This window comes from Ammodytes marinus (genome assembly GCF_949987685.1).
Source record: "Ammodytes marinus genome assembly, chromosome: 2".
NCBI lineage: Eukaryota > Metazoa > Chordata > Actinopteri > Uranoscopiformes > Ammodytidae > Ammodytes > Ammodytes marinus.
In genome coordinates this window covers 16,363,589-16,435,677 of record NC_137231.1, presented here as the reverse complement: position 1 = coordinate 16,435,677, position 72,089 = coordinate 16,363,589, and the positions used below count along the sequence as shown (strand labels likewise).

The 72,089-nt window shown below is 40.3% G+C and overlaps 4 protein-coding genes across 4 annotated transcripts; 3 read left to right on the top strand and 1 right to left on the bottom strand.

The window, feature by feature from the left end:
* Positions 1 to 28,675: 28,675 nt before the first annotated feature.
* Positions 28,676 to 31,508, top strand: LOC307256104 (uncharacterized protein; the record flags this gene model as incomplete). Its single annotated transcript, XM_080034974.1, has 2 exons — positions 28,676 to 30,926; positions 31,462 to 31,508. 2 exons carry the CDS (start codon positions 28,676 to 28,678, stop codon positions 31,506 to 31,508), a joined length of 2,298 nt encoding a protein of 765 aa, XP_079891100.1.
* Positions 31,509 to 32,140: 632 nt separating this feature from the next.
* LOC307256095 (uncharacterized protein) lies at positions 32,141 to 34,703 on the top strand (the record flags this gene model as incomplete). The annotated part of the gene is made up of 2 exons (XM_080034962.1): positions 32,141 to 34,241; positions 34,660 to 34,703. Exons 1-2 carry the CDS (start codon positions 32,339 to 32,341, stop codon positions 34,701 to 34,703), a joined length of 1,947 nt encoding a protein of 648 aa, XP_079891088.1. The 5' UTR covers positions 32,141 to 32,338.
* A 15-nt stretch (positions 34,704 to 34,718) lies between these two features.
* On the top strand, positions 34,719 to 42,535 carry LOC307259711 (versican core protein-like). The gene is made up of 8 exons (XM_080039656.1): positions 34,719 to 35,372; positions 35,483 to 35,596; positions 35,971 to 36,084; positions 37,585 to 37,743; positions 38,018 to 38,100; positions 40,151 to 40,295; positions 40,426 to 40,608; positions 40,716 to 42,535. The coding sequence occupies exons 1-8, from the start codon at positions 34,814 to 34,816 to the stop codon at positions 40,871 to 40,873; spliced, it is 1,515 nt and encodes a 504-aa protein (XP_079895782.1). The 5' UTR covers positions 34,719 to 34,813; the 3' UTR covers positions 40,874 to 42,535.
* A 2,508-nt stretch (positions 42,536 to 45,043) lies between these two features.
* Positions 45,044 to 53,518, bottom strand: LOC307265176 (hyaluronan and proteoglycan link protein 1-like). The gene is made up of 4 exons (XM_080046793.1): positions 53,222 to 53,518; positions 48,222 to 48,557; positions 47,020 to 47,322; positions 45,044 to 46,780 (listed from the first exon to the last, which is right to left on the bottom strand). Exons 1-4 carry the CDS (start codon positions 53,307 to 53,309, stop codon positions 46,497 to 46,499), a joined length of 1,011 nt encoding a protein of 336 aa, XP_079902919.1. The 5' UTR covers positions 53,310 to 53,518; the 3' UTR covers positions 45,044 to 46,496.
* Between the last annotated feature and the right edge of the window lie 18,571 nt (positions 53,519 to 72,089).

Genomic DNA, 72,089 nt, shown 5'->3' with positions numbered 1-72,089 from the left:
GGTTTACAGAGGCTTAAACTGTGATTTTAAATATAGTTGGGGAAAATATATTTGGATCTGAATCTGGACTAAAACAACCAGATTTTATGCAAGTACACTTGGCAAATTGCACATAGCACACATCCTACTGCAGGGGAACTGAGGCCACGCCCCCTACATGCACTGTGCATTCCTCCATCACATGGGGGGCAATTTACTTAATTTATTGAATGGGTTGGGTCAGACAGATGAGTTATATTTCACTCAACATTCATCTTTTTGTTGTTCAGTGAAATTATTGATTGTTTATAAAATAATCAAAACTTGATAAAGTTCTTTTTACAAATAAATCTGTTAAACTGTAATGTTTTTTAATTGTATTATTGTGCATGGATGTCTGCATATGACCAAACATAGTGTTTAAATGTTTAGATTTATGTTTGGATATGAAAAAAAATATAATAATTACAGCCATTTAGTTAATTCCTATAATTTCCAATTTTGAATATTCCCAAAATTCCCGAGCGAAAGTTCCCGTGGAAACTTTCCGGAAATTTACCGGAAACTTTCCACCCCTTTGCAACCCTAATTTCTGTAAACATCTGCTAAAGTGACTGACGATATTGACAGTCCAAAGGAAAAACAATTATCTAAAGTTAAGTATGCTGGTGATAGCAACATTTCACACTGCTTGATTTACACAGTGATCAAATACTAAATACACAATATTCAGGCATGCACTATTCCCCTTTTGAATACTTTTCTTTAGGTAGAAAAAGGTACCGTTGCATGAAAAAGGAATTAACAAGCCACTGTCTCAGGATGCCACTAAATGGCATTGAAACAGGTTCCCAGTGCTTCAGAGTGCATATTGTCACAAAAAAAGGAGAAATTAATATAATCAATTTGTTTGTTTGCATTTAGCACCATTCTGGTTTTACCAAAGACAAAAAAAAATATTATTGTGTTTTGTTTTATTTTTTTGTCTTTGAAATGTCAGACTTTTCATTCAATGTTAATTTTAGTTATTTGTCAGACACGCTCAAAACACGTAGTAGGCCCTATTCTTATGAAACAAACGGTGGAGACGTGTCTTTTCCCACATTGTTGGACGTTATAATCACTGCCAGATAGATGGTTACCTAACGCACACACATACATAAGCTCAGCTCACTCAGCCAAGCCCTCCCTCTGTGCTTATCTAACAGTAGCCAATCAGGGTGATTATCAGTCAAGAGTAGATAAACTGTGGTCCAGCCTCTCCCCCATGTGGAAAAGCCAAGCACACAGGTTGCAGCTAACCACTTTTTGCTGAGCCACAGTCAGTCATGTCATATTAATCAGAGAATGACCAATGTCCATTTAAGATGATCCATTTCTGTAGGCTGGAGATGAACACAAACATCATGATGTAAACACACAACCACATTCCAGTTTAAAGTTGCTACTAACACAAAACAACTCATTCTCAAGGAGAACTCCCTCACAATATTGACTGAGATGTGTTGTTGGAACACACAGTATGTTGTGACTCAATGTCAACCAGAGACATGTCTGTACCACCCCATTTCCATTGCACATCCTTGGATACGACTTATGCGCTCTACACATTGGCATTAACGTGGGACTTAATTATCAAATAGCTGCAATGCATCAAGTGATGTTGAAATTATACAATAGTACTAAAGGTTAAATATGGGTATACATTTTTTTTCCTATTTTATTGCTGTAATTCTTAATATGAAAACATCAAATATGGCTGTCTGATGTGAAGATGCACTCACTCTCAAATGAGGAATGTGTTACCTGCACAAATGAGTTGGTAACAGTGTGATTGGATACGAATGAACTTCTCAGGCACGGGGCCAAATTAAGTTTTTTTCCCCTCCTTCCTAAGGTGCCTCATTCACTTTTCGGATGGGCACTCTGCCCCTCCTCCCTAACACTGACTAAATAACAGTGTGCGTTTGGCAAAATTGAACGTGTTGTCTGCCGGCACTTCGTTGTTTCTGTCGCTCTGTTCAGAACCAGGATCATCCCGGAGTGGGACCTTGCAACCCTGTAGCATCAAGGAGAAGATAAAGGCGCTCCGGGGAGATAACTGCTGTTGCGCCGATTTCAAGGGGACATATTGGGCACTTTTTACGCACGAATGATACGCACTGGAACTAACTGGAATTAAGGACATATCGATATTGGTACATTTTTTGGTATGAGATGTATTTAAACGTGAGTATTCTTCTTACTTTATGCTTAAATTGAACTATGAATTTAGACTATTTATTTAAACCAAACACGTGTCCATTAATGCGATTTTGGGTTTTTTATTTTGTATACGTAACATTGCAATATTATAGCATGCAACTCTTTGAAACATTAAGCAAATCAATAATAATTGAATGTTTCTGTTTAAACATGGACGCAGTGATGCTGGGTTGTCCTCAAGTAACCTACACTTTGCTCTCCCGCTAATGTGTGAGCAGAGTGAATTTCCAAACTCCGAACTGGGATATTGAGATTATGCCGCAGTTTTTAAATGAAAGCTTCGCATTTTGAAATTAGAATAATCAAAACCATGTTATCTTGTCATGATATATTTTTGATGAGCGTCCACAAACGTGTTTATGCGAGGAAAACGGGAAGTCATACAAACGTCACCGAAAACCAAAAGTCTAGTGTAGAGTGTAATATATATATATTGCGTGTTATTTCTAGCATATATTTTGTTTCATAACGGGGGAATTTCGGAACTGCAAAGTCTCCAAAAAGATGTTGTCTACTACAGGCGTGTGTGATGCGTAATTACAGATCTCTTTCAGTCAAAGTTTGTTTTTTTCTCGTTTCCCTAGAAGCCTCTCTGCGACTAGTTTAGAGGCATTATTCTACAAGTATACGTCAACAGGTGTATTTCAATCGGGAAAAATATGCAATGGTTGATGTAAAATTATTCAACCTGGGCTTCTTTCTTTAATTGTTTCTCATAAGTTCTCATTTCATTAAGTTTCCATTGGGGTGGGAACGTTCACTTGGGATAAACGTGTGGGAGTGCATTACGTCACAAACATACCCACCTTGTAATATTTTAGATAATGATCTTTTGTTATTTCCCGATTGCCATTATATATTGAGTTTCCCCTTTTTATAGAGAGCATTTTCAGCTCCCACGGTGACCCACCGCTTGTGTTTATACAGCAGGGAGGAAATGAGGACACAGGCTTACTGCTTCTGTCTCCAAAAACTCAAACTCAAACTTTAGTTTGAGGAACTCATGAATCTGTTCCTCTCAGCACCACCTATGCATTCACTAAAAACATGAGCATAGTTCAAAGAAAGTTAATTTATTTTGCCCCCAAATCTTATTTTAAATGGGGACAAATTAAAATACTGTGTCTGGTAATGTGTCTGTGCAACCATGTAAAGGTGAGGTCCCTTGCGTCCAAGGGCTTCAAAAAAAGCATATTTTAAAAATTATGATCAATCCATTATTATCTACAAAAAATGTCTCATGAAAGTTTGTCTATATTGGTAAAATGTAAGATGATACAATTACAATATGAATTTGTTAAAAAAATAAGATTTTAGGCTTTAGATTTGTTTAATTTGAGCTGAACATAAAAACACCTTGTATGAGTTTAATTCTAATGCACCTTTTCTATTTATTCAACAGATGAAACTAAATGTAAAGCATATCCTGTGGTTATATTGTCTCTGTGAGGCTGCAACTGCAACAACACGTAAGTTTTGAATAAAGTAAATACGCTTCTATCTCTCTCTCTCTCTCTCTATCTCTCATCCCATACCCTCATCCTGTTTCCTTCATCTTCCTCCCTCTCTTCCAAACACTCACTCCTTCTCTCCCTCTGTCCATATCTGTGGTGCACTAAACGCAAACTAATTTCACATGGTCATATTCAGCTGGTGTGCAGCAAACTGTCTGTTGTTAAGGTTAAGTTACTTTATTAGTCCATGGCTACATTGAAATGTGTCTTATTACATCTCCCCTCTCCCTCCCCTCTTGTGTCAGTAGTATTTCACAGAATTAAGGTTCAATATTTCCCTAAGATAGCAGACTGTGATAACCCCTTGCGGTGTTCTTGTGAAACTAGCAAGCCTCAGTGGTGATGGTTATAGTGTTGGCCTCTGAGATTTGCATCTCAGGCCCCTCAGGCCCCCTGGCTCTCTTTGCCCCTTGTCCCTGGCCTTGTCTCTGGGTATGGATGGACACCTTTCAATTAGACTGGGCTCTCAGTCTGGAATAACAGCTGGTTTCTCCCCTCATCCTAATAAGGCCCTCTGTTAAAGCACACACTCATGCCTCTGGGGCTGTCCCACCACTGTCAGCATTCCCCACATTGTTCCCTGTGAATCCCCCCACACCCTGCCCCCCAACAGAAAAAAAAGAAAGAAAAAAAAGGTAGATCTGCCTACTCCCTGAACGAACTGTGATTCAGCCTGTTGCCATTCATTTGTGTCTGGCATCCTGTCTAGCATCCAGTTTGCTTTGCCTCTTCACATAGAAGTGGAGTGAGAGTGAGATACAGTCAACAGCTATAACTGTGGACAGACTTCAGGGTGGAGGCGATTAAGCATACAACAGTAACCAACTAAACTGTTAACCCAGACTGGTTTAACAATAATGTAATTCTTTATTTTTTCAACAAAAAAAATCAAGTTTATTTGAAACAGCCCTGAGAAGGAAGATACATAATATTGTCCAGTAGGCTCTTTGCGTTTCTGTGATCATCTGTTAGTTTTCATAGAGGTAATGGAGGGAATTTTTGAGAGGAAAAAGTAACATGCACCTAACTCAGAAGTGGCATAACGTGATGCAACCATGACTCTACTGTTTAAGCAATGATATTTAACTTCATACAAACATGCTGTACATACACTACAGTCGGTGTTAAATGTGTTCCCACACCCATCATGGGTGAGGTTCGATTTTCCAAGAGCCATTTTAGGCCATGATGCATGTTTTTTTTAATTAGGCTGGGTGTAATGTTGTGTCACACCCTGTCAATGTAAATGAGTCAGGCATTTAATATTGTCTACTTGGATCTGTTAGAATGAAAGTAAACATAAGAGACCTATATTGGTATGAAAGACAAGAATAAAGAAAAATAAGAGGATCAACACCTTTATAATACACTTGCACATGAATTAACGTGAACTGAAAATGCAATTAATCCCTTTTCTTTTTTGCCTTCCAGCCTCCAACACGTTATCGATTATTGGGCCAGTCACGGGGTCCCTCTCAGGGAAGGCAAATCTTCCCTGCTTCTTCTCCATAATCCCAACCTCAGCACCACTCATCAGTCCCAATGGAACAGTTGTTTATAACCAAGATTACTTGCGGATCAAGTGGACCAAAATAGAGGGAGGAGTAGAATCCACAGTTCTGGTGGCACAAAATGGGGTGATCAAAATAGGCTCCAGCTACAGGAACCGTGTATCAGTCCCTAGTCACCCTGAAGATGTAGGTGACGCCTCACTGACAATGGTCAAGCTGCTTGCCAGTGATGCGGGCACTTATCGCTGTGAGGTCATGTATGGCATTGAGGACACACAGGATACAGTTAACCTCAATGTCGACGGTAAGAGTTTGATGATTTCCTCTCCATGCCATACTTGAATCAGGGAAGAGACTTGAAGAAGTCACAGAAATTGCTTGCTTGAAATAATCTTGAAATGTAGATGCTGCACAGGCTTAATAATAGTGAAATGCAATACAGGTGGTGATAGACATGTAAACGGTATGAGAGAGCTACTGAATGGGCAGACTTTTGCTTACTTTGAAAACAAGCTACCCAGTTGTTGTGCTGAGCAACCACCATTTTCAGTTGTTCTTATTTTAGATTTTTAAATATTTAAAAATGAGTCAGATGAGAATATATGTCCCTGTTCATGCCAAGTACTGCAATGTTTTGATTCCAGTATTAATCCCTGGAACCCAATAGCCATGAGACCCATATGGATGGTATTTCACATTTTGGTATGGACATAACCAAAACTATATTTTTTTACCTCATCCATCCCTGTCATTTTGGCAGTGGAGATTTCTCTCTTGGTAGGGCATTAGGTGGGTTCTTTTTACGTTGCCTTCACTGAACAAAATCAGTATTCCCCATGATCACTCATTAAATTCAGTAGTATCTAATGATGTGTAAGATAATGCAACATTGTAATTATATTCTCCTTGGAGGTTACAGGTCCATACACAATGGCATAAGGTGCATTGTTCATGTTCTTACTTGTGATAAGCATTCCGGGAGATATACGTAGCTCATGTGTTGGGGATGTAACAAAAACATGGGTGGGGTGGGGGGATAGTTTTGGTTTTCACTGGTTTACAATCTGCTCAACCTCTTTTCCAACTATCTGCAATGTTAATTAGGACAATCAATCATATCTTCTGTGTCTGTTTACTGCCCACAAATATGGGGATTTCAGGGCCATGGCATCATCTGCAGTTATCTTGTTCGTTTGTGGTAAACTGTAGAGTATTTTGCTTATGCTCTTGGTTTATTGCAAAGTTCCTACTTTCCAGATAACTTGATAGACTCGGTTATTTCGCTCATGCTGTATAATTTATTCTGCATTTGATGAATTCCAGATTACCGTGTGGATTTTTTATACAAAACTTCATTATGTTTCTTTCTTTTTCTCCAATTGGTTGCCAGGTGTTGTGTTTCACTACCGGGCAAGCAAAGACAGGTACAATTTGGACTACCAGAAGGCCATCCAAACTTGCCAAAATATTGGAGCAACCATTGCTACATCTGACCAACTGAAAGCCGCCTATGAGGATGGCTTTGATCAATGTGATGCTGGCTGGATTGCTGACCAGACAGTGAGGTAAATTGAATGTTAATGATCTGCTGTAAAGTTATTTATTTTAAACAAAATTGCTATTCAATCATGTGCATTTGAGATTCCGTGACCTACATTATACACTCACCGGCCACTTTATTAGGCACAGCGGTACATTTTCTTGTTAACACATATAACTAATCAGCCAATCACATGTCAGCAACTCAATGCATTTATGCATGTAGACCTGGACAGGACAACTTATTGAGGTTGAAACCGAGCAACAGAATGGGGAAGAAAGGGGTTTTAAGTGACTTTGAACATGGCAATGTTGAGGGTGCCAGAAGGGCTGGTATGAGTATTTCAGAAACTGCTGATCTACTGGAATTTTCACTCTAAACCATCCCTAGGGTTTACAGAGAATGGTCCGAAAAAAAAAATATCAAGTGAGCAGCATTTGTGTGGAGGTAAAATGCCTTGTTGAAGTCAGAGGTCAGTGGAGGATGTGCATACTGTTTCGAGATGATAGAAAAGAAACAGTAACTCAAATAACTACTCGTTACAACCAGGGTATGCAGAATACCATCTCTGAACGCAAAACATGAACCACCTTGAAGCAGATGGGCTACAGCAACAGAAGACCCCACCGCTAAAAACAGGAAAATGAGGATACAATTCTCACAGGATCACCAATATTTGACAATAGAAGATTGAAAAATCATGCCTGGTCTCGATTTCAGTTGCGACATTCAGATGGCAAGTTCAGAATTTGGCGTAAACAACATGAAAGTATGGATCCATCCTGCCGTGTACCATCAACCATGCCATGTTCAAAGTCACCTAAACCCCCTTTCTTCCCCATTCTGATGCTCGGTTTGACTTCAGTACATTGTCTTGACCATGTCTAAATGTATAAATGCATTACATTGCTGCCATGTGATTGGCTGATAAGCTTTTTGTTTTTATAAGCCACTGAACAGGTGTACCTAATAAAGTGGCCGGTGAGTGTATATTACAATGCCTTTTCTCTCTCTATCTGGACAGATACCCAATAATAAAGCCAAGGAAGGGCTGCTTTGGCCACCTACTCACTAAACCTGGTGTTAGGTCATATGGGACCAGGAAACCAACGGACACCTATGATGTATACTGTTATGTAGATAAACTTAATGGTAAGTCAGCCACAAAATTCCGTTTTATAGTTTTAAGGAATAAGGTAACATTCAGGGGCACTGACACACTGTGGCTGCAAACACCAAATTGTCACATTACCAAAGCAAAATGCTTTTACAGCATGTAAGACCATTGTGAAAATACACATAATTGTTTCGTTTCAATACTGTTTTGATGATGATGTTTGAACATTAACATTTGTCAAGTGTTATAGTAAGGGAGTTAGGGTTAGAGAGAAACTCCCAATAATTTCACTCCAAAGGAGGTTCTAAATTCATCCTTCACCATAGTGGTTTTTGAAAAAGTTGTCAACAAAAATGTGATAATGGGGCTGTTATTTCTTTGGCACTTCTCATGGGAAGACTTGGTTCCTTATTCAGCCACTTACTGCTGATGGACTCAATTCTACTGAGGGCGTTTTATGAATGTTAGCATCCCTCTTGTCACATCTAAACTAAAAAGGGCTCTCCATGCTAAAGTAAATAATATATGTCTACATTTTTTGGCACAAGTAGCAAATCAATTGGTTATAGTGAAATGTGTATTATTAGTGTTATGAGCAGATGTAGACAGTGGTGTCAGCCAGGGAACATCAGCTCGCCCACACCCTTCACTCAGAACATCTTTCAGTTAGCTCTTCAATGTCTCCAAGAAACTACCTCTTTGACTCAGTATTCTGGGCCAGTTGAACATGATGGTGTGGTGTGTTGTCATTAAGGGTGTATTCACATCTGCCGTGTTTAGTTTGGTTGAAACAAACGCAGGTGCACTTTCGCCTTCGGTGCGCATCTTTCAGGCAGGTGTGAATACAGCAATCGCACTCGGGGGCGGACCAAGCAAGCGCTCCAAGACCCAGCTGAAGAGGTGGTCTCGGTGCGCTTCCAAACGCACTCTGCTGCAGTTCGTTTGTGATGTGAATTTGGCCAGGTTTGACTTCAAGTCAAGCATGCAGATTTTAATGACGCACAGTCACTTTGTGCTTCCTGCTATTCCCCACACAAGAATGTCTGTCCAATGAATGAATGACCGGTCACGTGCGGTCTTGCTTCGAGGTGCTGGTTCACTTGCAAAAAGGGCAATATGAAAGTGGACCACACCAAACAAAAAAAATCTAAATTTGATTTGGTCTGGACCAAAGCAAGTGAACTAGCAGACTTTCCCAGTGTGAATACACCCTTAGTTGTACTTCACACACATCAAACCCTACTTGAGAGTTAGTTGTTTTGGATTACAAAGTGTATGTTTGATCAATATTATGTCATTACTACTTATGTAGTCAAGAGTTTAAATGAAAAATTAGCATCTACTAAAACAAAACATTTACCTAAAGATAACATAGTCATCAACATATTTTAAAGTTCCACAAAAAGTCCACATAAAATGTTTGGTTGTTGAAATAACATTAGTTGAACTGAACTCAATGCCTTTGAAAAGAAATGGGATGAAACATGGGATATTTGAGATGTCACACCCAAAATGAACAGAAAACATCTCTTTTAATGATGTGTGGTTTCAATGAAAATAATGCCTTTGTGTAATTTTAAATGTAATAACCCAAAAGGCAAAGACAAATGTTCATAATTGTCATAGTACAGTGACCTTTCTGAAGGTGAGATCCTTCCACGGACAACATGACGGAAGGAAACATAGGAGGTGTGATGTAGTTCACTCACTCCGAGGGGAAACCAAATGTCCTGAAGTACAGACTCATTCATTGAAAGGCCAGGCACATTGTCTGCATTGCTATCCCACCTCAGAATAATAAAATGAATGATCTACTGTTGTCCTCAATATGATTGGTGGGAGATGTTTTGGGTCTGCGCCCTGCACAGCTGTAACTTTTGTCAGCTGCTTTTGGGCTATGTCTCTTCTGAAAAGTCAAAATTATCTAAAAATCTGTAGCTTGAGATTTTCCCCAAAAAAACTTTTAGGCTTTAAAGTGCGGTTTACATTTAAAACAATTCAAGATTAAATATCAAATGACTTGGTTAGGGATACATTGCTGATTCATGGCAAAGTTTGTGCAATTGGTTAAACAGCATTTCAAACTCTCTGTCCTACTTAAGGTAATACAATTGTGTTGCCATTATCGTTGATCATTATTTTGCCATGCTGCCTTTGAGTTTTTGGTTTTTATTAAGTCTTTATGGCATTTTCCCTTCTGCATTTCAGGTGAAGTTTACTATGCTCCTGTGACCGATAAGATGACTTTTGAGGAGGCCAGTAAAGAGTGTAAGAAAAGGAACGCTGTCCTTGCCTCCCCTGGCCAGCTCCATGCAGCCTGGCGACATGGTCTGGACAGATGTGACTATGGCTGGCTCTCCGATGGCAGTGCACGACATCCTGTGGCAGTACCCAGAATGCAGTGTGGGGGAGGCCTGATCGGTGTCAGGACCATGTACCGCTACAGAAACCAGACTGGCTTCCCAGAACCAACTAAGAAGCTAGGAGCTTACTGTTTTAAAGGTAAACTCACTCACGGGGACTTCTTGTTAGTATGACATACAATAGACTACTTACTACTATGTCAAGTTTTACCTGCATATGGGGAGTAATGTGGTATATACAGTATGTTCATGTTTTGCTTTAGACAGTGTCAGACTATGATTTAAAGCACAGACCCTTCTCTGTCAAAACCAGGCCTGGACTGTTAAGAGCTATGATCTCATCTCTTATATGCCTCTGGTCGTTCACCCTTTGATTTTCTGCTTCTATGCACCCCTGTACACATTCCCACATCTGAAGCAAACCAGTATTCTAAAATGTTTACAACGTTTCTCATCTTTGGTCCATTGTTCTCAGTCAGTGTATTTTACTTTATGATTGTTTATTTGGGATTTCGGATGACAGCAACAACATGAGCAAAGTAGAGGAATGATCTCATGAGCATTGGGCGTTGTGTGCCAGACTAGTCACACAGATTGCAGTGTCCAGTTGACCTCAGTGTCGCACATTTTTGATTCGCACCCATTTCTGTGGCAACAACATTAGCCAAGAGGAGAGTAAAAAATATAGTGGTAAACTCTGTTTACTTCTTTTACTATATGACAAATAGTTTGCTTGAGAGATAGTGAACATTCAGTATCTGTGTGTTTTTTTTCTTTAATCTTTAATACTTCAAGCTGGGCTTAAGGTTTATCCTTATACAACCTAATTGTTGATGTGAAACAAAGGTGCTGTATAATTTGTCACATTTTAAATAATGTTATTACATGTATGAAAGGCCTAACTAATTGCTATTCCAATTATAGCATATTCAAAATACTGTACATTTTACCAGTGAAAGTGTTGATACGGAATAAGTGGATATGGAGATTCATAAGTTAGCTGTGCATTGAACCAACTTCTTGTTGCAATACATGCCGATTACTGGCTATGGGAAGAGTATAGTATGCATCCTTATATGGACACTTCATGGTTCACTGAAAGTTAGCAGAATTGGGCTAATCACTCAAAATGTGAGTTGTCTTAAATCATTAGTGTACCCAGGGAATATGATAGTTACCATTTAGAGAAGCAGTTTACCACACCTGTCAGCCTTTTTTGTCTCACTATCTGTCTCCCTTTTCGCCTTTCTCGTGTCATTTCCGCTGTCAGAGTTTGCCCTCTGTCACTCTCACTTGTACTTATCAGAAGAGACGTTAGGATAATGGACAAAGCTACTGCTGGACTTCTAAATTCAGTCATCCTTGGCGACCCCTGACCTGGCCTTTCCATCTTTACAAATGAGAGGTTGGACAGATAAGCTGGCCCCTGTCAGGCCATTTACTGCTAAATCTCGCGGTGATAAGTCCCCGTGGAGTTCAGAGGGCACACAAACAGGCCACCCTCTCCTCCTGCTCTGTGTATTCCATGTCAACTCTCTCACTCCTGTTGTATTTACGCCCCTGTATAAGTGCCTTTCAAGTACCCTTGTTGAGTGGGAGTCACTCCATCATTTCCTGGTTTCCCACTCCCAGTAGTATCTCAAAAATAAATATTATGTAAACCTACTTCAGTTATACTACACAGAAAGGCAAGGAGAAAGGAGGTTTGTGCAGATGTAAAAGGGGGAAATTGGTCTCCGACTGGTCTCTGGATTGGCATGAATATAACAAAGACCTCAGGAACAGCCATAGCTCAAAAGCGTTGATGAGATAATGCACCCCCTCTGAGAGCAGACCCTGTTTTTCCTGTAAGGGAAAAACGTGTCTCACACCTTACATCAGAGATAGTTTCAGGAAGAAAAATGGCTAGTTTGTAATGGTAAACAGCTGTCTTTTCGCAATCTGACTGCACCATCAAGGAAAGCTTTCTAAAGCTGTAACACTGCTTTTTATGGGCGTGAGTAAATGAGAGAGCATTGGAGGACAGAGGGGCAGTGAGGACAAAGCACATTCAAGAAAAAAACATAAAGGGGTATACGGCTTTTACTTTAGTAGACTTTAGTTTGATCTGGAAAATGCTGGCGGTACCATGATAGGGGACACAAGTTGTTTCGAAACATTTCATAAATTTGCCCTGGAAATTATCCAAAATTACCCAGGAAAAAAGCCCTGGTAGAAAAAGTGGAAAATATGCAATGAGCAGATGAGCAACTATCCAATTACATCAGGTACAAGAAAGATACTTTCAAATGGAAAATCAGCATGATGATATTGGCCTCACTGACACCTTCGGGTATTGAGGTCATTTAGCAGCGATTCTAATGCAAATATAACATTGATTTCATAACTAAACCTTATTTTCACTATTTCTGTTCATCTGCATCAATACATATTAGCACAGGTTATAAACAACATTTAGAGTTAAGAGAGAAAGTCTTTCCACTAAGGCAGGGTTTTTCAAAGTGTGAGAGAGTGAGCCCCCTCCTCAGAGAACAAATTTCAGCAGAGCCCCCCCCCCAAAAAAAAAAAAATAAAAAATCTAAATCCCTCTGTGTTTTGAAAGATCTTTTAATTATTTTACAAATTTAAACATATTTTTGAAAAAATGGAAAAAAAATTGCATTTTTAAACAAATGTTTTAATACATTTTTGCATCTTAATCCAGTGTTTTAATCCTGCTTCCTTTAAGCATGGATAGTCGTGACTGAGTGTGCAGCGGAGTGAGAAAGATAGGCAGACAGACTTGCCCAAATTATTGACTAGTTAAATGTAATTCACACACAATGTTTTTTCGCTAGTGCCTCCAATGTCCTGCTGAAGGAAAATAATAGCCAGTGGAGAACCAGACCCTCCTAGGGGGGACCGGGGGTATGCCCCCGCGGGAGATTCTTTTTCACCTTTTTAAAGTGAAATGCATGAATCTGGTGCACTTTGAGAGGAAAATTAAGAGGCTAAATATGAGGAATTTTGTGTGAACAAATAATTTGGAGACACTGGGTCTGATGAATTAGAAGCTAAGACACATGGATTTTCCATAAAAATATTAATTTAAAATTAAAACATTTATGCAGGGTCCTCTGGGTTGGGCTTGGTGCTCTTTTTCTTTAACGAGACCTATTTCTCTGTAATATAATGAATGCATTTAAATGCAGTGAGAGGAACGAAGCAGAAGAACTCTTGTCCAGCTATGCCGTGATCTTAATATAGAAAACACAAACTAAAAAAAAAAAAAAATTCACATATTCATCCGCGCCCCCCCACCATAACCCCGCGCCCCACAGTTTGAAAACCACTGCACTAAGGGTTTTAGGAAACTCTAATCTTTAAATGTTTAATGTTTATTGCCACACTGTTATATTATACATACTGTAAATCTTTTCGATCCTCTGTGGAAATCCTCTGTGGAAATGGAATGTTAATTTATGTGCCTATGTGTGTTTTCTAGGAAGTGCAGAGGTGATCACCCAGACTTCCTTTGTTGAGGTGTCTGTGGTGGAATTCAGCACCACCACTATCAGTGCTAGTACCTCCATTCCTTTACTGGAGAGAAGCACAACTACGCTGACCCCAACATCCGAAACTGAAACAGAAGCAGAAGAATCTCCTGACTCTCCAGTTCCATCCATGTTCTCTACCAGTATGGCTCCACCTCGCCCCACCCCAGCAGGACACGAAGAAGAGTTGATCACCACAGTCGCACCGACCATCATGGAGGAACCAGGGGACGCTGATGATGGAACAACAGAGCCGGACGTTGATTATATTCTAAGTGAAAATGTAACCGATGTGGAAGCCTATCCCCACCGCGGTGACACATTCCCAGAACCCCAAAGCACACCAGTGAGCACCGATACCACAGAGTCAGTTTCCAAGCCCACCGAGGAGCCAGATGAGCACTCAGTAATTGTGATCAACACGATCCAACCTGATGTTGCCATACCAGATGCCTCTCTCATCACAGAGCCCATGTTTGCTGAGGGGAAGACAGAAGAAACTATTCTGGATTCTGGGATCACCATAGCGATGGCCTCTGACCTCACTGACAGTCCCACAGAGTCAACTGAACTGACTAGTGAGGAGGTGCTCACCTCCTCAGAAACAACACCCTCAAGCACTGGGCTTGATTTAACAACACCATTCGAAGACTATGATCCTGATGAGATTGAGACTGATGTTCTTGTAGAGGCACTGCCACCTGTTCAGGCAACCCAACACAACCTCTTAACCAGCCCATCAGAAATCACTACGATTATTGATGATACAGTATTTCCCACATCCATTCCCACTGACACCACCATTAAGTGTAACACCCAGCCAGGTAGTGAGGTGGAGATCACCACCACCATAACCACAGGTCTACCAGAGACTACCAGCACTGCAACACAAACCTCACCTCCAATAACAGATGTAGAGGCAGCAGCTGTTGTTTTAAAGGAAGAGTCCACATCTGCAGCTGCAACAGTCACTCCCATCCTGATTGACAGTCAAACCTCATCCGAAGATGTGACATCATCAGCAAGTGTACTTACTGATGAGGTCACCTCTCAGTTTCTGGAGTTCAGCGGCAACAGCCTGGCCGAGGTGGACAAAGGAACAGACATTGGCCCCGAGTTCATCACATCCGCTCCCGTGTCTTCATCAGTGGCTGTCACAACCACCATTCCAGGTACAGTGGTCATTAATGATGCGTACAATACCATAAAACGTTGAAGCCTCATTTGACATATTTGTATTCAAGGCAAATTATTCAGATAGCTTAATTCTGGTTTGTTGGTCCAAATGGGAAATGACATTACTTTACATGACTTTATTGGTCACAATAATGAAAAAAAATAGTAATGTCAGGTTAATAATATTGTGCTACAGTAGCTGGGAGTAGAGAGGGAGTTTGATTCTCTGCCAATGAGAATAGTGGTGGGAAATAACTGCGGTCACATAAACACAGAATGGGCTATAGTGACTCTGCCGTTGGGTTGTTCGATTTTTTTTTTTACTTACATGTTGTCAGCTCAAATAACAGGCTCATAAATATTATAGTATATATTTTATGATTGTTCCCATAACTTTAAAAGTGTAGTTAAGGTTCAACAACTAGCTCTTCTAATTACTATGATATTTAGTGGTGATTCTATTGTAATTTACAAGCAGGTACAATGGTCCAGTACTCATGCTTCAAGGGTGAGTCAGCTTTAAGTATGTCCATGATGAACCAAGTTTAAGTATTTTGCTTTCCGGTTCCATCAGGCTCATGTTTGTATGTGCTCTCAGTGTGGACCACTGCAGAAAGACTGCTTTGCCTCAGGACCATGAATGTCAGTCCAGCTGAACAGATGTCTTGATAATGATTGTGACATACACAACAGACAAAAGGTGGGATAGAGAGAGATAGGGGGAATAAGAGGAAAAAATATTAGGAGACATTGGTAGAGCGAGAGAGTGGGATCACGGTAATATCATGAATACAATGCTGAATAAAATTTCCTTTTGTCAAATATCAGACAATCAAAAGTGTCATGCAATGGTTTTGATAAGAGGTTAATGCTGTATTTCAGAATGAAGAATAGTTTGAACTTAATCACATTTTAGTTCTCAAACCTTGAATCTGACAGTTTATAGAATACTGTTAAATGTGTGATTAATGAAACACATTTTCAAATTTGAGATAACTCTCTCTTAATTTTCTCTACTCTGATTTTTATGTAAAAGTACAATTATGTAATCTATATTTATAGCTTTCTGAGTTATGTCAAAAACTACTTTATGCAGCAGGTCAGCATTACATGATCTCACATGAAAATACCAGCTGCATCATTTTCTCCTTTAATTTGCTTTCCCTCTGAGCTGCAAACATTGCCACGGTGACTCATTCTTTGTCCCTGAAAGGCTGCTCATTTTCGAGGAAAGGGATCTGGTGATTTGGAAAAGAGACAAATAAATGATTTGGTCATTTGTAAGTTTTTGGAATTCAGTCTAGCTTCGTGGTAGGTGCTAAACCTGCCTAAAACTCCAGATTACAGTATACTTTCAAACTACTGTTGTGTCCACAAGAATAATATTCAGTGTGGTCAGTTATGAAACCAGGAGTAGACATGTCATGGCCTGTGTGTTTGTCAGATAATGTGCAGCACGGATTGTGAGTGTCACAATCTGTCCTTACTTTCTTTTCTTTTCTTTTCTTTACAGTTGACCACACTTTACAGCGCAAAGATTCTCAGTCTACAGCCATTCCAGTGTTGCATGACCATTCCACCCCCTCCATAGCTGATAGTGAGCCCATCCGGCAGAGTGAAGACCCTGAACTTTCCTCCCAAGCTGCTGTAACCATCACTCCAACTGTTCATTTTATAAATGGTAATGGTGAGATAACACTGCAGCCAAAGACCCCGGATGAAAAGGAGGCCAAAGGTACCCAGATTATGACAAATATGACAACTCTAGGAGCAAGTGATGAAATGACCACAGTATTTGATTATAGTTGGAACGATCTCCCTCTTGATAATGTCACTGAATCAACAGAGGAACCCACAGCAGTACTTACTTCTACATATATCCCTGATGTTGATTACTATGACCCTAACATAATTCAAATAGTTGAATCAGTACCTCCTCACATACTCCTTGAAGTAGAAGAGCTGACCACTGAAGTCCCCACACAGAAAACTACAACCTCTGTTCCGGCATCAATAGTGGAGGACACAACTCCAATGACAACTGCACAAGAAACGGAAGGTGGTCTAGCTGCCACTAATAGTTTGAGTGATATCACAGCTACCTCTGCTGTCTTTATTTCCACAGTAACAACAGTTGCCGATTCACAGATAACCAAAGCAACTAAAGAAACCCAAACACAGAAGGCTGAGGAAACCACAGCTGGTATCACACCATATGTACAAGAAGAGGTAGGCGAGTCAGGGAGGACTCCCACCTATGTGAAAAGTGACTCAGAAGTGACTCAGACAGAGAAGGCTGAGGATCAATTCCCTTTTACATCTTCAACTGAACTTTACACATCCAGAAATCAAGCTGGAACCACAGAGGAAACAAAGAGCACATCTTCCACTCCAGCTGCTGAAGACAGCACTCAGTCTGAGTTACAGACTGTGCATACTCCCTCCTCTGCTGATGCTGATGGGAAAACACCAACATCTACAACTAGTGACTCACAGAGCTCCACTCAAGATTTGGAGGGAGGGGAAGAGACTCAAACCCCAAAAGAATTTGCCTTCAGCACAACGGCTCCTTCAGTATCTAGCGGTTCAGCCTCTCTTGAACAGACAGACAAGACTGAGATAACACCAGCTATAGATGTAGGCACCACTGAATCATCAGCATTTGTAGCACCTGCCTTGGCTGAAACATCAGAGGGTGCAGTCACAAGTCAGGGAGTGAGTACAGACAGCCAAATTATTTCTGTCTCACCTTCTAAGAGTTCAGGGGTTGAAACAGTAAACATGTTTACCAGCCCTCCATCACCAACGTCTGCAGGGACTGTGACAGCATCTTCAAGTTTAAGTGCAACAGATCAAGTTACATGGGAGACAGAAGTGAAATTGCATACAGCACAAACATCAGACACAGATAAATCATCGGTTCTTGCCACTGGTGATGCTGAGAAAATGTCAACACCCACCATGATGCATGAGGAGTGGAAAAAAGATGAGACAACTCCTCCCTCTCATGAATCCATTGCAACTACTGCTTCCCCCTTATATAGTGCTGTTGAAATGATCAAGACAACAATGGCCTCATTCACAGAATATTTCAGTCAGTATTCCACACAAAGTGCATCACTAGTGACTGAATTACCTGGCCAAAACACAAGTGAGGAAACGGCAACTGTTGGCACAGATAAGGAGATTTCAAATCAAACTGCATCACCTGTGGCCACCACTCCTTCTTCAGTTAGTAGCACTGTCAAAGCAGACATTTCAACAGTGGAAACCTCAAGCTTAACTGAGGACACAAAACATACGCTTGTGACCCCAGTAAGTGGTATTACGGAGGCAGGTTCATTACATCCCAGCAATGCTGGACAAATTACAGATAATTATGGTAAAACTTTAACAGGAGCTACTGCAGCATCAACAATGGTCAGCACAGGGGAATTAGATACAACACAATCTAAAACAGATCATGGTTCAACCACAGGTGGCACTGTAGCTGATTCTGCTGTAAGCACTGATATAACAACATCAGCATCACATGTTATTTCAGAAATCACAACCCCTGACAGGATATCAGTTACTTCTGAAGTTAGCTCCATTTTTACACCCACAGATATGGTGAGTTCTGAAGACCAGACAATATCATCTGGAACATCACAGAGTGGCATTACAGGAACAAAAGTAACACCATCAGAGTCAGAAGTACCATTCAGGACTACTGTTTCTTCGGAAATCTTTGTGACACCAACTCCCTCCTCTACATTTAGCAACGGCATGGAAGAGACCATGACACAAACAGAAAAACCATCCACCTCACAGGAACTGGAAATTAGTAGCAGCACACGTTCCACTTCCACATCAGAGGTGAGCTCTGGAAGTCAATTAACTCCATCTTCTGTGTATAGTACTGAGAAACCAATAACATTGTATGAAGGGACACAACGTCCAGCAGCTTCGCTACAACCAAGCACAACTGCTTCTACTGGCATTGAGGATGAAGTTATTAGCATTGAACCTTCAAGGGAAGAATCAATTCCTTCATTCAGTGGATCAACCATGAAACCTGTAACTTCTTCACTCTCCACTTCCACAGAAAAAGAAAGTTATGGTGCTTTGGATTTAACAGAAGCATCAACTCTCTCTTCAGTGTTAAGTACGGAGTCACCATCAATCACAGCATCACGTGAAACTGATACAGAGTCATTGTCATCTGTTTCTGCAGCTTCAACGTTATACAGCACTGATACACCAACAACAGTGTCATCTGAGAAACAAGAGACGGTAACCAGAAGTCAAACAGAGGAAGCGTCGGTCACAGCAGACTTAAGTTTTACTCTCCTAACAACAGATGAAGAGAGCTCAGGTGAACAGATTACTCAGCTGTCTGGCAGAGACACTGCTGTTCCTACAGCTTCCCCAGTGTTTATCACTGAGAAACAAACAACACTGCCAGTTACAGAACAAGACAGTGGTGTCACAGGAATGAAGGAAAAGCCCTCGGACCCTCCCATTTCTGATCAAACAGAGCAGAGTTCCATATTGCCTCCACCATTTGAAGATGGCTCCGGTGAATCAACCCCTGACATGTTCACGCAAACTCCTGCTCTCACAGATACATATTCTCCTGATAGCACTGACGGACCAACAACAATGTCTCATGGAAAAATAGAAATTCTTGAAACAGACAAACCAAAATTTACCCCACTTACATCAGTATCTCCATTCTCAGACAAGACACTTACAACATCAATAACAATGTCTCCAAGTTCAGCTGATGTTCAATCATCCATAGAGGAAAACATTATGGATGATGATATTAGCAGTGAACCTAAAATGGTGGCGCCCATTGCATCCGTCAGTGGATCAACCATCAGCCCCGAAACAGCATCATTGTCCTTTTCAGCTACTACTGATGGTAAACGTTCTGGACAAAGCAGTGTTGATTTCACTGGAGAGACATTTATTCTAGCGTCCACTCTCTCCTCAATGTTGAGTACAGAGACTCCATCAGTGATACAAAGTGAAACTGATACAAGCAGTTTTTCAAAAACCGCAGTTACTACAGCTTCTTCTCTTTACAGTACAGAGGAACCACAATCACTCTCACCTGGAACACAAGAAGCTATAACTAAAAGTCAGACTGAAGAAGCATCAGTAACACCAGCAACAAGTTATACACTAACAATAACATATGGAGAGAGCTCAGGTGAAATTACCACTGATATGCCCAGCAAAGACACTGCGGTTCCTACAGCCTCCTCATTGTTTAGTACAGAAAAACCAACCAAACTGCCACTTAGAGAACAAGATACTGCTGTCACTAGTAGTACAGAAAGCCCTTCAGTATCTAATGCTATAGAACAAATGGAGGAAAGCTCTGTTCTGCCTCCAGCAGAAGAAGATGGCTCAGGTGAACAAACCCAATACATATTAACCCAGACCCCTTCTGCTACTGTCAAATCGTCTCTATATAGCACTGAGACACCAACGGCAATGTCTCCAAAATATATTGGTAGTGCACCCACAATTATGGAATCTAGTGCTTCATTTATAGAGTCAACCACAAAGCCTGAAACATCATCACTTTCCATCACAACAGATACAAACAGTTCTGGAGACAGCACTGCTGATTTAATTGAAGGGTTGAATATCAATGCAACTACTGCGTATCCAATGTTTACTACAGAGTCCCCATCAGTAACAGCATCACACACTACTGCAACAAGTGATGCTTTAAAAACAGCATTTACTATAGCTTCATCCCTTTATAGTACTGAGAAACCAACCTCAGCGTCACATGAAACACAAGAGACTGCAACCACAAGCCAGACTGAGAAAATAGTCGCCACAGCAGAGACAAGTTCTATTTCCCCGATGATAGATGAAGAAGGTTCAGGTGTTCAGGTGAACATTGAGATGTCCGGAAAAGACGCTCATACAGCCTCCTCATTGTTTAGCACAGAAAAGTCCACATCAATGCCAGTTAAAGAAGATCGTGCATCCACAACTCACACAGACCATCCCTCAGTAACTTATTTTACAGAAAAGATTAAGGAAAGCTCAGTCCACCAAACCCAAGACATGTTAACAGAGACCATTTCTGCTACAGTTAAATCATCTCTCTATAGCACTGAGGTACCAACGACAATGTCTTCTATAGAAATTGGTGGTGGAACTACAGAGATGGAATCAATTTCTTCATTCATGGGATCAACAACAAAGCCTGAAACATCATCACTTTCCATCACAACAGATACAAACAGTTCTGGAGACAGCACTGCTGATTTAATTGAAGGGTTGAATATCAATGCAACTACTGCGTATTCAATGTTTACTACAGAGTCCCCATCAGTAACAGCATCACACACTACTGCAACAAGTGATGCTTTAAAAACAGCATTTACTATAGCTTCATCCCTTTATAGTACTGAGAATCCAACCTCAGCGTCACATGAAACACAAGAGACTGCAACCACAAGCCAGACTGAGAAAATAGTCGCCACAGCAGAGACAAGTTCTATTTCCCCGATGATAGATGAAGAAGGTTCAGGTGTTCAGGTGAACATTGAGATGTCCGGAAAAGACGCTCATACAGCCTCCTCATTGTTTAGCACAGAAAAGTCCACATCAATGCCAGTTAAAGAAGATCGTGCATCCACAACTCACACAGACCATCCCTCAGTAACTTATTTTACAGAAAAGATGAAGGAAAGCTCAGTTCACCAAACCCAAGACATGTTAACAGAGACCATTTCTGCTACAGTTAAATCATCTCTCTATAGCACTGAGGGACCAACGACAATGTCTTCTATAGAAATTGGTGGTGGAACTACAGAGATGGAATCAATTTCTTCATTCATGGGATCAACAACAAAGCCTGAAACATCATCACTTTTCATGACCACAGATACAGAGAGTTCTGGAGACAGCATTGCTGATTTAATTGAAGAGTCAAATATTAATACAACTACTGCTTCTTCTATTTCTACAGATTCACCATATGTCACAGTATCACATGCCACTGAAACAGGTGTCTCAGAAATTAAGGAAAAGTCCTCAGTCTCACCCATTTCTGATAAGACAGAGCAAAGTTCCATCCTGCCCCCAACATCTGAAGATGGCTCAGGTGAACAAACCCCTGGCATGTTCACACAGACTCCTGCTGTCACAGATACATCCTATCTCCGTAGCACATTTGCACATACAGCAATGCCACCTGGAACAACAGATAATCTTGAAAAAGAGAAGACAGAAATGCCACCCTTGACAGGAGAACCATCAGTTTCTCCATTCTCTGAGGATGTATTAAATACCTCTGTAACAATTTCTCCAACTTTGACTTATGAGCTATCATCAACTGCTAAAGATATCGAGGAGGATGTTATTAGCAGTGAGCCTACAATGGTTGAGTCTATTCCCTCATTCGGTGGATCAACCATGACACCTGAAACATCAGCCTCACCTGAAATACAAGATGTTATTACTACAAGTCAGACTGAGAAAGCATCAGTAACATCAGCTACACCTTATTCTTTACCAATAACAGTTACTGAGGGCTTAGGTAAACCAACTACCGAAATATTAAGTGACAGCACCCAAGTTCCCACAGCTTTCTCAGTTTCTATAACTGAGAAACCAACACCATTGCTAATTACAGAAGTGGAGTTTGCTGTCACAGATCTGAAAGAGAAACCCTCGGTCTCCCCCTCTACTGAAAAGAATGAGCAAAGTACCACACTGCCTGAATTTGAAGATGGCTCAGGTGAACAAACCCCTGACATGATCACAGAGACATCTTCTATCAGAGGTACATCTTCTCTCTACAGCACTGCCACACCAACAACAATGTCAACTGGAACACAAGAAAGTCTTGTAACTGAGAAAACAAACATGCCCCCACTGACAGGAGAACCATCAGATTCTCAATTCTCTGAAGAGGTACTAACACAATCCATAACGATGTATCCAAGTTCAGTTTATGTTAAGGCAACCACTATTAAGGACATTGAGGATGGTGTTATTACCAGTGATTCCACAATGGTAGAGTCCATTCCTTCCACCCGTGGATCCACAATGAGCCCTGAAACAGAATCATTATCATTTGCCACTACCATTGATACTGAAAGTCCTGGTGTAGATTTCACTGCAGAGTCACTGATTTTGGCCACCACTCTCTCCTCAATCTTCAGCACTGAGACTCCATCAGGGACAGAGGAACGTAAAACTGAAACAAGCAATACCTCAAAAGCAGGATTTACAATAGCTTCATCCCTTTACAGTACTGAGAAACCAACATCAGTGTCACCTTTGACACAAGAGAATGCAACCACAAGCCAGAGTCATAAAATATTAGCCACATCAGAGACAAGTTCTATTTTCACTATAACAGATGAAGAGAGTTCAGGTGAAAAGACCACTGAGACATCCGGCAAAGATATTATGGCACCTTCAGCCTCCTCATTGTTTAGTACAGAAAAGACAACAATACTGCCACTTGGAGAACAAGATAGTGCTGTCACTAGTCGTACAGAAAGTCCCTCAGTAACTTCTTTTACAAGAAAGATGGTGGGAAGCTCTGTTCTGACTACACCAGAGGAAGATGGCTCAGCCGACCAAACCCAAGACATGTTAACACAGACTCCTTCTGCTACAGTTAAATCATCTCTATATAGCACTGAGACATCAACGGCAATGTCTCCTGCAGATATTGGTGATGAAACTACATTGGTGGAATCAATTTCTTCATTCATGGGATCAACTTCAAATCCTGCAACGTCATCACTTTCCATCACCACACATACAGAGAGTTCTGGAGACAGCACTGCTGATTTAAATAAAGGGTCAAATATCACAGCAACTCCTACGTCTTCCATGTTTAGTACAGAGTCAACATCAGTCACAGAATCAAGTGCCACTGAAACAAACAAAACTTTAATACCATCGTTTACTATAGCTTCATCCCTTTACAGTACTGACGAACCAACATCAATGTCAAATGAAACGCAAGAAACTGCAACCACAAGCCAGACTAATAGGTTAACTACACCAGAGACAACTTATATCGTCAAATTAACAGATGAACAGAGCTTAGTTGAACAGACTACTCAGATGTCTGGCAAAGACACTGCAGTTCCCACTGTTTCCCCACTGTTTAGCACTGAAAAAACAGTGACACTGCCAGTAACAGAACAAGACAGTGCTGTCACAGGAATGAAGGAAGAGCCAACTGGCTCTCCCATTTATGATCAAACATATCAAAGTTCCATACAGCCTCCAGCATCTGAAGATGGCTCAGGTGAACAAACCACTGACATGTTCACACAGACTCCTGCTGTCACAGGTACAACTTCTCCTGAAAATGCTGATTCATCAACAGCAATGCCACCTGGAACAACAGAACATCTTGAAACAGAAATCACAAAAGTACCTCCACTTACAAGAGAACCATCAATATCTCTAATCTCTGAAGAGATACTAACAACAGCCATAACAATGACTCCAAGTTCAGCTTACATTATAGCATCCAGTATTGACGATGTTGACGATGATGTTATTAGCAGTGATCCTACACTGGTGGAGTCCATTCCTTCCATTAATGGATCCACGATGAACCCTCAAACAGAATATACCAATGCTACTGAAAGTCCTCGAGACAGTTCTGTTGATTTCACTGGAGAGTCATTGATTTTGGCCACCAGTCCCTCCTCAATGTTCAGTACTGAATCCCCATCAGTGACAGCACCACACAACACTGAACCAAGCAAAACTTCAAAAACAGGATTTACTACAGCTTCATCTCTTTACAGTACTGAGAAACCAACATCAGTGTCACCGGTGACAGAAGTCAATCCAACAATAAGCCAGAGTGATAAAATATCAGCCACAGCAGTGACAAGTTCTATTTTCCCAATAACAGATGAAGAGAGCTCAGGTGAAAAGACCACTGAGACGTCCAGCAATGATACTCCACCACCTACAGCTTCCTCATTGTTTAGTACAGAAAAGACAACAATACTGCTAGTTGGAGAACAAGATAGTGCTGTCACAAGTCATACAAAACACCCTTCAGTAACTTATTTTACTCCAGCAGAAGAAGATGGCTCAGGCAACCAAACCCAAGACATCTTAACACCGACCTCTTTTGCTACGGTTAGATCGTCTCTCTATAACACTGAGGGGCCAACAGCAGCTCCCACAGTTTCCCCACTGTTTAGCACTGAGAAAACAGCTACACGGCCAGTTACAGAACAAGCCAGTGCTGTCACAGGGATTAAGGAAAAGCCCTCAGTCTCTCCCATTTCTAATCAAACAGAGCAAAGTTCCATACTGCCTTCAACATCTGAAGATGGCTCCCGTGAACAAAACCCTGACATGTTCACACAAACTCCTGCTGTTACCAATGCATCTTCTCTCTACAGCACTACCACATCAGCAGTAATTTCACCTGGAACAACAGAACATCTTGAAACAGAGAAAACACAAATGCCACCGAGTATGAGAGAACCATCCGTTTCACCATCCTCTGACGAGATGCTAACAACCTCATCAACAATGTCTCCAAGTTTGGTTTCTGTAATAGCATCCACTATTAAGGACATTGAGGACAATGTTATTAGTAGTGATCCTACAATGGTAGAGTCCATTCCTTCCACAAGTGGATCCACAATGAATCCAAAAACAGAATCACTATCATTTGTCTCTACCAATGTTACTGAAGGTGGTGCTGACAGCACTGTTGATTTCACTGCGGAGTCACTGATTTTGGCCACCACTCGCTCCTCAATGTTCAGCACTGAGACTCCATCATTGACAGCAACACGTGGAACTGAAAGAAGCGATACTTCAAACAAAGCATTTACCATAGCTTCATCCCTTTACAGTACTGAGAAACCGACATCAGTATCCTCTGAAACACAAGAGACTGCAACCACAAGCCAGACTGAGAAAATAGTGGCCACAGCAGAGACAAGTTATATTTCCCCAATAACAGTTGAAGAAGGTTCAGGTGAACAGAACACTGAGATGTCTGGTAAAGACGCTCCCACAGCCTCCTCATTGTTTAGCACAGAAAAGCCAACAATACATGGAGTACAAGATACTGCTGTCACCAGTAATACAGAAAGCCCATCAGTTACTTATTTTACAACAAAGATGGTGGGAAGTTCTGTTTTGACTACAGCAGAAGAAGATGGTTCAGGTGAACAAACCCAAGACATGTTAACACACACCCCTTCTTCTAAAGTTAAGTCGTCTCTCTTTAGCACTGAGGCACCAACAGCAATGTCTCATAAAGATATTGGTAGTGCACCTACAATGATGGAATCTATTTCTTCATTCATGGAGTCAACCACAATACCTGAAACATCATCGCTTTCCATCACAACAGATACAAAGATTTCTGGAGACAGCACTGCAGATTTAATTGAAGTTTCAAATATCAATGCAACTACTGCGTCTTCAATGTTTACTACAGAGTCCCCATCAGTCACAGGATCACACACTTCTGCAAGAAGTGATACTTTAAAAACAGCATTTACAATAGCTTCATCTCTTTACAGTACTGAGAAACCGACATCAGTATCCTCTGAAACACAAGAGACTGCAACCACAAGTCAGACTGAGGAAATATTGACCACAGCAGAGACAAGTTCTATTTCCCCAATAACAGATGAAGAGAGGTCAGGGGAACAGAACACTGAGATGTCTGGTAAAGACGCTCCCACAGCCTCCTCATCGTTTGGCACAGAAAAGCCAACAATACATGGAATGCAATATACTGCTGTCACCAGTAATACAGAAAGCCCCTCAGTTACTTATTTTACAACAAATATGGTGGGAAGTTCTGTTGTCACTCCAGCAGAGGAAGATGGTTCAGGTGAACAAACTCAAGACATGTTAACACACACCCCTTCTTCTAAAGTTAAGTCCTCTCTCTTTAGCACTGAGGCACCAACAGCAATGTCTCATAAAGATATTGATAGTGCACCTACAATGATGGAATCTATTTCTTCATTTATGGAGTCAACCACAAACCCTGAAACATCATCACTTTCCATCACAACAGATACAAAGATTTCTGGAGACAGCACTGCTGATTTATTTGAAGGGTCAAATATCAATGCAACTACTGCGTCTTCAATGTTTAGTACAGAGTCCCCATCAGTCAGAGCATCACACACTACTGAAACAAGTGATACTTTAAAAACAGCATTTACTATAGCTTCATCCCTTTACAGTACTGAGAAACCAACCTCAGCGTCACATGAAACACAAGAGACTGCAACCACAAGCCAGACTGAGCAAACATTATCCACAGTAATGTCAAGTTCTGTTTTCCCAATAACAGACGAAGAGAGTTCAGGTGAACAGACCACTGAGATCTCCAGCAAAGACACTGCAGCTCCTACAGCCTCCTCATTGTTTAGCACAGAAAAGCCAACAGCTTTACCACCTATAAAACAAGACAGTGCTGTTACAACTTATACGGAACACCCCCCAGTTACTTCATTTACAGAGAAGATGGAGGAAAGCTCTGTTATGACCCCAGGCGAGGAAGATGGCTCAGGCGACCAAACCCAACCCTTGTCCTCTTCTGTATCCAGCACAGATAAACCAGTGATGACAACTGTTGCCAGTATAACAGTTTCAAGTTCAATAACAGATGTAACTTCATCTATTTACAGTTCTGAAAACCCCACAGCAGATTCAGCTAGCACAGTGCATGAAGATGGCTCTGGTGACCAAACCCTTGGTGGGTTTGCTCCAATCTCTGCTTCTTCTGTTGTCGGCACAGATTCCCCAAATGTCACATCGTCAGTACTGCCAGATGAGGAAGTGGACCACAGTGTCAACACAGACTTAACTGAATCCTTAGCTACCTTTGAGAGGACAACTGACAAGCCTACTAGTACAGGTTTCACCACAGACTCAAGTTCATTATTCACTGACAAAGAGGGTTCAGCTGATGTTTCCACTGCTCCTGTATCTTCCATGTTAAACACAGAGACACCACCAAATGTTGCAGAAACAAAAGACAGCACTGCAACCGACAAAACATCAGTTACTCCTACAGACGTGTTTGCAAAAACGACAGCAAGCTCAGCTACTGCAGTATCTTCAATGATTAACACAGAAAAGCAATTCTCTACAACAGCATCACCTGAGACTGAAACCAGAGGAGTTTTGACATCTCATGTAACGGTAGCTTCTTCTCTCTTTAGTACAGAGAAACCAACACCAGTCCCACCGACTTCCACCAGTGAATCTCAAAGCAAATTCCCATTCTCTACATCAACCAATGATCATCTGATAGCTGAGACTCAGAGCACATCACAGCCTGGTGTTGAATCATCAACCCAATTCACACCAGAGTTCATGAGAGGAGAGCCTACAGATGCGTCATATCTTTCTACCACAGTAACAGAAATGACAGAATCAGTGTCTGATTCAGGGAGTGGTGATTCTATGGAAGTAGAACACTCAGGAGATGACACATTTGTATCCACAGATGAAACTCCCCTTGAAACACCAACAGTAACTGAGCAACCCTCTGTGGAACAAACAACCTTAAGAACAACCACATTTATACCATCAGTTACATCCACCTTTGTTGAAGAAAGTTCAAGTCGCAAAGAATTTACAACTGCAATCATAAGTACCTATACACTTGAAACCTCTGAACGCATGGATATTCCCAGTGCCACTGTGTTTACCTCTACTTACATTGACATGGAGAGCTCTGGTGACTTACCTGAAGAGAGTGATTTGGAGTCAAGTGCAGATGGATCTGGTGCAGAGGTGTCCATTGAGACTACAACAAAACCCCAGGATGAATTTAGTGTGGCCACAGATGAGACGGAAATAGATGAGACTGAGAACACATCTGACATATTAAGTGCTGCATCCCCGACACAATCCAGTGTACAGCTTACTAAGGAATTTATGTCATCAACCCAGATCCCATACATGACAAGCGCTGATATTTACATAACTGACCAGGGCAGTGGGGTCTTCACAGATGACACTGCAGTTGAGGATGAAAGTTTAAGAACTGACCTCTTTGTTGGGTCAACTTCTATTGTTTCAGCCACAAGTTCTCCGATGATGTCCACTGTTTTAGCAGTTACAAAACAAATCACTTCGGCATCTAGTGCTGTTACTGTCACTGAGGAGAGATCATTGAGGAGTGACGCAACAACAGATACGTCCACTGATAATGTAATTTCCCAGGAAACTACTGGCACCGCAGCTTCTTCTCTATACAGCACTGAGAGACCTACAGACATGTATCCAACTGAAAAATCACCAAGCCCAGCCTTTACTTTGACAGAGAGACACAGTTCTGCTGACCAAACCACTGGGATTTTCACATTTGGAGAAGCAACTGGGGAAACTGAAACTTTCATTTCCGTTACAGCAACCTCCGATGAACAGGTTTCCTCACAAGAGAGGAAAATTAATTCAGCTACAGAAACCCCCTTCAATTCTGAAGCGACAGTGCCTCCTCTTATGAGCACTGGGAAAGACGACATTACTGTAGCTGAACACATAACACATTCCTACTATACAACTATGTCACCCCATACAATTGGAACCTCAAGTGATCATACTACAGTTGTCTTTACAACAGTGAGTCCCAGCAGTGATCATAAGGAAGATAGATTCACATCGATGTCCACCCCCATTCCCTCCATTATATATCACAGCATTACAGACCAACAGGTTGTGATCATTACTCCCAGCACCAGTCAAGCCAAGACTGACCAAACTGAACAAACACCCACCATGGTCCTACATGTCTCTAAACCATCAACCAGCACATCCATCATTTTTACAGAGAATGCAAAAGATGAAGATGAGATGTTCTCTCCTGTCACAGAGAGTATGAGCAAAGGCAGCCCCACTCCTGAACTTCTCACCAAGGATGATACAATCATTGATGCAGATACCATCTCCATAATTCCCTCTTCTTCATTTTACCCAACCATCCAGACAGAGGAAGCTGGAGGTGTGACAGCAGTTACAATGACGCAAACATTAGAGGTAACAGAAGAATCAGAGGGTTCAGGGATTGATGATGCCACCCACTTTTCTCCAACACCAGCTACTGATTCATCGTTAGCCTCAACATCTTTATATTTATTTTCCACTTCCAAACCATCAACTGCAGAAGGTGTTTCTAGTATGGAGACACCCAGTGAAGAGACAGTCACATCCACACCAGAGGCCACCCAAGCTTTTACCATGTCCACAGAGTCCAGCTCCGAAGAATCATTTGATTCAACTACATCAAGCACAGTTTTTCCCTCTGAGACTCACACCAAACAAGCACCAGAGCTGGTGAAAGGTGATTTATCAGGCGAGGACAATGATACTATCCCGGAGTCTGTCACTGAGATCACTGCCTCCTCATCTTTTTCTTCTCAAGCCCCAATTGAAAAAACAGACACGACATCTGTCACCCCTGTGTCCAGTGAGGAGTATATGGTCAGCACAGTTGAAAAAGAAAAGCCCACGACCTCCCTTCCCACAGCCATTACATCTACAAGCCATCACACAACAGATGAAACCTTAAGTTCAACCATTTTCACACAAACCACTGTACCCACGGTTTCTGTCACACCACACACATCAGGGTCCACTGAGCCAGGCACAGTGAAACCAACAATTAAAGCACCTGATGAGCATTCAGGTGACGAAGACTCTGATGAAGGATCTGCAATGGAAACCTCAGACACAGTTCCAGAGTCCTCTGTGAATGGATGGACAACATCTGACAAATCAATGAAATCAACAGTCTCTTCACTGTTCAGTACTGAGAAAACAACGGTTGCCTCAGACATGGATACAGATAAGGAGATTTCAGGTGAACAAAACCAAACTATGTTCACTGAGGAGGTGGTTACAACACCAACCTCATCTGGAACTGCCACGGGTGTGGTTGCAAAGTCACCAACAAGTGCCTCCTCTTCTCTTTTTAGCACAGAAAAACCGTATGTCACCCCTGTTTCAGATGCATCTGATACAGACACCGCAAGAGATCAAACTGTTGATACAATGAAAGCTTTTACAGTGATGGCTCAACAAGTTACATTCTCAGTTACATCACCTGAAATAGCCCCCAAAGAAACAGTATCAAGTGGTGTGTCCAGTCTTTATAGCACTGAGAAGCCAATTGTCACATCATTACCTGGTGTTACTAGTGAGGATAGATCAGATGTTCACACTCATGTTGCAGAGCCTGTGACACAGGCAGCTGCTTCTCTGCAAAGTACAATGAAAATGGACCAAATGCTATCCACAACAACAATATCTCCTCCCTACAGCACTGAAAGGCTTTCAATGGCAAGTAACACATATTTTGGAGGTGTGGATGGTTCTGGGGATGAGATCTCAGATACCACAACTGCATTACCTAATTGGTCTAAGAGTGAAACTACTGTAGCCACTCCATTGTCCTCTCTGTTCAGCACAGAGAACCCCACTACAATCACCCAAGAGGAAGGAGCTCAAATGAGTGAGGTTACCGCAGAGATAAAGAAAGCATCATTGTCGGAAAGCACAGTTTCACTGCTAACCGATGGTGCAACGCCAACCCCAGTACATGAAGAGACAAGTTATATTTCCCCAATAACAGTTGAAGAAGGTTCAGGTGAACAGGACACTGAGATGTCTGGTAAAGACGCTCCCACAGCCTCCTCATTGTTTAGCACAGAAAAGCCAACAATACATGGAGTACAAGATACTGCTGTCACCAGTAATACAGAAAGCCCATCAGTTACTTATTTTACAACAAAGATGGTGGGAAGTTCTGTTTTGACTACAGCAGAAGAAGATGGTTCAGGTGAACAAACCCAAGACATGTTAACACACACCCCTTCTTCTAAAGTTAAGTCGTCTCTCTTTAGCACTGAGGCACCAACAGCAATGTCTCATAAAGATATTGGTAGTGCACCTACAATGATGGAATCTATTTCTTCATTCATGGAGTCAACCACAATGCCTGAAACATCATCGCTTTCCATCACAACAGATACAAAGATTTCTGGAGACAGCACTGCAGATTTAATTGAAGTTTCAAATATCAATGCAACTACTGCGTCTTCAATGTTTACTACAGAGTCCCCGTCAGTCACAGGATCACACACTTCTGCAAGAAGTGATACTTTAAAAACAGCATTTACAATAGCTTCATCTCTTTACAGTACTGAGAAACCGACATCAGTATCCTCTGAAACACAAGAGACTGCAACCACAAGTCAGACTGAGGAAATATTGACCACAGCAGAGACAAGTTCTATTTCCCCAATAACAGATGAAGAGAGGTCAGGGGAACAGAACACTGAGATGTCTGGTAAAGACGCTCCCACAGCCTCCTCATCGTTTGGCACAGAAAAGCCAACAATACATGGAATACAATATACTGCTGTCACCAGTAATACAGAAAGCCCCTCAGTTACTTATTTTACAACAAAGATGGTGGGAAGTTCTGTTTTCACTCCAGCAGAGGAAGATGGTTCAGGTGAACAAACTCAAGACATGTTAACACACACCCCTTCTTCTAAAGTTAAGTCGTCTCTCTTTAGCACTGAGGCACCAACAGCAATGTCTCATAAAGATATTGGTAGTGCACCTACAATGATGGAATCTATTTATTCATTCATGGAGTCAACCACAAAGCCTGAAACATCATCACTTTCCATCACAACACATACAAACAGTTCTGGAGACAGCACTGCTGATGTATTTGAAGGGTCAAATATCAATGCAACTACTGTGTCTTCAATGTTTAGTACAGAGTCCCCATCAGTCAGAGCATCACACACTACTGAAACAAGTGATGCTTTAAAAACAGCATTTACTATAGCTTCATCCCTTTACAGTACTGAGAAACCGACATCAGTGTCCTCTGAAACATTGTCGGAAAGCACAGTTTCACTGCTAACCGATGTTGCAACGCCAACCCCAGTACATGAAGAGAGCACAACTTCTTTATCTACAAAAGAATCCATAATAACTTCCACAGTGTCTTCTCTACAAAGCACGTCAAAGCCTGATGTGATGGTTCAGTTTGTCACCACTTTTATCCCAGAACCAGATACAACACCACCTGAGGGATACTTCCAACAGGCCAGGTCTGAGATTTCATTCACTCAGCATCCCCATGTTGAAATCTCCTCTGAGAAAACAGTGTTGACAACAACCAGCCCAATTGAGGATTCAAGCCAGCACTTTCAACCTAGTGATGTCACTTCCCAGACTGGAGGTACAACCACATCACTGGAAGACAGCCATGCATCAAGCACAAAGCCCTATGCTCAGGCAACAAGCCCAGCACCTAAAGACGTTTCAACGGATACTGATGGTAGCACTGACAAATACAGCAAAGTCCAGGAAACATCTACTGATGCTTTGATAACTTCACACCCTACAGATGAAACAATACATTATAAAGGGACACAGTCTGCTTTGGATTCATATACAACCCCAAAACTTTCAACTGACAAATCTCCAATACCAGAAGAAGAAACTGCAGATTTCCAGACAGTATCTTCTACAGACTCAAGCTCTGTGACAACATCTTCAGATAAATTAAGTGAACAAACGCTAGATGCAACAACTTCTACATTTTCAATGCAGACCAAAAAAAATATGTCCCCAACTTTGTCTGCACTGTTCAGCACTGAGACTCCATATGTGGCCTCTATTTCAGATGCTACTGATCAAGTGGCCTCCGAAAAGTCATTAACAACATCACCCAAAATGGTGACAGGGCAGATTGAACAGACTGCTACTCCCTCCTCTGCCACTGCTAAATCAACTGCAGTGCCGCTTGAGACAGACACTTCAACAGATAAAGAAGGCTCAAGTTACGAAAATACTTCATCAGAGAGTGATGAGATTTCTGTATCAAGAGAAACTAGTATTATCAATTTAACAGAAGAGGATGGTTCAGGGGATAAGACTGTAAGCTTATTTGACTCTGTCACACCAACTGTTTCATCTCTTTCCAGTGCTGTTAAATTGGATATTACCACCAGCACGTTATCAACTGACATGGCACAAACCCAAACAGATAAGCAAGAGCCATCTACATATGAACAAACTTCAGGTCAGAAGTCACCTGAGACTTTCATCACTGAAGCTAATCCCACACAATACCCGGCTGTGACCAGCACTGTCAAATCAACAAAACCATCAACCTCTCTTGATTTAGGATCAACAGATTCTGAAAGTGAGGAGGCACAAGGTTTGGACCTAAAAAGTACACCATCACTACCCAATGTTATGGTCCAATATGTCACAACAGTTTCATCTGCACAACACATGACAACCCCTCAGAAGTCATTTGAACAAGCCAGATCAGACATCTCTGTAACACACCACCCTCAAACTGACGTTTCTTTTGGGACAGTTGAACCCACTGTTGGTAACGTTTCAAGTGGTGCAAAGATTGATCCATCTACAGATACAGATGTCGAAGCAAAACTACCTTTTGACGATGATTCTGATTATCCAAGCCCAGATTATGATGCAACAAACCCCCAATTAATTGAATCAGCTCCACAATACCAAACTACAACACCAATTGAAGTTTCAGTGTTCATTACAACACCAGCTCCTCTTTCTCAAACATCTGATAGTCATCCTGTCAACTCATTGGACAGTTCTGAAAGTCGATCAGAAGAAAAGTCAACTAAGTCACCTGTAGTAGATGCAGCAGCTATCACTTTATTTCCCTCTGTCCCATCTCCTGATGTTGCAGAATCTTCCTCTAGTTCTGTGAGTGGTTCAGAAAGCTCCAGCAGCTCTGAAGAAAGCATGTCCACAGCAAGCACTGTTAAGCTGAACAGTGATGAGGTTGAGAACATTTTCTCTGAGCTTCCATCTGCCACAACTAAGTCACCCTCAAGAACTAACACTGGGGCTGTAAATGGGTCTGTCAGTTCTGAGAGTGCATCCGTCGGCTCTGAAGATGTCTTTGGAGGGATCATGTCTACAAAGAAAGCAAGTATTGACAGTATGGAGTTACAGTCTCCCTCCCCAAATGAAATTCAGACAATATTTAAGGTTGAAACTACTACAGCTTCAACGATGACTGGTGTTTATAGCACCTCTGGTGAAGAGGAAGTTGTGGCTAAAACTGAGTTCACAACAGTGCCACAAGCTCAAGCAGAGAGCCGTCCAGTGTTTGTTTCATCTGTAGCCACCACCCCATCATCTTTTACTGAGGAGGATGAGAAACTAAACAGGAACATAACTGCACCTCCATCCCTCCCCGGAGGCACACCACTCCAGACAGGCGAGGAAACAACTGTTCTGCCTGATACAGGACTTGATTTTGGGCACACCATTGTCGGCGAGGCTGTTGAAATTCCAGGTAAGGTTTTCAAGTAGCTTTCATTGGAATAAAACAAACCCAGAATAGCTCAAAATACATTTCTCCTTAAACAACTATTAATTTTGCGTTTTTTTTTAATCTCTTAACAGAAGTTCACACGTGTCCAGAAAACATTTGTTTGAATGGAGGATCTTGCTTCAAAAGTGGCAGCATTTACACATGTTACTGTGCTCCTGGTTACAGTGGTGATCATTGTGAAACAGGTAGGCTACTGCAAGAATTCCTCTAACAAAATCTCACTTCCTTAAAGGTTCACTAAGCGGAATGGTCAGTTTAGCTAACTTCCTGTCAGTTACTGAAGTAAGCAGTCCCCTCCCTCGTCACCACATTAATGCACTGAGGTATTCAAGCAGCGAGTTATCTAGCATCATCTTAGATCCATAAGTGTGATAAACCATGATAAAAACCATCAAAACAGACATTTGGAAGGATTTATACCTGCTCCGCCATTGTAGGCGCATACACATTCACCCATAACTTTCATCCAAGAATCATCAAATTACTCCTGAAACTTTCATAGAGATTATTACTTGTTTGGGCTGTCTTTTGTAATTGCGTGTGTCTCTTTTTTACATAGACATTGATGATTGCCATTCAAATCCTTGCCGAAATGGAGGTACATGTGTTGATGGGCTGGCTTCCTTCACATGTACATGCCTCTCAAGCTACTCTGGGTTGTATTGTGAGGAAGGTAAGTTCTTTGTTTATTTGATGGACTATTCTTTCTGAGGATTCTTGTTCAGATTAATAGAAATGTTCATTACAATAGTGTTGTAACTGGTTTTAACTACTCATCTACACTTTGTAGACTTCGCTTAAACAATTTTCACAGGATATGAAAAGAATAAAGCAACTAAAGTAACTAACCCTTAATAACCACCTGAATCCCTGGGAATTAAAACGTAAAAAAATACATTGTTGTCTAAGGTTTCAGTCGGTTTGTTAGTATTGCCTGAAGGTTTGTCTGATGATAATTGGGTTAATTCAAATACCACCAAATTTAAGTCTACGCAAGTTTCAGACCCACAGACAGATGACAGATTTTTAGTTTGCTCTATTTCAGACATTTAGTTCCTAGGGCCATGTCAGATGTAATGTACACTTTATGGTAAATGTTTGACTACAAGTCCAGCGTGATATTTCCATCCAGTATAACACAATTAGACTAGACATTACATTGAAGTTCATGAGTTCCTACTAAACTCTCCACTTATCTGCACAGTTAATTCCCGGGATATATTGGATGCATTTTTGAGCATCATGCATTGGCTGATTACTTTACCAATGTCTACACCCTAAATTGTGTCAGGATAACTCATAAGCAAATCACACCCCTATTGTTTACTCAGACACAGCTGGTGTCTAGAAGACTGTGCCAGGAGAAAGGGAGAAAAAGATTACTTAAAGAGGATTAGCACAGAGAAAATTTTTGTCTGCTAATGTTTGAAAGCTGCATTAAGAAGAGTAGAAAGCAGACAATAGTGTATGTCATATACACAGCAAATAGCCAACAAGTAGTATATAGACAACATATCCAGCTTCCAAACATTAACATATGGGACACACACATGCACACACCATCAGTAGTGTCAAGATGAAAGTGGTATCAATGTGCGAATAGAAAAGCTCCAATCTTTACTGAAATTGCAATTAATAGCTCATATATGCCCAAAACAATTTCGAATTCCATCACCTCCCAAGTATGTGGGTTGTACATACATTTGATCTGTTTTAGACTGAATAACTCGAAACCTTAAATGAGTCTGACTGTAATTTTGAATGTTGATTCTCTACCTTAGAAGAGTAATCTGTTTAGGCATAATCACACCGTTCTATAGTACCGTAATTGGCACTTTATTGGATTATTTCTTGTTTTGCCTCCACATACTTACAGTGCTTATGTTAGGTGTTATGGAAACTAATCCAACACATTGTTCTTTTGTCATGTTAATCAGCGACACTAGTCATAGATAAAAGGATGCCTGAAGGGTCAGCATACTCAAGTGTTAAGAGAACTGTAGATGCAGCAGATTAGATTATGCTATTAGTTATAAGGTGGTAAGGTAAAAAGATTTTTGGTTGAAAGTAAAAGTTTGTCCTTTGATAACATGAATTTACTTGATGTATGCTGATCTGTTGCAAGTAATGTATTCCCGTATACCTCATTCCCTCTTGCTGTTTCTCCCATCAGATACAGAAACATGTGACTATGGCTGGCATAAGTTTCAGGGCAACTGTTACAAGTACTTCCCCAATAGAAGAAACTGGGACACAGCAGAGAGAGAGTGTCGCATGCACGGGGCTCATCTTACAAGCATCCTTTCCCACGAGGAGAAACAGTTTGTCAACCGTAAGTGAAATAATCTATTAGTAGATAATTGATTATAAGTATGTTAATGTGTTTAAATCCTATTTCATGAAACCTAGATGATGAGATTGAAATAGTACAAGTTCTACTTTAAAGTCACATGAAATACACAAATGTAGTTGTAGAGGAAATGCAGGAACATTCAAAAATGTAATTGCCATTCCTCTTTCCTCTTGCACTGTTACTGAATAGTCCTAAAAATGACTTAAAGCAACAAAGAAACAAATTCCATTTATCACTCTATCCTGTGTGACAGGCCTTGGACAGGACTACCAGTGGATTGGCCTGAATGATAAGATGTTTGACAGTGACTTCCGCTGGACCGACAGTAGCCCCATGGTAAGATAGCTTGCTTTCTCACAGATTTTTGTCTCGACAAGCATGACACAGAGACAGTGCAAATATTTGGGAAAGATTCCGATGACAGATACAGTCATTTAGGGAGAGTCGTTGCTTTCAAGGGCTGTGGTGACTCTCTCATGACGTACTCTCCTCTGCCTCATATCCATACGCCCGGGTGTCTGCCCTGGTTTTAAATCTAATGCTGTAAGGCACCACTAAATCCTTTTAATCAGCGTGAGTACAGCGCAAGAAGACCGATTGCTACAACAATACAAAACAATTACAATCCGATGTAAAAGAGTAGGCACAAGATGTGAAAAATGTACACTGTTCATGAAGTGTAGTGTTTATAAAAACAGCACACAAGTGGGAGCGTGTTTGCTTTAGTGGTTATAGCTACTGAAATCCCCCTCACTAGACAGGAAAGTGGCAAATTGCTATGTGCATTCGTGTTGTACAGACTGATGTCCTCACTTCAAAGATAATCCTCCAGGACTACAGATAGGAGAGGGACAGCCTGTGGGTAAAAATATAAGCACAGGCTGCCTATGGAGACAAATGCTTAGCTGAGAGATTGAGGGGTGATGAGGGTGTGAGTGACACTGAGAAGAGGGGGAGTTTGGCAGGCGTAGACAGGTATGGTCCCCACAACCCCCCTGCATATCTAAAGGTCCAGCTAGCAGGGCCACCCGGGGGAAGGGCCACCAGGCAGACAGACACAGATGGACAGCACCTGTGCTAGGAGAAAATAAAAAGCTAGATGCAGCTCAGCGGGTCTGTGTGGGTGGTCACCACCACTGGATTCAAGTAAAATACACAGGACTTAAACAACTGTTATATGTTTACCTTTTAAAACATTTTAAGAACTTGTATACTTGATTAATATAAAAAGAAAGGGTACTGAAACAGCCAAATCTGTGTATCTTTGGTTGTGCATGAGTGGGTGATCAAAGTTGGTTTGCTTGTTTTGAGTATGATGCAGGCCTGCTGAACAGATGATGTGTCCCCCATTTGTTAACTTGACGTGAGCTGAACAGGAAGTCAGTGTGTGTATTGCAACCATAATGACAGAGTAGCAGGGCATGATTGGAGGAGTATGTGAGATGGTCACAGCTTTGAAGAGATTGTTTGAACCTAGGATGTGCTGAGAGACTACAGGTAGCATCAATTCATGGTTGAATGCCCCACAGTACTTCAGCTGTGTGTATAGTGTATTAATGTGTCAATGTACATCTGTGTGTGTGTGTGTGTGTGTGTGTGTGTGTGTGTGTGTGTGTGTGTGTGTGTGTGTGTGTGTGTGTGTGTGTGTGTGTGTGTGTGTGTGTGTGTGTGTGTGCGTGCGTTTGTGTGTGTGTTTTTTTTTTGCCTGTGTGATGCAAATACAATAACCCTTATATAGTGTAGTCATAGTTCATATGAAGAGACTTATTTGTGTGGTTATTGTTTATCATTAATAATCTTAATAACAGTGCACTGGACATCAATGTCCTTCAGAATTTTTTTTAAAGGTATCCACTATTATGGTTGGTCAGTCTGTAGCTTAATGTTTTTTTGTTTTGTTGCTGTTTGTTACCTGAACATAGTTTATAAGCCCATTTTACAGATGTGTTGATTTCAGTGCTTTCTATTATTCATACGGAGCCTGCAAGGGGTCCCTCAGAGCTGAACTATGATGATTTTTTAGGTTAAGGTTGACTCCTAAAAATACTTACTTCCTCTTGTGGCCATTAATTAAAATGACTGTGATGATGATATTTTTGGGATGACTTCTGTGGAGGGAGGTAAACTCTTGTAACAATGCATGTACTGACTCACTGACTTAATAAGATTTACCCCATTAGTGTGCTCAGTGTGATGTCATGCACTTTATTAGGCAGACCAAATTCACATTGTAAATAAGTGCTCCTGAAATTGGTTAATATGAAAAAATCAAGGCATTTATGTCAATATTTGTTTTTGTTTCTTGAAAAAGGTTATTTTAGATTCAAAGAAGGGTCCTATAGGACACAAAACCCATCATAAACTTTATGCTCCGCTCTCGTTTCAGCAATATGAAAACTGGAGGCCCAATCAACCTGACAGCTTTTTCTCTTCCGGTGAGGACTGTGTAGTCATGATATGGCATGAGGACGGTCAGTGGAATGATGTTCCTTGCAATTACCACCTTACCTTCACCTGCAAGAAGGGCACAGGTAAAAAATACCACGCAAATAATCTCTTACTTAACTGAATGCATGAATTTAGACAGGATAAAATACAAATCTGACAGTCTACAGTAACTAAAATGTCTTACCGTTATGTTATGTCACTTTTGTTTCTCAGTGGCTTGTAGCCAGCCCCCTGTGGTGGAGAATGCACGTACCTTTGGTAAGAAGCGCGAGAGATATGAAATCAACTCGCTGGTGAGGTACCAGTGCCGGACAGGCTTTATTCAGAGGCACGTCCCAACCATCCGCTGCCGTGGGAATGGAAGTTGGGATAGTCCTAGAATTAGCTGCATGAACCGTAAGTACAGCACTTATTGCTCCCAGCATATCGTCATTGGTCTCCTGCTGTATAGGATTTTGACAGTATCTTTGTTCTAGCATTAATATATTACTTTTCTTTGACAGCATCAAACTATCAGAGGACCTTTATAAGAAGACATCAACACAATAGCCTCTACAGCATCAACAACTTTAAGAGATTGCCGGACGAGGCCTTCCGTTTACACAATCAACGCTACAGGGGAAGGAGAGACAGGACTGAACATAAGCGGAAGAGACAGTGATTGGCATGCAACGAGACACAGCTCGACCGAGACGAGAACACATGGCTGATGCCTGTGTAGATAAAGGAAAAGGATTCTGAAAGGAACAGCACAAGAGAAAACTCGTCAAAGAAATCAAGAGGAAAACCTGCAGTTTTCTTGCATTCTGGATGGCGATGGAATCTTTTCAAGTGCCTTTTAAAGAGATGTTGATACATGGCTTTTTCTATCAAGGTGAACTGTTTTATAGCAATGCCAATGTGGATTAAAACAACTTTCAGCTGGCTACTGGAAAAGCAAACATTTAATTCATTCATGTTTTTAGTTTTTTTTTACTTTGTCCAAAGCTTAAGAAATAGTGCATTCGTGTTCTGTTGAGTAATCCATTTAAACCCTGACTGTGCTATTTAAAATCACAAGTGTTCCTTGTTCATAGAAAAAAAAGCTGTTGTGAAAGTATAGAGCTCATGTTATGTTAAGGCATCCAATATGTTGTCGTGCTGTTTTAGGCTGGACTTCATTGTAAAGAGCATGCATACATATGCATATTGAAGTCCACATTTTAACAATATTTCTAGTTACTATGGAGGCATCAGTGACAATGACTGATCATACAAAAGACTCATAGTTTGCATTTGTAGAATATTATTTCACATACTTTTAGAACATTACAACTTTAAAAAGCAATCTTTCTCCAGTCTTAAACCATATCATTGGAGGCATTTTTGCGACATTGTTTTATGGCTTTGCTAGTAGCAGTCATTCAGACCCCAGATACACACACAAATCTGAGGAAATGTCTCTAAAATGTTCAGTGAACTGCTGGAGACCTTCTTTGTTGTGGCAGCTTTCAAAGTAGCAATTAACATCTTTCACTCGCTTCAGCCTTCACTGGATGTCATCGCTGTCTTGTCCAGATAAATGTTAAGAGACATTTTTCTCTTGAGAGAATCTTTAAAAACATACTGATATTTCTTTGTATGATATTTTGAAATTATAATATGAGAGAGTTTTCTCTAAGTACTTATTGAAAAAGCCTGTATTCTGCTCCTGCGTCTTCAGTGCTTTTTCTGGACACTTTTCTGTTGTTGTTGTCAATTGGAATCAGCCATTGAGGGAATGTATTTTGTGAAACACTCAAAAAGACTTGAACGTAACAGCCGTTTAGGCAAAGATGCATATCATTTAATTTCAAGCAAGCTGCTCTTGATCTCCTTACTTGTTTTATACTCACAGGTAAAAAAATATGTTGCGGTCACCTGGCCCAGCATATTTTTCATTCTCTGTTCAACAGGAGATCAGCTTCTCAATGGGATGCATTGAGGATTGAAATATAATTAACAATACAATGGATGCATATGTCTTTTACATCTTTAATGCCAGCAGTGGACCAAATAATATGGCCTACCGCACCGGCTGCATAATGTTGTTCTGTAATATTATGTGTGGATGGTTACTTGTGTTTCCAATATTTTTTTTAAATATTTTTTTTGTCTGCCTGTGAATGTCTGTGTATGTGAGTTTCAGCCTTAATGTGCATATATCATTTTATATTTATAACAGTTTTTATTTTTTATTTTACAATGTGAATGTTTTGGATGTTTGTGATTTTTTTTTATGAGATTAAGTTGTTTTCCCCCTGTTTTAAGTCACCAAAGAAATAAAATAAATTGATATTATATACTAATAACATTTAATTTGGCCTTTTTACAGCAACCTTTGGGAAAGCATTGGGAACACCATATTGTGCCTCAGGGCATATTCTTGTTGTGTATTACTGTAGCCTTTCTCCAGATGTTGTGGTTTCCTCTAGATATGTAGGTTTGGTGGAATTGATAGTCCAAATCTTAAATAGTTTTTCATAAGTGGTCTCTCTCTTTTGTAGAGTTCTGATGAAGTAGCAGCCTTTGATGGCACTCTTTATTGAATGCTTGGAAACTTTGCCTGTTGCTCTGTCCTCATACACAAAAAATATGAGCATTCTTTGTGGAGTCAGTAATGCATGGTTTCACCAGCAGGTAGTGCTATCAGACTAAGCCATAACCTGAGTTTGTGTCTTTCAATACTATGAAAGAAATTTGATTTTCCATTTAATCCTTAAAGCACCTACACAGCTCATGGAAACTCCAAACATAATATGAAGAATTAAAGCTAAGTTCTTGGAAAAACAATCACCCTGTAGAACATCACAACAATGTCGCATTTTCAAAGTACTGCAGTGTATTGCACGTGCATCCAACATTTCTGAAAAAACAATCAGACATGTTACAAGCCTCTTGGTAGATGGACACTACATTCTGGGGTAACAGAAAGGAAGTGGCAATGTGCCGTACAGCAAACATACACTAAGAAATAGATCAGGGACCTGCTGAAATGGCTGATGCTGCAGAACTGCAGACCTGTTTACCACACTGAGTGTACCTCTACTTCCCTTGGTATGATTACAAGAGCTTATTGAGTATGTAACAATTCCCCACTGTTCCCAGAGGAGAGCAGTGACTTGACGTTCAAACTGAAATTCTCTAATAGCGCAAAGCAACGTAACCAAGGTTAACCCTTGTGCTCACTTCAAATTTACTATACACTCACCACCTTCGAGCCAAAAATGTCCACACTCACACACTTTTGGATAAATCTCTTAAACAACTTCTCACCGGCTCAAAACTACCAAACAGTTTAAGCATTTGAATTATTTCAATATTTCATACCAAAAAACACAAACAAATCCATATAAGAAATAGTAGGGGGATATGGCATTAGTGGTGATTAGAGTATGGGATATGTCAAAGATTAGCAACCAATTTGATTTGATTGCATTAGTATTTTTTATGTAGTGCCAGATGTAACATAAAGCACCCTCTCACCACCACAAGGGTTAAACAAGCTGGTCAGGGTAATTGTTTTGTAAGTTAGGGTTGCTGTGGTTTTCACTGTGACTGCCCACTCTGTCATTAAAGACAATTTGGCCTGTAATAAAACGTGGCTCCGATGACCAAGCCAGAGTCAAAGCTGGAGTTTTGCCTCATGAAATGCAGATGGGTGATCAGCGGAAAAACGTAGACATCTTGTCCCAGGTCTCTCAATTAACAAACTTCCTGGGTTGCTTTTGAAAGGAAATGCAACCTGGCTTGTCCTGATTTCTTGGGTTTGACCGGCGCCTCACACTTTGCCTAGTCCCATGCAGAATGTCGTTCATCCACTCATTACCCTGCAATTTTCCTGTCAAGTTACTTAATCTTTATATTTTTGAGTGACATGCTTTTGGGATGTAAACAGGTCAATTCCATTGTTTTAAGATAGCCCGCTATCACAAATAACAACATTTAAATTACAATATTTGCAGCATACATAATTATAGTATGTTCAGCATTACTTCTTTAAAATCAGACAGTGTTTGTCCACAGCAGCAATCATCACTTTTACCATGGCTTCCATCATAATTCCACTTTATAAATTAACTTTATGCCACAGGTGTGTAATTGCATTTTCTATTACCTCAGGGGTGTATAAGTTTAGTTTGCTTTCTGGATTTTATTTGAGTATTATCGTTAATTATTAATAACTCAAAAAGGTTAATTTAGTCTAACTTGATAAATTAACTTGTATGTTCATGTAAACAGACTAGTATTCATTTGTTTGTACCTTGACATGTTTCGACTCCTTCCTGCAGTCTTCTTCAGAAGTGTCAGCTGTTGCTGTGAAGAAGACTGCAGGAAGTAGTCGACACATGACAAGGTATAAACAAATGAATACTAGTCTGTTTACATGAACATACAAGTTAATCATTAATTATTATTTACATATTTGCATACATAGAGAAAAAGTTATGCCCAATCTCAAATTTTCTTTGATGTCTGCTTCAGTTTCCGTAGGGAAAAAAAGCCTCAATGGGCATCACACAGATTACCATTTGTCTGCTTTTTAACTGCTGTATCAACCTAAATCTGACCCCATTCCCACCCCTTCCCACCAGCACTCTTAAAGACTGTGGTACTGTTCCCTTTGTCTAACCCTGGCACTGAATATAAAATGCCTAAGAACACATGCACGTGAGAAGAGCCTCATCTTAAATCCTTTAAGCGACATGGGTTTATGCCAGATATATGGCCCTTTGTATCTCCAAATTATAAATTCTGATTTGATTTCGAGTGAAAATTAAAATGTTCATTGTTGAAAAAGGGACAAAACTGATTTAAAAGTTGTATTCTTTATTTCAAACAGCTTTGTTGAAAAAGGTACATGGTAATCAAATACAAAAATACCTTCACCTTTTTTCATGAACACGTGTGTACAAATGCAAGTGTAACAGACATTTTTAAGTTTGCTTTTATAAACAATGCATCACCATATTACTGCACGTTAACTGCAGTAAGTACCATGTGTCCAGGGTTAGAAAAAGTAAAAAGGGATATTGTAAAAAGAAGCAAAACAAAACATCAAATTACTTTTGTAAGTGGTACCTACAAAGGCTAGTTGTGACCCACCTTCACATTGCATGATCAATGTGGTCCACATGTCATTTTTGTTGTTTTTAATTCTGTATCTTCAAACACTTAATCATATCCAGTCACCACAGCATGACTGTCAATGGATTCTTACTTGCGAGTAAAAGTGATTATCAGTATTATTCAGGTCTTTAAAAGTTGTACATACTGTAGTATTAGATGCCCATCTCACGGAATTGCTGCAAATAATAGAATATCAGGATTGTGTTTGGGTAAAGGTAGTATTTTGGGCAAAATGGAAATATCTGTACTTATTCTGCTTTCACTATCTGGCTGATATCTTGCAATTTAGTATCTGCCAGGAGTAAGTTGTCAAAAAAAATTCAATTTACAAAAAAAAAATACGATTCACAAAAAAGTATCTGCAAGTGACACAATCTGTATTTTTGTTCTTTAAAAAGGCAAATTAGAAACATGTTAAAAAAATGAACAGAAATAAAGTAAAAAACACTTTGTTAAACTAATAAAACAAACATACTACATAAGGCATAAGGCTAGTAAAAATGTCTTTTCAAATTGTCATTGGGAGTTGATCTAATGGGAGCTTTGAATGCACAATAGGTCACAGTCCATCAACAAATATACATTCATTTTCTTGTTGTATGCACATGCATATAGTCATAGCCCAACAGTGGTAGCCACGTCATGTTCATGACTGTAACAATCTAAGATAATTCATTGATGTCATATTGTATAAATGCATAAAATAACAAATAATTTTGTCATTTTGCCAAATTGAAAGCAGCAAATTTCATCTGCGCATGAGCATAAATGCTTTTAATCTTGAACTTGATGAATCCTATCATTCTGTAAAGGACAACTAAAGCTTCAAGTTCTTGTCACTGTCATGTCCCTCTTACTTTTGCCTTTTACACAACAGTCTGTTGTGTGCAATAAGTGGATGCACAGTTAGAGAAAAACAAAATGAAATGGCTACAAACTTTATTGTCATTTGTTGCATATGAGTGTAATATGAATATTTGTTTCTTATTAATTGAAAAAGGTTATCACAGTTTCATAAAGGTATTGAGTTCATGCTAGTTAAGATCCAAAAGCTGATATGCTTTATTGTTGATTTTATTGGTTGTGGTTTTTGTTGCTCTTTGGTGGTAATGGCTTCCCTACCCCTAACTAGCCCATCAGGCCTTGAAGCAGTAAACACCGTAAGACTTTTGCATTTTGTCTTCAAATCCAATTAAGCGCACAGCAGCTTCTGTGGGGCTGCAGTTCTTGCGGGGCCTTGAGATAGGGTAGCGGACACTTCCGTCAGCCAACCAACCAGCGTCGCAACGATCGAAGCCCTCGAGTTTCCAGGCAGCATGCATGTGGCCAACCTTGGCGATCTCTGCACCATCATCTATGCATGCCTGCACGGCCTCATCAAAGGTAAGCCTGTCGGGTTGTACCAGCCAATAGAAACGTCCTGACAATAAGGGAAGCATAACAGATGGTCAGGAGAAGGACCATATCTTTTTGATGGACAGATTCAAGTAGCTTAAAGTATATTTCCCATTTTTTATTATATTGGTCTGATGAGTAAGGCCATACATGGAACATTTTAAACAAAATCATGAATTGCAATGTGTTCCTTGGCCACCGAAAAAATACTGAATGACAAAGATAATGATCCAAGCTAATGGACCAGCAAATAAAGAAACTCACCATTGAGTGCAGAAGAAAAGCAGAACGCATCGTAGCGGCCCATCTCTTTGTCTTGGCGGCCATAGGTTCTGAGGCCAGGCCCATTGTTGGTCCCCCCACAAGGCGCTCTGGGTTTGGTGATGGGATACTGCACAGTGCCATCAGCCAGCCAGCCAGCATTGCACCAGTCCAGGCCGTCCTTGAAGGCCTGAAACAGCTGATCAAAAGTGGCAACAGTAGAATTCTGGTCCAAACAGGCCTGCTCGGCATCACGGAAGTTCAGGTTGTAGCGGCCCGCATGAGGGTAGTATGGGTATACAACACCTGGGTGAGGCAAAAGAGATTAAATGGATATGATGAGCAGTTCGCTAACTCATTAATTTTGTACTTTTTATCACTCTGCATGGAAGAAAAGATATACTCCCACATACTAGGCGTTGAGTTCCGCTGCATAACAGATTAAAGTACTCCAAAGAGCTGGAGCCAATCAGAAGTATTACTCTAATTAAAAAGTGAATCTAAACAACTGTGCAATCTAATTCAAGAGAAATATGTACCTGGTCCTGCTGACCAAGTTAAATCATGGTTCCTTTCTTACCTCAGTACTTTATCAAATGTATTTCATGATAACCACAATAGCCAGCTGTATATTTTATTCCAAAATAGTCTATCATTTACATGTGGTTTGCATCCTCCACCCGGATGATCATTCACACATGTGAATAACCATCAAAAAAGGTGGAACATAACTGGCACAGACGCCAACATGTCACCATGCTCGCTTTGCAGAAATGCATGAAAATGTAAATAACCCTAACTTGCATGAAATGCAGTTTCTCTTTGTAGGACACTTTTTAAAGAAGCGATCATAAAATATTATGAACGAGTCAAAAGATGGAAAATGTGTGTCTGTTTACTAAGCATTAAAACACAATTCAGTTGTTATCATGACTAAACCATTGGAGTGGTTTGGTTAAATCAGCACAAGCTGTCAGTTCTTTTGTCTTTCTTTTTTCACAAGGAAAGAAAGTGGATGTTTTGGAAAAGCTAGAAAGACAAACACTGTTGGGAAATATGATGTACTGTGAATATTTAAGAAGGGAAGAACACATTAAATAACTGGTATTACAGCTGGCTGATAGCTGTACATTTATAATTTAGTGTGTTTGCATTCATAGGCTTCCTAAGTGTCTACATACATTTAAAAACAAAAATAGATTTACCATCAGTGTTACCACCTTCCACTTCCAACATAATCTCTTGCAAGATGTCTTCCTCCCCGTTGATGATCTCACAGCGGTATTTTCCCATGTCATTCTTTGAGACGTCACTTATAACAAGGGAGGCATCTTCATCGTTGAGCTCCTGCAAAAACACACGGCCCTCGAAGCTTCCATAGGTCTTCTTGTGGAATCCCATTGAAACAAGCACATCCTCATTCAGTGCTTCATCATCTGACACCTTGGTCCATTTCACTCGGATACCCAAGGACATGGGGTCCTTGGACAGGAGCCGGCAGGGAAGGGTGACATTGGCACCTAGTTCAGCAACAGCCTTGACTGGAAAAGAGGAACCCATGATATAACCTTTGTTTGGTTTGGTAATGAACACTGAAAAATATAATGTATTGTTTATATAAATTAGAACAATATTAAAGGTGCTCCGAGGACCTTTCAGTTTTTGTTAATTTTTGCATCCCCTTTGGACAAAAGCGGTAGCGTTTTTACTACCCCAGCTGTTGTTCCTGGGTGAGCATACCCATGACAAAGGCATTAAGAAAAACTGTATGAAAATAGCATGCTTTGCACTGATGGTCTCGTTTGCAGTTAAATGTCATTTATGATCATCAGAGGAAAAATGATGTTGTTCATGATTATTAGAAAGTTCCTCGTAGCACCTTTAAGTTTATTTTTCCATAGCAAGCTTTGGCATTGTATAACATGTATTTTACTACAGACTCAAACACATACACAGTTACAGTCAAAAGCATTTTCTCTCACGAAAATATCAAAAAGACATGGGATTTGGTTTTTCAAATACATTATTGGACAACGGCCAGTCTTACGCATGTGGATCCAATCGTCCTCTTCAGTCTGTTTCCTGCTCTTGTCACTTTTGGCACTTATAAACCTCTGGCTCTGTTAGCAATAAACCTCATGATGAAGTGCTTATCTTTCATCCGCTCCATGTGATTAGTATGTAAGTCACAGAGTGAATAACAGGACGAGACAGCAGATAATGTTGGTAAAGATTTACAGAATCTACCTGTCATCATTATTTATTCTTCTGCGCTCTGTGCACACCCTTTCTTCCCTCTCTATACAAACTAGGCCACCCTTTAACTTAAAAGTGGCAGGTCATTTGTGTCTCACCGGGGTTTCCCACAGCCTTCTTAACCTCCATGTTAAGACCTCACAGGGTTTGCTTAGTTAGGGAGATCCCAACCACTGGGCAATAATAAACACCAGATGGATGAATGTACATGACCCCTAACCCCCACCACCGCAGGTACAGCCTTCAATAACCAACCTTGTTAGTGGAGTCTAACCCTATACAATGGACTTGTAAAGTAATATGGTTATTAGGCTACATTAAAAATGATTGCAACGTCTATTCCTTAAAAAACACTGAACTGCTATATTTCTAAATTTATGTTTTCTCTTACTTAATATCGATCATCGATTATCCTCCAACCCGCAACGCTTTTTTTTCTCCTTTTTTGTGGGCAATTATATTTTTAAGCATAGAAGAAGTTTGTGAGCAAGTACTGTAAATGTTCATTTACTGTAGATTCTTTTTCGTTAGCTTTTTTCCTTTTCTTGTTGTTTATAACAATATCGATGATCTGTGACTGTGACTAAACCAGTCTGTCTCTCCTTTCTGACTGAGGATGCCAGCATTTGTGTTGACACCAGAACCATGACTGGAATACTTTAACAGGGAAAACGTTTACCACATGGGCAATACAGGAAATAATAGGAACCACTGGCTTGCTGCCTTCCATTCTTATCAACCCACAACCCCTCCACCCCCAACTCCAACCCACATGCACACACACAGAGGGGGGGGGGGGGAACTGAAACAAGTTTTAATCAACTTCATGGGTAAACAGTCCCAATCCTCCAGTCTAACCACACGGCAGACGCGTGTCTGGACTTTGTTCAGTCGTGCTCAGATCATTAGTATTGAGCTCTCCCACAGAAGGATTTAATTAGCAGAAGCACTGCTGACAGACCTAATACCCTTCAGTCCAACATGTTGCCCCTTGTCCATCTTTTATAAGTCTGCAATCATTCATACATGCCAGAGACTACCTCTGTTACCCGATCACCACGCCCAGCAGCCTCACTTGCATCTTGTCGGGTCAAGAAGATGACAGGTATTTTATGAGCTAGGAAACCCCCTTGTGCCACTTCTAATTCCTTATGTCTTTCAGTGTAAATGCAGTCTAGACAAGATCTCCCTTTCCTGTGAGGAATGACTCAGTGCCTCATACATTGCATACATGGGTAGCTGTTGCATCCAGTGAATGAAACCCGAGGGTCCAGGATGACTAAACTGCTCTTTAAACACCCTGTCAAAGGTGAAGGCGATGATGTCGTCAACAACGGCTCACCAGATGTGATGCCATGATAGCATAAAGTGGTTTGGTGTACTATCTCATGCACACATTGTTCTTTCCAGAGACTCAAACCAACCGATGGGTGTGGTCGGTCCTGCAATGGGAGGCAGAAGGAGGAGAATGGTTAAACATGACAGTGCACACAATAGCGCTGAGAAGGAGCTTGCAAATGGCTGTATAGATACTAACTTTATACCTCATAGATCATAGGTCTCTTGGACATGATCATATATTCTGGAGTAACCTTGAAGGCGACGATGCCCAAGAGACATAGCAGACAGGAAGGCAGGCATGTTGATAGGAATACCACAGTCTTTCCTGCTCCTGCAGTTACCAGCAGACAAATGTCCCACAGGATTCTGTGGCCCCAGCCATGAGGGGCACAACACACTTTCAAAGCTACAGCCTGTTGTGTGTACTTAGCCTAGAGAAGGAAACCGTTTTTTTTCTTTGCCACAACTCAAACCACAACCTACAGTATTTAAATAGGACTCATTGAGGTCAAAGGTGGTGTCAAATTGCCCCTTAACTTAGATCGGTTTTCAAATAATTCTGAATGGTCTAATATGTGTTTCTTTTGTGGAGTAGGACAGTTGGGACTGAAATCCTAGCAGCGTAGTAAATGTCCATGACAAAGAATGAGCTGCAGCCAAGTCCTACTGCCATTTATGACTTAGCACAATGTTCTCTCATTCTGTTAAAAGTTGTATAAGCAAGCAATTGGAAACATCTGCTTCTCTGTAACACCAAACTATAAATTAACAAAAACAATAGAGTGGTCCAAGACTTTTCAGTGGCCTCTATATTCTGAAACTACAAGAGTGTAATTATGCTGTCAAACCCCTGAGGGGTGTTTTTGCTTTAAGATACTGAATGGAAAAAGGTTTAATTGGCTTTAAATCCCTCCTCTACAATATCAGAGGATGGGAATGTATCAGAGATCAGCTATTGCTTTTCTATATATGTGTGTGCACAATGTGCCACGCCCTCTGACAGAGCAGCTAGCCATGAGATGATTTAACACATCCCACAGCTTTGTCCCCGTCAGCTGCTGCCCCGCTTGTGTCAATATGGAGAAGACATTAACAAGCACAGCTGGGACAAACACAGCAGGCCAACTCCTACGTACATAGCAATTCCAACAAACTCTTTCCTGCTTTCTGTTGTGCAGAACAAGCACAGACGCAGAGCTAGGTGATTTATTTCTCACATGGGTACACATATGCAGTCATTCAGCGTTACGGTACGGTACATCCGACTTTAATCGTTATTTGTAAATTAACAGAAATGCACCAAACAATGCTCCATTAACATCTAATCTCATTGCCTAAATACTGAACGTTTTCAACTCAGCCCCCCAGCCTAAAACAGTTTCCAGCCAATCTCTTTTTCCCATCCAGCCCTAGCAACGAGGCCAAGCCTCAGTAACCAACAACTACTGTATGCATTTGAGTTAACAGACTATTACCTCACAGGGAAAAAGAGAGTAATTTGGCTGCTGTTCAGCGTGGGGCTCTATACATTTGGCTCTGGGTCGTTAATCTTAACTTCACTCCCGTCAGGCTGCCTGTTACCTTGGCGGATTCCCAAACGCTGCCAGTGCCAGAGTGAGTCAGACGCCATAAGGACGGGCAACACCCCGTGAACAGACAGAGAAAACACTGCTCATATGCCTTATAGAAGCTCTACTGTAAGGAATAATGATTGAGCTGGCCGGAGGTGAGCCAATGCAACATACATGTACTGGAGAGTCACACACACACACACACACACACACTGACATCACTAGCAATTGGGAACAGTTTGTAATGTTTGAATTAAAAAGATAATCTCTGCCCACAGTGAAACTATTCTTCCCACATAAAAATCATGTCCTCCCATCTTGCAAGAGGAGGGCTGAGCCACCCCTAATTTGACATCTACTGAGTCAGCTTGCAGGGCTGCTGAAAGTGTATTAAATGTCCATCTCAGCGTGTCATCCTTTTGGCAGGTGTGAATATGAAGTTTATAGGACTCATGATGAGTGCAGGTCATCTCAGATAAGACATATTTTCTAGGTCTACATTTTATGTCTGTCAAAGTAAGAAGATGACAGAAAAGTGATAAAAAGAGAAAAGGTCAAGCCTCTACAGTAGGACATTTTTGACTATTTCTGCACTCCATAAGAATGTACAGCCAAAAAACGCACAAGCACTGGTAGCCCAGTCTGTTTCAGCCACTGAGGCATCTGTGACCCATTTTAAGGGTACAACCATTCATATTGATGGTGTGGTCTTCATTCAGTTGTGTGCAGAGAGCCTTTGTGAATGACTGGGTGATTTAGAGTTTTCAGCAACAAGTCGATGCTGTGGTGGTCTGTATGCAGAAAGTCTATGAGTCAATGGTGAGTCACACACTGTGTGAGTGTGTGTGTGTGTGTGTGTGTGTGTGTGTGTGTGTGTCCGTCCGTCCGTCCGTTACCCCAGAGACTAATTTGTTACCTACTGCTACAATGACCGTGTTGTTTCACAATCCTACATTGTGGTACCACTTTGCTCAGGTCCCTTACACAGCTCATTCTCTTGTGAAGACACACATGTTTTAAAATAAATGAAATCTTACCTGGTGGTGAAGTAGGGTTTGTCCCCTGACTGTATACACTGCCAGTCAGGATCAGCGAGATAATTGTGATGCACGGCAGACTCCTCATTTTGTCTTTTTTCACACAAAGGGCCCTCTCCAATTAAGTCACAAATATAAAAATGTGAAAGATAACTGCACACAATTATCTAAGCTTTGAAAATGTTTAGGAAAGCCAATTTAAAACTTAAACTATTTTTTTTCTTTTAATTTGTTTTCCTCTAACTGTGCCTCTTTCTGTCTGCCTTGGTGCAGCAGCCTCCTCTGGTGCTACCGGAAAGTTTGGGCGCCTACAAAGTCCAGACAAGTGCCTTTTATTGTAGATTAGCATGGTTGAGACCACTCCCCTTCCCCTCATCACTATGTACAGCTATATACTTGGCTCCCCTTTGCCACTTTCTTTTTTGAATAGGCAGAAAGAAGGATTCAGCTAAACCCCAGACAATTATTTTGCATATGATAATCCATAGCATGTGTATTACATTTAAGAGTTTTTCTGTGAGGAATACAATGAAGTGAAATACCAGAGCCGGCCCAAGCCTTCATGGGGCCCTAAGCGAAATATGATTAGGGAGCCCCTCTCCAATGTTAGCACTGCTGAAACTATAGATCTTTGTTAAATATAATTCACACACCCAGTGTTTTCCGCTAGTGCCTCCACTGTGCAGCTGTGTGAAAATATTAGACAGCCAAGATTCAGACCCTCCTAAGGGGGTCTGGGGGTGTGCCCCCCCCGGGAGATTTTTTTAACCTTTTTAAAGTGAAATGCATGAATCTGGTGCACTTTGAGAGGAAAATTAAGAGGCTACATCTGAAAAATGTTGTGTGAACAAATAATTTGGAGACACTGGGTCAGATGAATTATAGGCTATTGAAGAAGGACACATGGATTTTCCATAAAAATATTAATATAAAATAAAATATTATGGAGGGTCCTATGGGTTGGGCTTGGAGCTCTTTTTCTTTTACGGGACATACTTCTCTGTAATATAATGAATGCATTTAAATGCAGTGAGAGGAACTAAGCAGAATAACTCTGTTGTCCAGCTACTGTATCTCTTTTTCCACAGACAAGGCTGAACTAGGCTATAGACTATACACAGTGCATGGGCAACTGAGGGCAGCCCCATTTCCAATTGTACATGGATGTGAACGTGACATGATCAGATCATTTCGGATTACTTCCCAGATGAACTGATTACATTTTTAGGCTATTAATTATCTAGACCATTTTATTCCTTTTTTGTATGATAACTTACATTTACATAATATGATGTTAATATCAAACACAGGGTCGGGGGCCCTAAGCGACCGCTTAGTTCACTTATGCCTCGGGCCGGCTATGCACACATACACACACACACACACACACCTCATAGAAGTGTAGTGTAGTCACTTTGCTGCCCTGTTGGCTTATACAGTATGTAAATCAGATGAATGACCATTAAAGGTAAAAGTTTCATAAAGGTGATGTATACTAAATGTGTGCCTACAAGTCATACTTAGTCATACTTGTTTCTTCATTTGCTTATTTTATTGATGACTCTCACTTCTCTCCCCTTTCTTTTTTCCCCTAGCATTTGTGAAGCACATACATTCAAGGATGGAACATTCCTAACATCTGAACAAGCCAGTTTATACCCACCCTCCCCACAGTGGTGGTGGATCATTTTACTTAACTACAAAAGTAGCAACAAAATGTACTCTTGTATCATACATAATTCAATTATAAATATTTAATTTTACTATTACAGTAATGTTGTAGCCAATTGAGGCCGAGCTAACATTAATTACGCTTAATATACAGTATGTTGTTAATATGTTGATATAGTTTAACTTTTTACCCAAAATAATTTTACAAACTCATCTAAAGGTTTCCTTTATACAATTGAAATCTGAAAAAAGTCTATTTTGATCCTGCACATGAGCACAGGTTCTAAACGTTTTCCCAGCCGTCCAGATTGTCTTTGAAGGCTGGTAGGGCTGGGAGTAGAGAAACATGCTGCCGATGCTGCCCTGCATCACTTTATCACTGGAGTTGTTACAGCTGGAACATACCTAACAGTTTTCTTTCTCTCTTTCTCTGTCTTTTTCTCTTCTGCCTCGTCTGTAAATCCCTCAAACCCGCAGAGATCACAACAGAATACATGATGGGCCTCCTTTGTGTATGTTAAAGTCCTAGCTTTCCTTGGGCACATCCCCTCTGCCCTTGCCTTGGATTCTTCAATCATCTGGAGACATAAGGTACTGTTACATAAGACTGCCATAGGACCAGTACCCAGGGTGAAATTATAAACATGTATGGCCCCAGTGTGAATGCACAGCAATTCTAGACACAGACTGTGAGTTTAAACAGGGGCTGCAATCACCCAAAGCACCATGACCGTCTGTGAAAGTTTCAAAGTTATTGTAGTAGCAGGTTTACTGTTGATTGGCAAGATTGCTGTATAAAAGCAAGCTTGACTAAGCAGAATAGAGCATAGCAGCCTTAGCAATGCTTGTACAAGGTAGATACTGTGTGCATGGGTGTGTAAACGAGAACAGTACAATCAACTAAAATAATAACTTGGCATTATATGGGAAGCCTATTCATTAAGAGACATCTAATCCACATTACGAAACTGTAAATATTTTCAGTGGTCAAAATAATTGTATTTGAAAGAGCTTGGCAGTTCATAAGAGAAATGTGGTTCCGGGTTTGGAGCACCTGCATGGCCAAAAGTCATTGTGAGATTTCAACTAAACATAAAGGGGTTTCATTATTTTCTGATAATGAAATTTGACTGATGAAATGCAACACAATCGCTACTACAGCTGATGTTATTTCTGCAGGACTTTACCATATCTGTCCTGTGTTAGACAGCACAGGGTTAATTCCGGTGCTTAGTGATGAGAGAGTGAATTTATCACACTCAATTTGGCAAGCAACCTATTGCAAAACAAGCTCAACTGGCGATTAGTAATCGCCATCTCCATGAAAACCTCATGTCCGGTATTGGCAATATCGTTAAGCCAGCAAGCCTGCTCAAGCATCAACAAATCACATTGGTTAGCATGTGTGTCCAAATTTGCAGATTTCTTAATACTTTACGATCTTATGCATCTGTATATATGAAGATTTGGGAGTACAGAATGTACTGGCCTGTAGAGATGTAAAATGAATGTCTCGAGGCTGAGAGTCCCACCCAGAATCTCCTACATGTTCCTCCTATGTAAGAGCCAAGTCTCAGTGAGCACATTCACAGCTGGCTCTCTGCAGGCTGAATGTTAAGCTCTTGGACGGGTCCTTGGGTCCCGCCCTTTGGAGGCAGGATGGTGCGTAGTGTCCGAAAGGTGACTTTCTGGACCTTTCATGTTGTCTCATATAAAAGGCTTGATAGGAAAATGTCAAAGCTGAATAAGAGTGAGTTAAACCACATTAGTCAGATTCACATAAGCCACCGCCAAACATGTGTTCCTCATTATCTTCAACAATTCAACATGTGATTAGACCAGAGACATTTCTAAAGCTGAGGTGGGAATTACATGCTGTTTGCTCCTGGTAATAAAACAGTGATGAAACAATGATACGAGAGACTGAGCCGTTAAAAGGTCTGGGTGGAATAAGAAAGAAAATGTGTTAAATGATTACCAAGCTGCTCTGACGCCACACAACTGGTGTGTCACAGTCCCATCCCCTCCATATTAGATCAAGAAGATTAAAATATGTTTCCTTTTAATTTTTAGTTTTTATATTCTCTGTCATTGAATCCTAATTGGAAATGGCTCCACACAAGGGGGACCTTTGCTTGGCTTCTCTGGCTGTGTGACATATGTGCAATGACTACATGCCTGCCAGGATGGCTGCAGTGTAATAGAACTTTGCTTCTATGATGGGACATTTCATCCGTCTGCTTACTTTGACACAGAAACACACATACCACAATTAACCAGTTAAGAAACCCAAGAGTTTCAAAAAAAAATTCCCAGACAAGAAAAATAAACAACTTAAATGCTAATTTCCATTCATTTTATATAACGTGTGATGCCTTTACACCAGTGCATTTATCTGACAGCTGAAGGCACTTTGATAATCAAGTTATTACATTCATAAAGCTAATACCATCGTGACTCTGCCAGAACAGAAGCTGACATAGGATGGAGAAGAAGAACCACCAACAACACCTGAAATCAATCTCATATTGCAAGAAGACCTGGCCAATCAAGCAGCAATGCTAAGGACTCATAATACGTTACTGCAACAACTATCCAAGTCTCTGGAAATAGTTTGAGAGACTTTAAGAACATTGCTACTTCCACTTGCACTCTATACTCCTGGAGACACACCACTGTTGGTACTACATGTTCCTCTTACAACTGGACCTCAGCCAATCATCAGTTTTGTAAAACTCAGATTCAATGTACCCAGCTGTGATGGAAACCCTGGTCTGTGAAGGCGCTTTTTGACTCAGTGGTCATTATTTTTTAAACTATAGTCATTATCCTTCATAACTAAATAAGCTAAGGTATCATGCAATTTCCCTGCTGTCTGAGTTGTCTACTGCTTTATGGGAACAGCAGTGGCAAGTTTCTCTGGCTATCCAAATCAAACAAAAGGATTCAAGGACTGGAACAGAGAATAAAGTGTCTGTCCTGAGCTGTCGGGAAATCCAAACAGTCAACAGAGGTTGGGGAGACTCTGACTGATACTCTGTCTTTTCTGTATCCACACAACTGTCTGCGGCTTCACGCCAGACTAGGAATGTGAGTTCTCATCATCTGGAAGCACTGGTGGACTCAGGAACACTGGCTACATTTTAGGATTGATCTCTTGCTAAGCAACTGCCTATTACCTTAACCACATGTTCCATGAAGTTTGGGGCACATACTGTAGATGGTAAACCTGTTCACTGAAAATACATTACCCTAGTCATTCTCGAGTCTCTTCTGAACCCTCTTATTCCTGGCTACCCATGGTTATCTCTCAAAGTTAAAAATGTTTTCTCCCTCTCACAAAGTTAATTTATGCTACAGCTGCTCTAATCTCCTAGGGTGACAAATGCTTTAATACCTGCTGTGCTTACCGTATATTCTATGTTTCTACAGTCATAACAAGCCAGTCTACCGTTGCTGTTCCCAAGGATATCTCTGAGATCTCAGATACCTCCATGGCAGTTGTCTTTGGCAATCAGAGAGCTACCGTTCAGCCACCTCATCATCCTTCAGGCTGTGCCATCCAACTCCCCCCTGGAACCAGTAAGATTCAAATGGTTCTTCCTCTCTGAACCAGTATCCTTATCCATGGAGATAAACATCATAAAGGTTCTCTGGTACAGTTTCATCCATCCTTCCAATTAACCAGCTGGAGCTGTTTTTTGTGCTCATTTTGTGGAAAAAAGTGACATGAGTCTGAATCCTTGCATTGATTATCGTGGCCTGAACAAGGTTCCAAGAACAGGTACCCTTTACTTTTTCTGTCCTCTGCATTTGAGTGAGTCCAAAAAACTAGTCTTCACTAAGCTTGTGCAAAGCTTATATTCGATTAGAAGCAGACAAGGAGACAAATGGAAAATGGCATTTAAATCCCCAAGTGGTCATTGTGAGTATCAGGTCATGCCTTTCGGTTTGCCGTTAAGTGCCCCAGCATTTTTCAAGGATTTGTTAATGATATTCTCAGGGATCTGTTTAACAGAATTGTGTCTACCTGGATAACATATTGGTCTTTTCAAATAGTTTTGAAGAACATGCAAATCAAGTCCAGACAGTGCTCCAGAGGCTGGGTCAGCATCATCTTGAAGTCCATACCACCAGTGTCTTCCCTGGGTTATATCATCTTCTCTTCAGGCATTTAGATGGATCAGGGCAAGGGAAAAGCAGTCCAGGAGAGGCCTCACCTTTCTACACTGTTACAGGTGCAACACTTTTTTGGGTTTGCCCTCTGCCATTCGCAAATTCATACGAAATAACATTTATGTTGTTGCCCTTATCATAACTTTGACTCCAGGATCTCCCAGGATCCATAGGCCCGAAAAAACAGTTGCACCTTACTAATACATTCTTGTCAGCACTAGTCCTGGTCCACCCCGACACTAACCGCTCCTTTGTTGCGGATTTGGATGCTTTGGATCTATCAGTGGCAGCCATCCTGTCTTGCATTGAAGAAAGTCAACTAGTTGCATTGTTGTATTTTTTTCTTGAGGAAACTCAAACTGAAGAGAGGAATTACATATTTGCTAACAAGGAGCTGTTGGGTATAAAGCTGATATTGGAAGAGTGGAGACATAGGCTGGAGGACACTTCCCTTCCATCCATGTGTTAACTGGACAGACCACAAGAACCTTTTCTTCATCAGGGAAGTCAAGGTCCCTCCAGGATTTTCAAAAGCATGTCCAGGGAACTTACGTACTGGGTTCAGCAGCTTGTGGACTGTCACAAGTTAAGAGGTGTGCTCCAGGACTAATGGAACGAAGCTGGGTGCAGGCTCAGGACATCCAGGATACAAGTCACGCTAAAGAATTTCACAGGGAGCACCCTTATCAGCCGACTGGCGCCTCTAGGGCTGCCCACAGAGGCATGAGGCAGCCAGAAGAGGGGTAGGAGCCACCCAGCAGCATAGATAGGGAAGTGACGTCTCTAGAACACCTCAACCTTATCCTTATCTCATCAAACAATGCGCTCTGTAGCCTTTTAAGTTTTGAGCCTTACCTCTGTTAGAAGCTTTCTTAATGAGTTAGTCTGACTCAAAGTTTTATTATTGTTTTATTATTGTTTTATTATTATTATTATTATTATTATTATTATTATTATTATTATTATTATTATTATTATTATTATTATTATTATTATTATTATTATTATTGTTATTATTAATATATTTATTATTATTTTGACTGGAATCTTCTGTCTCTTGCATAAAAGTCCAACTTCTTTTGAGTGAAACTAAGTTAAAATTATAGTACAACATACACTGGAAATCATCATGAGGAAATAGATCATTATACACTGCGGTGTCACAATCGGCCATTAGTTTCTGCTTTTCGCTGTGCACTTTTTGTCTTTTGGCAATCTGATAGTTTGCCTGCACTTTGCTGCCAAGCTCTCACCAAGGGGCATGTGGGTGTATGGCTCTGTGTTAGCCACAGCTGCAGAAGACTTTGGGAGTTACTACAGCAAAGAAACCAGTTATGTCAGCTAATGATATAAAATCGTGTTGTCAAGAGTGAATGTTCAATATTGGTTGCCTGGGTAGTGGCAGTGGGATTTTACTGAGGTCCAAAGAATTAAGGTTTTTGACAGGTACAATAAATTAATTGTATTAATATGGATGACTAGGGAAAACACGTGATGATTTCATCAGTAAAACTACTGAGGTTTGAAAAATGGAATCTTTGTTGAGTCATTATCACCAACATTTCAAACAGATATTTTTTTATTGCTAGATTGTTGAAGATGCAAGTGGCTTGTAATGGAAATAAGTATTCTAACCTTTTCTTTATTCGTCATCGGTTGTAAAAACTGTTGGCACACACTAACACACACCCATTTACGCTGTAAGTATGCAGATTACACACCAAAAGTACTTTAGCTGAACATGACTCAGAGCAGCATACGTATATCTGAGTCATGCCTCACAAAACAAATGGTCCACAGTCTACATGCATAGTGTGATATAACTGGAAGCTGCAGCTGGATTCATTTGACCTGTGTTTGAGGTGAGCTAATGGAGAATGGGTAGCCATAACACAGTGAATAACACTCGGAGATTACCATGCTGCTGGCATAAAGACCAAGGGTCTGATGTAGGCACACAGTTTATATAATTTACAGGAAATAGGAAAAGATGATAAGGTTATCATCAAAGTATTTAGAGTAATTTATATGTTTGTGTTTTTTAAATATTCCACTGATATTGGAATATTTAAGCTTGGCTTTGATAGTAGAAAGTTGTGCTTTTGTTGTCATATAAACTATAAACAAGGCCCTAGTCAAGTCAATTTCAATTCATAAATTTTGAACAAGCCCAATTTATTCTTACTCATATTTCTGTTAGCAACAGTTCTTCATTGAAACAGTCAATCCCCCAAAAATCATTGTTTAATAATGTTTGACCTGGTACTATGTTAAAACACTTTTTCATTTAGATTGTGAACATTGATGTTAAAGCTGAAAAAACCCTCCCCTGCAAATGTAGATTAATGAGTCTACTGGTAGTGTTGGGTCACTAAATGCTTTATTTGTAACTACTGCCATAAATTGCAAATGTGGCTAAAAGAGCTTGGCAATCTGGTTATGGTACCACTCATCCCCTCAATATCCTAGTTTCCTTAGACTCTACTGGTCTTAAACCATAACAACATGGTTCTGTAATTGTTGTTTTACAGCTCGGACAGTGAATTATTTCCAACATGCAGCTGCTTGTTAATACAGCTATCACAGTGCAAATTATTTAATTCTTTATCATTGTAATATACTATGAAGCATTGATATCATAGATAATGCAGACAGCAGACATTCAGGTATTCATTAATGTGTTAAGTATTTGTGTGTGTTTTTTCACTGACCTGTTGCTAAAAGAGTTTTCTCAATAACCATTGTGCATTGCATTGGAGAACAATCGTGTCTGTTGTTGTACACATTTTTTTGTCAAAATAGTGTTGGTTGATTGTATAGTATATGAATGGGACTAATTGGTGTTGTTATTTGTGAAAGACTATAGCTATCTCAAACACGTTTGAGATTAACATGCTGTACTAACTGTAATCAATGGCCCTCAGTGAGCACCCGTGATGTCAAAGAAGTGCAGTTAAAAAATATCTCAGAAGGAACACTTTGTTCTGAAAAAAAAGGTTATAAGTAAATAAGTAACAAGATCTATGGTAGAGTGGGTCGTAAGTTGCAAAACCACTGGAACGATTCTTTAAAACATTAACAGTAGGTATCTTTAAACATTTTATTTTTATTTTTTTTAAAGATATTTTTTGGGCATTTTTTATGCTTTATTGATAGTGCAGAGAGACAGAGGTGAAATGGGGCAGAGAGGGGAGCGACATGCAGAGAACGACCGCGGGTGGGAATCGAACACGGGTCTGCTGCTGGGCCCGGCCCGGGAGGGGGACGCCTTACCAACTGAGCTAAAGGCGCCCCCTCTTTAAACATTTTTAATGGAAAGTGTTAAATCCCTCAACGATAGAACTGTGTAAAGATAAACAAAAGTGAGCCATGGAAACTTAGATGTACTTACAGTATTGTCAAAGCCACATTTCACTTTAGGTTTTCTGGGATGCATTTGCAGGCCATATTGGCAAAGCAAAATAATTTACAGTTACCCTGGGAAATGAGTACATTCATGGTCATAGTTTATGAGAAACCAATCGGCATTTAGATTTCTGCTGGTAAACGTGAAATAAAAAACTGTTCAAATTAACAGTATGACTTGTAATGGTCAACATGTAAATGAGTATTGGCTTCCGTTTTCTTCATTATTTATTACCCTTCTGTAAAAGTTGTGCCTTAAGAAAGCAAAACATTTTATCATGCAGTTATAAATGAGAAACTACTGTTTTCTTGAATAATTTAAGCTTTTCCAACCCCGATTACCTTTATGCTGTGAAATCCTTACCACATAATGTATTGTAATTAAAGAGATCTAGGGTTGTAAATCAAATACAAAAATAAACATTCATGATGAAATGCCTTGTTTAGCTATCTTGAGGCTGGATGCCAGGACGTGGTTGAAAACAGCTTAAGTTGAGAGGAATCAGCATCAAGTGACAATTCCAGGGCTGGAGTGTAGTAATTATTATTGCACCATTGCAATAATGAAGAACGCAGAAACCAGCACAATAGCCTCATGTGATTTGTGTTCATGACTTATTTAACAGGCCATAAAAAGTCATACAATCCATGCTGACTTTAGGGTCCCAACCAGTGTTCTGGCCAAGGACATAGGTGGGGTCACTCAGCCACCTGGCATTCTGAATAAAATATATTAACTTCAAACAGTTCGCTGGCATGATGTTTACACCTCACTTGGAACTAAAATATGGGCTTCCAGCATCCATTTGCAGATTGGAAACAGATGGTGTCAAATCCAAGTGCAAAACGATCAAAACTATGAGATGCTTGAAAAAATGTCATAAAAGTTAATACTACTTTTACTTGAGGGAATCTCAAACACTTAACAGCTACAATATAAACACTATCAGTTAACCAGAAGATTGTCAGAGAAATCCTTTCACAGCACAGCTGGAGAGGCAAGTGAGACTTCAAGTGAAATGGTGTAGATCTCTCCCAAGGCGCTATTATGGTGATGATAGATTCCATATGTTGTTAGAGGTTGAAGGTTAGGACTGGGAGGAACATTTGCACACATGGCTTTAAGATAAACTGTGCGATTTGTTTCAAGGCATGTGTTAAAATTTTTTAATTAAACAATTTTTAAAATACTCAAGTTCAGTTTCTTCATTTATAATCCATTAGACATGAAACCATTAAGGGAGCCATTCACAAAGGATGACAGGGCGCCAGTTCTTTATTGAAGATGGCCTCCGAAGATGTTTAGCAACGTCTCGCACTTTACATCACACACATAAGGCTTAAAACAAACACAATACATGTCAAACTACACAAGTCAACAAGTACTCTATCGTAGAGCAGTGACTTGCAAAGAGTGAATCCAATACTTTAAATTACATTGCAGGAACAATGCACATGCTTCCATTACTTGATATAAAATAGAGTGTTGTAGTCATTAGAGTAACTGAAAATTGACATAATGTGAAGTTGGCGGTTTAGATCATTAATTAAATATTGGTGTCACTTCTTCATTTTCTGATATTGCTTTGCTATGTATCTTTCTGTCTTGGTAGAATGATGCATCTGTGCGGGTAAAATAGTTTTTTTCTTTTCTTTTAACATGTAAAATGGTAAGTCAACAGTGCAGAACCATTCAATGCACTTCCCCCATGGCCCCGTCCCCGACCCAGCTCCCTGCTCACCCCCACCTCCCATGCCACACACCATCCCTTCTCACAGAGGCTCCTTTGTGTAACAGAAGGCAGTGCGAAAAAAAGCGAAGAAATGGGAGAGGAATTAATTCGTTCCATCCTCTCCTCTTGTCAATCCTGCCGAACAGACCCTGTGTGACAGGAAATAATCCTTGGATGCAGGGATGGTTGTAAACTATTAATCCTTCAACATTGCTGGGGTAATCATTACAGGCCACTTCTCTCGCTCCGTCTTCTCTCGTTCATTTTTCCACCTTCAGTCAGCCGTTGATTTACATTCCCATGCAAGGCAACCTGTTTCACATGCTGTGGCCACATAACTCAATGTTTTTTTGATCACCTCTGTGCTTTCATTCAGGAACAAGATGGAAGGAAACACGAAAAGAAAAATCACGATCAACAAAACAGGAAGCTATACCGATATTTTACTCAAACCTTTTCTCATTACTGGTTTTATGGCAATGCTGGAGTTTTCCCAGCACCGTGAGGCACATGGCTTGCATTGTTGGAGGCTGTGATCATGCTGCAAGGTTAAGTAAGTTGGTTAAAGGTAATAGATTCATGAAGTCTTACGTTACCAATCATGACAATTGAAACAAAAATACGATGTTCACAAACAGTTTTGAAGTACTCACATTCGACAAAAGAATAATCATTAAACTTTTATGTGGGTGCCTTAACTCTTCCCTTCTTTTATTGAGATCCATCTTGCTCTTGTTTTTTATACTGCTATATAAACACTTATTTTTAAAAGAAGTCCTTTCAAGCAGTCGTAATGCAGGGAACAGGGGTGGGCTGTGGGTCAGTGTTTGAGGACCACCCTACTATTCTAAAGCTGTAATATAGACAAGGAGGCCACACCACAAACCTGCAATGGGTTCAGTGACAGTGTTATAGTACATTGCCCAGCTGTTCCTATTTTCCACAGAGGTTCCCTACGTTTGCAACAACTGAAGGAATATGGGGGTTTAATGGGGACTTTTAAATGGGTCGCCGTTATTTTCTCTCCTGTGTTCTGTAGCTGTGGTATAACTTAATGCATAATGATCCATTGTTTCTCCACAAAATGCAGTAAAAGAGAAAAATGTCTTTCAACTGGAATTCACTCCAACTGTATCTGTTGCCAACTTAAAGATCGCAGATGGATCCCTCTTTGCGAAATGCAGGATGTGTTTTTTTCTGACAAGAAAAGGACATTTCTCCCACGTGAAGTGAAATATACCGCACAGAAGCTATGATGCAAAATATTATCAGGCAATCAGATCCAAGAAAGTTCAGATTTCAGCCGTAGACGTCTAACATTGGTGTTTTTCTGGGCAAAGTAACAGCTCTCCTTTGTAACAGAATTGTGTAATGCTTTCCTCATCTCCATTAAGTTTCTTTCTCCTCAAAGTCTGTTTCCCCTTCTTTCTCCTCTAAAATCTCTCTAAAATCGGCTCCTCTGCCTTTGCCCTATTACATGAATGTTACTATTGAAGAAAATATGATAATAAATAGAAAAAAACGACCGTTGGCCACCAAGATCAACAGACAAATGTATTTTGTACAAGGGAAATCCTGACACATGACTCAGGGGGGGTAAATAAAATAGCCTTTTCATTCACTCCTGTCCCTAGATACAGCTTTGTCTAATGTATCTCTGTTCTACGTCAGCCAGGCTAATGTGCTGCTGCCTCTAACTGATTCCCTGTTCTGGGGGTCTACACGGCAAAAAGAGAATAGCTTCCACATGTTCCCTACAGAAGAGAGTAATGAGAGCAATGGAAGGATGAAGGGAGCAACAGAGGCAAAGAGAAGTGGTTCTTATTAATCTTAAATTGTTCCCTTTGGAATAATTCTTTCCAAATATGTCGATATAACTCAAGTTAAAGTGACATTATACTGGTTTTTGCTATCAAATGATTTTATAAGTGTCTGTGTTGTTGGGTTGAACTGGTAGCTTTTGGGCCTAATATGCTAAAAACTGTCACATTACAAGCCTTACCCCACTTCTCTTTAATACAGGACATGTAAACATTCCCCCTCAAAAATACATAAAAAAGGTATGGTTTGTCCTTGAACAGCTGCTGAAGTTAACTTAAATTCATGTTTGTCATGATGCTTCAACAGTGGAGAACAATGATGTTCACATCCACTAAAGTCTACTCCCAATCTATTCATGCATCATATTTGACTGAAATTTTCTCTAAAACGTGGCCAAATGCAGTGCTTTTTGGCTGCATGTGACAAATGTAAGCAAATGCAGTCACACCATGACTGTGCTAAGTATGTATTTGCCTAAAAGGAAAAACACAGCATCATCAGTAACGTGATCAGTTCTGTGGCAGGGCACACTGAAAGCATGCAGCCCACCATCATTGCTCTTAATAGGGCATCTAATGCATGCAGTAATATTTTAATAATATAAAATTGGAATTCGGGGGAAACCCCTGCATACCCCCAAGTTTGCCTTAAATTCAGCAGTAACTCAGTAGCACCTCATCTGCTCTTTTAAAAAAAGCAAAACCATTCAAGAACATAAAGAAACATAAATTAGATAATGACGTTCTTTGTGTACTGCTTTTATATACAGACGCAAGAGCTACGCAGTTCACTTCAAAGAACCACTGTAAGACCAAAACGTATTGTGTGTGTGATGGGCGGAGGTAAAATGAACCAGATGCTGCAGCTGAAGGAAATAAAAGCACACCCAACTGACAACAGAGGCTGTAGGATGAAGTTACACATTAAATTTATAAAGATATCCTTCATATACAATGGGTAAAGTTGGCCTGTAAAAGACAGAAAAGAAATAGGTTTCACGTCAATACGATTATTCTCCTCCATGGGGTCTATACTTCATAGAAAAAAACTCCCTCACTGGATCCTGTACATGCTGTGTTTCCCGCCAGGCAATAAAGCTGACTGGCTACTGAACATCAAGCTGTTTCCAGTCTTTTCCTCTCTCTTTCCCACCATCAGGCATAATGTGTCAAAAACATGTAGTCCTGGAAAACTTTTGCAGGCTCTATATTATATACTTTATTGACGTAGAACATGAGATTAAAGCACGGTCATCCATGTTGTTTAATTCTTAGCTATGGTAACAGTCAGTGAGGCACATTTATTTTTCTTTTGGAGCTATCTGATGTAATGTGCAAACCCTGAATGTGCCTTTTGGTTATCATCAATAGTCCAGTGAATTAAGTTAGACAGCATCCACAGTGATGTTTCAAATCCATCAGTAAAACCTCCATGGATGTAGACATTTTCTTTTTTTTTGTTCTTATGTCAGCACTTGAGCAATGCATCAATTTTTCCAACCAATAGATTTCAACACCTCCACATGCTAGCATTACGTAGGGTGCTTTAATGTGATGTATGTCAAATGTTAAGACATTACCGGGCACAGAACTAAAGCGGTGATGGAAGTATAATGACACTGCTTCCAGGCAACATCAGCTGCACATGAACCAACCAAGTTAAGAGAATGTGCAGAGCATGGTATGAAGTCAGCATTAGGATTTTCCTTTCTTATTCAGGGCTGCCAAGTTTCACCAAAAGTTTGGAGTGAGATTTTTTGGCCGAGGGACCCAAAACCGTGTCCTCTTTCCCACCCAATCATTTTTGCTAGTGTCCTGCATGTTTTTATTATAATTAATATCAAGATCAATGTCCTGTGTTCTTGCAATAACTACATGTGTATAGTCAAATTAAGTCATATTGCTGTCTGCCATATTTGACCCCAACACTTAATACTACGTAATACTGTGGTCATATGAGCTCTCCATCTAAACTCCATGGGAAACAGACAGTCAAACTGTTGACTGTTCTCATGTCTTAATTTAATTATAAATGCTATATGCACCTCCTATAATGTAAAGAAACAGCTACTCGAATCACACAGAAATTCTACATGTTGATGTTTTGATTGATATAAGATCTACCGCAGGGATTGTAAAAATAAATTTTTGAGCATTTGGTGACAGCAGGACATGGATCACGACATCCTATCTGTATAGCATAAAGCTGATTCAGCGTACTCTGAGGTCATAGCTGTGTCATTCACTTCTGAATCGCTCTCAACATGAGCTGTTTTGCTTTGAGGGAGGCCCAGATTTGCTCTCAGTTAGAGGCCTTAGCCGGGTGATGTAATCCATTAGTTCCGTCATCTACTGCCCCATCCGGGCTATAATAATATGCCTCTCCTGTATCCAGTTAGCTGAAAAGATTGAACTTCAACTGGTAACATATGGATACCAAAAATTATAATTTTTAAAACGTGCTGGCAAATAAAAATGAAAAAGCATTATAAATGATGGTCATCTGCTCAAAATGGAACAGATTGCCAATATCTGAAATCTTTTAATCCATGCAACATCCTTGCATAGATGTGTAAAGGATTCAATCAAAGTGCTTGAAAGGAAATGAAACCAATGAAAACAGGAAAATTAGTTAATTTCTTCTTTTATTTAAAGTGTGTTGCATGTTACATAAATTACATATACAGCCCAGTGATGCCAATTAATTGATGATGGGGGGACGGAGGGTTTAGCCTTTTACATTGCATGGCTTTAGAAACAACCGCTGCACTGCTGTGAATGATTCTGCTCAACACTGACCCATTGTTACCAAAACGGGGAGAAAAAAAACATTTGGTACCACTTATTGCTGAGGGGTCCCACATGCTTCCTCAAGCATTTAAGGTTGCAAAGGGGGACACCTGAGGTCTGTCTTTATCTGATCATACTCTGTGGGAATATTTGTTTGAAAGGTTTTGAGAGCAAAGCAGGGCAAGTACAAAATCTTTTTTCTTCTAACAGTTGGCAGCAATGCTTACATCTTGCAGCAAATCAAGTCTCACAAGCCAACAACAGCTCTGCCTGGCTCATTGCCTCTCCTTGCCCTTTAATGGCCTCTTTCCAGTGTCAAGGAAACTATACAAAGCTAATGCGCAATACATGTTGATGACAGACTTACTGTATACTCTATATTGTCTGAGAAACTGTTTCTAATTGTTGTGGTTGCTGCATTTTTTCCCTACAGAGCTTCCCGTAAGAACTCACAAGCATTTCCCATATGTTCGAAAGCATACTGTAACTACACGTGGTGTGGAGTTACTTCTGAACATGGAATATTCTAGTCATGAAGAGCATCACATGTTAAAGGTGGAGTCAGCAATTCTGGAGAATGCTTGTTGTAAATATTTCTTTTTGTCAAAATCAGTTAATATCTCCTCCAGATCCACCTGTCCGTAGTATGTTCGAAATGATGAAAAGAAATCCACCGGTAAAACAAAGCTTAGGCTCTGTAAACAGACATTTTGATTGCTACGATGGGGACCCTTTCTTTACATTCACTTCTGAATCCTTCTGTTTACATACCAGTTTACAGAGACTAGACTGTGTAGCAACACCAGATTTTGTTTCAGCGCACACACAGTATGGACACAGATGTCGCTGATTTCAACAAAATGTGATTTAGTCAAAAACCAATCCCCAGAATTGACCCCACCCATTTCACAACCACATAATACATGTAAAGTAAGGATTATTACATACAATAAATACACACATGAAACAAAGACAGTCAGGATCTTAAATATAACTATACTAGCAGGATTATGAATAACAGTTATCATACATTTAAGTAAGTATTTAGCAGAAAACAATTACTATGTCCTGGGTTCTACTGGCCTTATAGTGGCAAAACAATTAATAAGTGAATCTAACTCACAGTTTGGTGAACACAATGAAAACAGTTCAATTTAAAAGCATGACAATGACTGCTGTTTCAGTGGTTTCTATGGTGCAGCTCAACCATGGCTTAGATCAATCTGCTGCATTAACAGTTTGTTGCCGAAATATTTATGTAGTCCTATATGGCCCACAGATACATTCAATTGTAGGGTATACCATAAAGTATGCCTGGAAATATAAAACTATGTGTCGATTTAAATAAAACTCAAAAGTCACATAATATGTTAATTGTAAAAGTGTGTGAAAATATTTATCAACCACTCAAATTGGAAAAGTAATGCTTATGTAAAAGTCAATTAGTTGTCAGTAGTTTGACGTGTTCTAGTGCCACAGAAAACGGTGGAATTTTGTTTTGTTAAACCAACAGATGGACCGATTAATAGCACTATACCTTTTTGCACACAAACACATTCGGGATTTGACTTTGACATTTCTGCCATCAGGTAAATAGTGTAGGACTAATACTAATATGCCTTGCACCAAATGTTACTAAATATTACCCAGGCATCCACATCTCTGCTGAATACAAACTAGCATTGGATAGAGAATTGTAGGCATGCTTTATATTCAACGAATAAGATGACCTTGATAATAATACCTTTTTACCAACCCTTATTTTATAAATAACATTTTTGAGATGACGTACATGAAACAAGGTATGTACTTTATTTATCTACGCAAAGTGAATGCATGGAGTTATAAACAAAATACAAGAAAAAACTACCTAACTGGTGTGCCCCAATTACACTTTCCCAGTGATCGGACATTTAACAGGTTTCCAGGTATGATTATCAAAGTTATAAACTGAATAATGTCTAACCTCTCCTCATGTTGTCACACAACTCAACAAAACATTTTCTGTTAACTAGCATGTTCCTCGTTTCTTGCGGCAAACCTGTCTTGAATGTGCAGTAAATGGCCTCCGAAATTACACTTTTAAAAAGGCTCTCTGGGGTTTCCTCATGCATACAGAAGGGCCCCTGTTTATTTTGTGTCACCACTGTACTGTATCCACAAAGGGCCAACATGATCTCTAGCAGGTCCACCTTAGTATAGCCTGGAACACAATGTTCATCAATACAGAACTCAAACATTTTAGTTGATGCTCACTAACACAATTTTTGTATACATTGTACTATGGATCTTCATGTGTCCTGAATAAAATCATATATACAGTATATAACAGAGCAGCACTGACCAGAGGCCTCATAGTAGTAGGCTATTATATTATCACAATATTATCATTAGTCATGACTCATGCGTAACAATTACTCTCTCCAAGCCTTTATTACTTGAGCTCAGGTTATTGACTGGATTGACAGTAATGGCTGATGTCGTCACTGTGTCCTGCTGATAAGGAGCCATATTCATTACTGCAGACCTACTGTAGACCCTGCAAGTCGTTGCAAATGTGACACAATAAAGATGATGCAACGTCTTGTAATCAATGCTACGTTAATCGCTGGATGTCTTCCAAGAGCAACATGATGTACAGATGGAAACCATACGTGAAAACAAATCATGCCCGTGGGATTGCCAAAGTTCTTCTTGACGTTCTTCATGATGAAAAAATGATGACATATTGTTCTTGGTCAGTTGTCCCACATAATGTACTGTCATATAAGATGCACTGCAAACCCCCGAAGAGCATCATCATCATACAGCTGGCAGTTCATTGCACACAGCTGTGCTCTTCATGAATGTCCTCTGCTGTTAGTATCTTCTGTTATTTGCCAATAGCTGCATACACTTATAGTTGGTTGGCTTCCTCTTCCGTTCTTTTTGGTGAATGTATAATTAAATAGTATATTATGACTGATATGTTCATTGGAGTAAGTGAGGAGCCGTACAAAAAGAGCACACGCCAACCTTGGGCATAAAGAGTAGTTTTGTATTTCCTTTGGTGGTGATAATTTGATTTACTGATGTCCTAGTGCTTCTGTGGAGCCAAACCTGCCCTAAGCATTATATGCTGTGAGAGTAAAGCTGCAGTTAGGGAGTAGAAAGGCATGTAAAACATATGGTAGGGCAGGGCAATGACCACTGACCCTTAATATTTACCATGGACATTGAGTTCTTTGTCAGAAGGGGGAAAACCACAGAACTTTTTACATGTGTGCTACTCTC

What these genes read in the sequence shown, in the direction of transcription:
- LOC307259711 (XM_080039656.1), top strand. Translation starts at nt 34,814, where the DNA reads ATGTCCACAGCAAGCACTGTTAAGCTGAACAGTGATGAGGTTGAGAAC. An exon ending in TGGTGATCATTGTGAAACAG is followed by an intron (nt 35,597 to 35,970) that starts GTAGGCTACTGC and finishes TTTTTTACATAG; the next exon opens with ACATTGATGATTGCCATTCA. An exon ending in CACCTGCAAGAAGGGCACAG is followed by an intron (nt 40,296 to 40,425) that starts GTAAAAAATACC and finishes TTTGTTTCTCAG; the next exon opens with TGGCTTGTAGCCAGCCCCCT.
- LOC307265176 (XM_080046793.1), bottom strand. Translation starts at nt 53,309, where the DNA reads ATGAGGAGTCTGCCGTGCATCACAATTATCTCGCTGATCCTGACTGGC. An exon ending in AAACCCTACTTCACCACCAG is followed by an intron (nt 48,558 to 53,221) that starts GTAAGATTTCAT and finishes CCTCTTTTCCAG; the next exon opens with TCAAGGCTGTTGCTGAACTA. An exon ending in GGAAGGTGGTAACACTGATG is followed by an intron (nt 47,323 to 48,221) that starts GTAAATCTATTT and finishes TGCCTCACCCAG; the next exon opens with GTGTTGTATACCCATACTAC.